At 45.2% G+C, this 72,089-nt stretch overlaps 1 protein-coding gene across 1 annotated transcript; it reads right to left on the bottom strand.

Annotated features, from left to right (window-relative positions):
• Nucleotides 1-34,594: 34,594 nt before the first annotated feature.
• Nucleotides 34,595-49,018, bottom strand: lhx1a (LIM homeobox 1a). The gene is made up of 5 exons (XM_052079003.1): nt 48,241-49,018; nt 46,743-46,966; nt 45,877-46,160; nt 43,987-44,152; nt 34,595-36,903 (listed from the first exon to the last, which is right to left on the bottom strand). Exons 1-5 carry the CDS (start codon nt 48,408-48,410, stop codon nt 36,524-36,526), a joined length of 1,224 nt encoding a protein of 407 aa, XP_051934963.1. The 5' UTR covers nt 48,411-49,018; the 3' UTR covers nt 34,595-36,523.
• Between the last annotated feature and the right edge of the window lie 23,071 nt (nt 49,019-72,089).

The raw sequence follows: 72,089 nt of genomic DNA, 5'->3' as shown, positions 1-72,089 counted from the left end.
GACCAGCATTTACAGGATAGCAGGATTGGGCAGATTATATTGACATGGCCACACACAGATTGTGTGAAATTGGAGTGCCCCTCACTCCCATAAACAAAAATGCAAAGATGATGGAAGCTGTGTATCCATGACATACTATGTCTTTTTAAAATAAGTTACGACAATGTCATGTAAGTTGTAAATGGAGGTCAGTGCTTCATATAGGCTTTGAAGGACCTGACCAAAGGTCTAGGGTTTGAATCCGGGCTCAGGTCTCCCCTAAACTCATCTGAAGTTTAGATGGTCTACTTTGACAAACCCACTTATTTAGCAGGAACATAAAAACTCAGCATGTGTCATCTTATGTTCAGGCAGAAGTCCACGTCAGAATATTACATAACCTTACTTTGTGCACCTCCATCCCCAGGAGAGAGATGGTAACAATCTAATTTCAATATAGTTCTGTTAGGTTCGTCTGACTTAAGTAGGTACTGAAGCTGAGGGAATTTGTGTAAAATAATGAGACAATCATGAAACTATTTTACTTTGCGAGAAGGAAGATTGGGGATATTTCATATTTTTTTTCTCCCAAATTTTATCCACTGAAAAAGAGTGATTGAATTTCCCACCAATTAACACATTACCCTGTTCACTCCACCCCCACACCCCACTCGAACTGCTTGCAGCGTGTAATCTGACAGATTAATGGCAGTGCGTGAAACGAGGCAATTTTGTGAACAAAAGTTTAATATTGTGGGGAAGAAAGTACAGATCGGCTTTGGCATGTGGATTATGCCCTGTGAAAAAAAATCCTAATGCCAGCATAATTTACCATTTTGATGGATGTGCACCCCCTCTCTCTTCCCCCACTTCAAAATTGCTCAAAACCCGCCACACCCCCACACAAAACATTAAAATGCACATGTATGACAGATGGGCAAAACCAAATCCGATTTAGCTACACTACTTCTGAGGAGGATGAGAAGTTATTCGAGGTGGAGATACATGACAGGAGGGATGCCTGGGATATCGAACTCCACTGGTTTAACATCACATTGCTTATGTCACAGGAGGCCATTATGTCATTCTGGGATTTGCATAATATTTGTACGACAGGTGCAAGAAATATAATTTTCTGATAGTTTTCATCTTGAACAGAATAATTAACATAGACCTGGGGTGTCAAAATCATTGTAATTCAGGGGCCACATACAGCTCGATGTCAAGTCAGCTGGACCAGTGAAATCAAAGCAAGCTTACTGTAATAATAATAATAATCATCATCATCATCATCATATGTGTGTTTCATTTGTATTAATTCAGAGTATTGCAAATGCATTACAATAATATTTATATTTTAGGAATCACTCTATAAACACACACGCACATACTGTACATATATACAGTAATCCCTCATTTATCACGGGGGTTACGTTCCAAAAAGAACCCGTGATAAGTGAAATTTGTCACATAGAGAAAAAAAGCAAAAAAATGTGAGATGGACAAAATTTCAAACATGCTGTATGTTTCACATACATGTTTCACATACAGCACATTCGACAATAAAGTTATACTTGGTACTTGATAGTCAGGTTTATTTTTTACAGTTATTATACAATACTGAACTACGTATGTATAAAATGCAGAGGCGATTGCTCTCAGACTGCAAGGGAAGGTCAGCTTCCCCTAAAATGTCAAAAAGTAAGTGATCAAATATAATAATAATAATAATAATAATAATTCTTTTTATTTGAAAGTGCTTTTCATCATACTCAAAGACACTTTACAAGAGCTAAAAACACAGGAAAAAAACATGCACTTAAAACAAGCATACATAATTTACAAAAGCACATTTAAATAAACAAAAAAGCAAAAATGGATAAAAGAGATTAAAAGGTGTTAAAAGCATTGCGGAACAGATGAGTTTTAAGAGATCATTTGAAGGATTGGAGGTCAGTACAGTTGCGGATGTGTTGTGGCAGAGCGTTCCAGAGGGTGGGGGCGGCAACAGATAAGGCTCGGTCCCCCAGGTTTTGAGCTTGGTCACGGGGATGGTCGAGTAGGTTTGTGTTTGAGGAGCTAAGATTGCGGGAAGGAGTGTATTGGAAAAGAAAGTCGGAAAGGTGGGAGGGGGCCTGATTGTGAAAGGCTTTATACGTGAGTAGGAGGAGTTTAAATTGAATACGCTGAGTAACGGGGAGCCAGTGAAGATTTTATGGACGAGGGTGATGTGATCACGAGTGCGGGTGTGGGTAAATAGGTGGGTGGCGGCATTCTGGATGTACTGCAGTTTATTGAGGAGTTTGGAGGTTGTACCGTAGAGGATGCTATTGCAGTAGTCAAGGCGGGAGGTGATGAAGGTGTGGATGAGAGTTGGTGGTGGAGGTCCAGAGTGATAGCAAGGTGATCGGAGATGTTGAGGTTGGTGCTAGAGAGTTTTTCATTGGTGAGACCGGTGGAACAGACCAAGTCCTGAGTGTGACCGTGGGTGTGGGTGGGGAAGTTGACATGTTGAGTGAAGTTTAGGCAGTCCAAAAGGTCAAGAAATTCAGAGGCATGTTTGTTGGTGTTGTCGAGATGGAAGTTAAAGTCGCCAAGGAGCGGAGTGAAAGGTGAGATAGTTGAGAGCTGTGTGACAAAATCGAAGAAGTCTGAGAAAAATGATGGGCTGAATTTCGGGGGACGGTAAATGATAGCAATGACCAGGGCGGAGGGACCAGGAAATTTGACGATGATATCTTCAAAGGACTCAGTGGGTGAGGTGGATATAGTGCTGATTTTAAACTCTGTTTTATGGACTGATGCCAACCCACCACCATGGCTGGTGATGCGGGCTTGTAGGTGTAACCAGGTGGGGTGGCTTGGTTGAGTGAGAAGTAGTCCAGGTGTTTATGCCAGGTTTCGGTGATAAAGAAGAAGTCCAGGTTATTGTCAGGTATAAATTCGTGTAAGACGAGTGCTTTGTTGTTGAGTGAGCCGGTGTTAAATAGAGCCAGTTTGAGGATTTTGTGATGTGTGGCTGACAGTGAGGATTGGGGGAGTGGGCGGTGATTGGTATTTGACATTTTAAAATATTTTCTCTTGTTATTGTAGTAGTGAGGGTGTCTGGCTGTGATGATGGAATGAATGGGGTAGATGGCGGCAGGATGAGACAGTGACAACTGGGGCCTGTAGGGGGGACTATGGCAAGCAGAAGTGCTGTATGTTGGGAAAGTGGAGGAAGGGGAAGGTGCAGGTGTGCGATTTGTGACTAGTCAGTTTGTGGAGTGCTGGACAGCATGCTGGACATTTGCCTAGTTTGTTGGGGTGAAAACCGTCTGCCTCTAAAAGGAATGGACAGTGCCAAAATATATTAAAATTGTCTTATGCATGACTTAGCTTTGTTCTTGGTTTTGCTGTTCGGTGCTTTTTACTGTCTTTGTTACCGATTTGCTTTCCTGTTTGTTGCATATGTTAATTGCTCCATGTACAGCACTTTGTATGCAGCGATGGCTGTTTGAAAGTGCTCTATAAATACAGTTGAGGTGAGTTGAGTTGAGTTGTCAATGAAGCCCACATTGTCAAGTCAAGTCAAGTCAACAGTATTTATAGAGCACTTTCAAACAGCCATCGCTGCATACAAAGTGCTGTACATGGAGCGATTTAACATACACAATAAATAAGTAAGACGAATCGATGATAAAGGCGGTAGAAAGCACCAAGCAGTAAAAAAGTCATGCTGAATTGAACGCCAAAGAATACAAGTGAGTTTTGAGGAGGGCTTTAAAGATGGACAGCGAGGAGGCTTGCCGAATGTTCAGTGGGAGGTCATTCCAGAGAGAGGGACCAGCAACAGAATAGGCTCGATCCCCTCTGAACCTCAGTTTAGTTCTTGGTACTTCTAACAAAGACTGGTCCACAGACCTGAGGCGCCGGGCAGGTGTGTAGTGGCGGATGAGCTCAGAGAGGTAAGGTGGCGCGAGATTATTCAGAGATTTGAAAACAAAGAGGAGGATCTTGAAAATAACTCTAAAATGAATGGGGAGCCAGTGAAGGGATGCCAGAGTAGGAGTTATATGCTCCCTCTTACGAGTACCAGTCAAGAGGCGAGCAGCGGCATTCTGGACCAGCTGAAGGCGCTTAATGGAGGACTGGCTGACTCCAAAGTACAGGGCATTGCAGTAATCCAGCCGGGATGTGACAAAGGCATGAATTACTGTCTCAAAGTGTTCATGTGAGAGGAGAGGTTTTATTTTGCCCAGCTGTCTAAGGTGAAAGAAGCTTGATTTAACAACGTTAACATTAACGTTAAAATTGTGTGTCCTGCAGGCAGTTTGCAGCCAGGTGTGGAGGCTAAGAATGTGGCTGAAAATGCCCATGCCACGGTGCGGAGAGAGTGGGCCGCAAATGAAAATTGATTTCCCGGTCGAGTTGAGGAACTGAAGAAGTTTGTTGAAGTGACCTTTGGTGATTTCTGACTATCGGTGGGATGCATCAATGCAGCCAACATGTCCAATAATTCTATGGACAGATGGTGGGAGTGGATGAAGCAACCTGGGGAGTTTTGCGAGGATGATGGGAACAATGGCTCCGGGGAAGCAGTGTGTTGTTCCATTGAACAACCGGAGGTTTCGGGTTATGGAGTCGCCAATAATCAAGGTGGTTGGAGTAAAAATCACGCCCCTGCAGGTCTCACTGTCACTGCCCATGTGAGCATTGAAGTCTCCCAGCAGAACAAGGGAGTCCTCAACAGGAGTACTCTCCAGCACACCCTCCAAGGACTCCAAAAAGTTTGGGTATGCTGAGCTGCTGTTTGGTGCGTATGCACAAACAACAGTCAGGACTCGTCCCCCCACCCGAAGGCGGAGGGAGGCAACCCTCTCGTCTACCGGTGTGAACCCAAATGTACAAGCACTGAGCTGGGGGGCAATGAGCATGCCCACACCTGCTCTGCGCCTCTCACCGTGAGCAACTCCAGAGTGGTAGAGAGTCCAAACCCTCTCGAGAGAACTGGTACCAGAACCCAAGCTGTGTGTGGTGGCAAGTCCGATTATATCGAGTCGGAACTTCTCTGCCTCACACACCAGGTCAGGCTGCTGCCCAGCTCACATTGCACCCGACCCCTTTGGCGCCTCCCATGGGTGGTGAGCCCATGAGAAGGGGGACCCACGTCGCCTCTTCGGGCTGAGCCCGGCTGGGCCCCATGGGTGTAGGCCACCAGTACCTCGCCAACGAGCCCCACCTCCAGGCCTGGCTCCAGAGGGGGGCCCCGGTGACCCGCGTTCGGGCAAGGGTGCCATTGATTTTATTTATCATAAGGGGTTTTATGAGTCATGCTTTGTCTGGTCCCTCACCTAGGACCTGTTTTGCCATGGGTAGGGGATCCTGGTACGGGCATAAAGCCCCAGACAACTTAGCTCCTAGGATCATTGGGACACACAAACCCCTCCACCACGGTAAGGTGACGGTTCACGGGGGGGTATAGCGAGGGGATTACGATAGTGTATATATATATATATATATATATATATATATATATATATATATATATATATATATATATATATTGCTGTCACAACTTGAGATTGATGAGGTACAACGCAGGTGCCATGGTGAAGGGCCCAAGGCTGCCAGATCAGAGGAGGAGGTCATAACAGAGATCGGGAGGCAAGCCCCAATGAATGAAATGCTGAGCGAGGCAGCAGCTGACCTGAAAGCGAAGATCATGGAAAGAATGACAGCTGGGCAACCAAGAAACCGATTACAACAGCTATGTGAAGTACCACCTGAAAGTCTCATGGAAAGTGTGAATGCAGCACTGAGGGCGATCCCTACCGTAACGATCACGGAAACCAATGAGCTGATATACGCTTCAGCATCAGTGATCCTTGAGATGCTTGGCTAGAAGAGCAACCATGGAAGTCATGAGATACGTTACCCACCATGGAAAAGACGGTTGGAGGCGAAGATCAAGGCGGCGCGGAGAAATGTGAGTCAATTGACGGAGGCCCAGAGAGGTGTGATGAAAAGGCCGATACCCGAGAAGTATATCCATACGACCATACCTGAAGCACTCGAAACTGCCAAAAAAAGGCTCCAAGCCTTGTCCAGCCGCCTAAAGCGGTACACGAAAGATAATGAGGCCAGACAAATAAACAGACTGTTCGCAACACAACCTGCGAAAGTGTACGCTCAGTGGCAGGGTCCTAACAACAGAGCTGACCCACCAAGACCCGAAACTGAAAGGTACTGGAAAGGCATATGGGAGAAGGAGGTTGCTCATAACAGCAGTGCACAACGGCTGATGACCCTGAGAGAGGAGCACAGCAACCTCCCTGAAGAGAACCGAGTTACCATAACAGTGGCAGACATACAGGAAAGAGTCTCAGATATGTATAAGATAAGATAAGATATATATAAGATATAAGTAAAATAAATAAACACAACACATAACATAAAACACGGACAGCCGTGCAGTCGAGTCTCAGATATGAAGAACTGGACAGCACCAGACCCGGACATGGTCCACACCTACTGGCTAAAGAAACTCACAGCACCCCATGAGCGCCTAGCAGCATAAATGAACCAGCTGCTGAGGGATGGGACTAACCCAGGATGGCTAACCGAAGGGCGGACGATCCTGAGCATGAAGGATCCCTCAAAGGGTGCAGTCCCATCCAACTATCGGCCAATAACCTGTCTCTCCACAACATGGAAGCTCATGTCAGGCATCATTGCGGCTAAGATTTGTGGACACATGGATCAATACATGAGCGAAGCACAGAAGGGCATTGGTAGAGATACAGAGGAGCCAAAAATCAGCTCCTGGTTGACAGAACAGTCGCACAAGACTGCAGGTCCCGACGTACCAACCTGTGCACAGCCTGGATTGATTACAAGAAAGCCTATGACTCAATGCCACATACATGGATCACTGAATGCTTAGAGTTGTATAAGGTGAACAGGACCCTAAGAGCCTTCGTTGCGAACTCGATGAGGATGTGGAAAACCACACTTGAAGCCAATGGCAAGCCACTTACCGAAGTGTCCATCAAATGTGTCATATACCAAGGTGATGCACTCTCCCCACTGCGGTTCTGCATAGGACTGAACCCCATAAGCCAAGTAATCACCAAGACAGGCAATGGATACCGCCTCAGAAATGGAGCTACGATCAGTCACCTCCTCTAAATGGATGACAAAAAGCTGTATGCTAAGAGCGAAAGGGACATAGACTCCCTGATCCACACAACCAGGATCTACAGCTACAGATCGGATGGTAGGTTAACTTTGCCCACCAAATGCAGAGTTTCGCTGACCGCTACGATACTAGATCCTTCTTCGAAACAACGAGGAAGATCATCGGTCCGGCTAACAGTGCTCCAATGGCTGTGAAGGCAAAGGACGGCACAATCTTGCAGGAAAAGGAGGATACTCACCAGCGATGGAAAGAGCATTTCAGGAGCTCCTGAACCGTCCGACATGCGCAATAGACGGTTTCCTCGATCCTGTCTCCCAGCTCCCCGTGCAACACTGGATTACGGAGCTGCCGACTCTCCGGGAGATCTCCGGAGCCCTCAGGAGGATGAAGAAGAACAAAGCTGCTGGAGTCAACGACATCCCCGTAGAACTTTTACAAGCTGGGGATACACATCTCCTCACCCGCCTCCACACCTTCATCCTTCAATACTGGGCCGAGGAGACGGTGCCTGGGGAACTGAAGGACTCCGTCATCAACACGATATTCAAGAAGGGCGACAAACTCGACTGTGGAAACTATCGTGGAATTTCCCTGCTGTCAACTGCTGGAAAACTCATCTGTCGTATACTGACCGACCGACTCACCTGTCTCGCTGAGTGGGTTCTTCCGGAGTCCCAGGCGGGCTTTTGTCCAGGAAGGGGAACCGCGGACATGGTGTTCTGCGCCAGACAGCTGTTGGAGAAGTGCCAGGAGCAGCGGAGGGAGTTCCACGCCATCTTTTGTGATCTGGCCAAAACGTTTGATTCTCTGCCCCGAGCAGCACTCTGGAAAGTGCTGGAACGTCAAGGCTGCCCACCCAAATTCATATCCCTCATCCGGATGTTTCACGATGGCATGAAGGGTTGCGTCCTGACTCAGGGTGAAATGACTCCCCCATTCCCGGTTCAGACCGGAGTCAAACAGGGCTACACGGCGGCGCCGACATTGTTCTGCCTCTACATCGCCGCGCTCATCCACCGCGTCAGACCTGTCTAGGAGCACGGAATCACTCTACGCTACAAAACTGAAGGGTCGCTCTTCAACCTCAGCCGTTTGAGGAGCAGCGAACTCCAGTACGCTGATGACAATGCTACGGTCTCCAACTCCTCCGGGGGCCTCCAGCTCATCGCGGACGGCTTCGCCGCGGCGTACGGGACCTTTGGCCTCGCCTTCAACACCAAAAAGACAAAGACCCTCCACCTGAACCATTGTCCACCTCAAATCACCATCGACGACAAACCCATCGAGCAGGTCTCGGCGTTCCCTTACCTGGCCAGCATTATCCAGGAGGACGCCGGCCTATGAAGGACCTCACTTACCGTATCCAGGCAGACCACACAGCCTTTGGATGCCTTGGTCGTCGGGTCTTCAGGAATCACACCACTTCCACCAACACGAAGATCATGGTTTACAAGTCTGTCGTCCTCCCGACCCTTCTCTATGGCGCCGAATGTTGGACCCTCTACCGGAACAACATCAAGAGGCTCGAGAGGTTCCACCAAGGACGACTCCGATCTCTCCTCAACGTTTTCTAGGAGGAGAGAGTGACCAACAATGAGATCCTCACCCGGGCTGGCCTCACGAGCATCGAGATCATGATCACCCTGGCCCAACTGCGGTGAGCCGGCCATGTGCAGCGGATGAGCGACGACCGTCTCCCGAAGCAGCCCCTCTACCCGGAGTTGCTGGAGGGCACCCGTCCCCGCGGTGGGCCGAAAACACGATTCAAAGACCAGCTAAAGGGTCATCTTCAGCGGTGCCAGATTCCCCCGGCACACTGGGCTGACCTGGCCGCGGATCGGGCGGCATGGCGTGTGGCTGTGCGGGGCGGGGTACGGATCCTCGAGACTCGACGCGGCGCTGCGGAGGAGGACCGGCGAGCGTGGAGGAAGGAGAGGGCCCGGCAACCGCCCGGCCCCCCAACCCACTTCTGAGCAATCCTGCGGGCGGGGCTTTGGGGAAGACTGGGCCTCCACAGTCATCAGAGACACAAGCACCAGGAGCCGTCGCCTTGTCCTGGGGGCTGTATTCCTCGATAACGAGGGCCTTCACCGACCGGATTGTTTAGCAGACATGGTTTGAACTTGCAGAAGAAAAAAACCGTGAAGTTTTCAGCATCATAGCAGACGAAACAAGATGTAAAGAAAAAAGAACAGATCTCAATTGTATTAAGGTACTACTACAATGACCTATCCAGGAAAGTTTCTTCCATTTTGAATCCACAGAGAAGCTCAATGCAGCAGGGCTTCGTGAGAAAATAATCCACAAATTGGAAACTTATGGTCTAGAGTACAAAAAGAACCTTGTAGGCCAAGCTTATGATGGGGCTTCTGTCATGAGTGGTAAGCAGTCATTTAAGTGACACTCGTTGGGCATTTTGATGTATAGCTCTATGTAACATCATGGATCGACAGCCTGCCCTTAAGCCTGCCCTCAAGAGATTGCCGAAGAACTTCATAGTGAAAGATCTATTGAGGCTTGAGGTCTGCTAGCACAGATACATTTTGAATTCACAGTGCATCTTGTTGTGCTTCGTAAAGTGTTTGGAGAAACAAAACTTCTCTCTGATATGCTGCAGTCTTCAACACTTTACATTTTAAAAGCTGTAGATTTAGTTGAAGCATTAGTTAAGACATTGAGTGATTTCAGGCAAGAGACGTTTTTTGATGATGTGTAGGATGAAGTGTTGAATATTTTTGGGCAGTGTTATCCAACACCAACAGCTGAAAAACAACCATAAACACTCAGCTCAAAACTCAGCCAGCACTCTGTACTTACCACTCTTGGGTACAAAGAGCCAGAAAGAGATAAGGACTGGTTTCGTACAAACTTTTTCTACCCGGTCATTGATCTTATGCTTAGTGAGCTTGATCTGTTTTCATTTGCAGAATTGTATAATTCAAATATTGATGACTTGGCGCATGAACTACATCAGTTCAAAAGAATCTTGGAAAGAAAAATCCAGGCTGGGATGCAGAGACCCTCAAGTACAGTGCAGCTCGTACAGTTCCTTGAACCACACAAAGACGTTTTTTTGTTTTTGTTTTTAGCTCTACAGACTCTGTAAAATAGCTGTCGCAATCCCAGTGAGCACTGCTGCTTGCGAACTGAGTTTTTCGACATTAAAGCTGGTGAAAACATACCTCAGGTCCACCATGAATGAGGATAGACTAAGTAATTTTGGGGTACTGAGCATTTAGTCTAGGAGAGAAAAAGCACTAAATCTTGACTCATTTGTTGATCGTTTTGCCAAAAATCATAAAAATCGCAGAATACTTGAAGTAGTTACTGTGAAGGTAGGGCAGCTAAGAATGTGATTATTATTCTGTTTTTTTCCTTCTCATCACTGTAATGTTTTTGACCGCAATGTTTGCAAAGTTTGATTAAATGAAAAGTAAAACATATATTTTTTTGCCCTGGGTTGAATGTGCCCCCCTATCAGAACCCCTGGCCCCGGCCAGGCCCCCTCAGTGAAATTGTTCTAGAACCGCCACTGGAATGCCTCTTCCGATCGCCGAGCCTGGGAAATTCCCTCAAAAGCTTGAGCTGGACTCCTCACCGAAAAAGGGGCGGAGGGTAGAAATGCCTTGGCGTGGCGGGAAAGCCAACGACTGTTGTCAAGCACGAGGCGACGGGGTCGAGGGAACACCACGATGAAGTAATTCCGTGCGTCCGGGAACGAGCGGCGGTCGAGAGTGTGTCTCAGATCCTGTTTTAGCTTCACGAGCTGACCGCCTCGTTTGCCGGGGTGGCAGCGACGCTTCTGTGAAGCACGAACGCGGAAGATATTAGCCGGTATGTTAGCCAAGAACGGAGGTAACGGAGGGCCAAGCACAGCTCCCATCATCCTATCAGTCTTATTTTCACAAAAAAAAATTGTAATAAAATAAAGCAGGTAAGTCTTGAATTTACGGTGGTGCGTGACTACGTCACCGGAAGTTGTTAGCGCTCAGCAGTCTGCAATTGCAGCTTGTGATCAGAGCTGTTGCGCTCTATCTTTTATTGTCATTATTCTCATTCAGAGTTTGCTTCGTGTACAAGGGCATGGGTAGAGAATAGGAATCCAGGAGGGCTCAGGGAAGCACTTTAAAACGGTACGTGTGAGCTACGATAGTTAACAGGCTGCAAAAGTGCATCGTATGCCTCAGTTTCAGGCTGTTTCTCATCATGGCATGTGTGTGTGTGTGTGAGTGAGTGCGCGCACGTGCCGGTAAGGGCAGATCCCGGAGGTTAATTGATCGAAAAGTCAATCTTCGGTCCAAAAAGTTTGGGCACCCCTGGTCTACAGTATGTCACTCTTGATGCAAGTGAATGTGCGCTTCTTGGTCATGTGATAGGAAATGAAACCCAAGAGGAAGCAAAACGAATAAAACATCTTTGAGAAGTTCTTCGGAAAGGGGAAAAGGCACTGCCAGGACACAAAAGAGGAGCTTACAACTTTCAAGAAAGAGAAGTCTACATGTAATAGACAGTATCAGGATTCCTATTTCAAATATGGCGAGTCCGCGGGGGATAGCACCAGCTAACGAGCTGCCGAGCGATGGCAAACGACGAAGGAGAGCACCAGCCAGCGAGCTACCGGGCAACGGCGAGTCGGCGAGGGAGAGCACCAGCTAGCGAGCAACCGAGTGACGGCGAATGGCGAGAGAGAGCACGAACCAACTCGCTCAACGGTGGAAGCCAAACGACCTGCTGCTCGCCAAACGATCTGCTGCAAGCTAAACCTGCTGCTAGCCAAACCACCCACTGCTAGTCAAACCACTCGCTGCTAGCCAGACCACCCACTGCTAGCTAAACCACCTGCTGCTAGTCAAAACACCAGTCGACCTACGTCATACTCTACACATGCCTCCTCTTGCCTCTCCGTCCGGCTGCAACAGCTGCATCCGCCTTGCTGAGAAGATTGCTGAACTGGAGCAGAGAATCTCCACACTTTACCATACCTGAGATGCTGAGCTGCAGATGGACACAATCATCTTTGGTCCTGGACAACCAGAGTCCCCATCTTTCACCGACACAGCTGCTGCCGCCAAACCTGCTTCTCCTGCAGTCGACAAGGCCACAACTCCCGATCCCTCACCTGAAGACTCCCTGCTACTCGCCGATCCAGATGACACCTGGGCACGACTGGGTGCCAACCCCAAGCCTTGGTCCATGTCTAGCTCCACCCCCCACGAGCCTGTGTCCAGGTCCCTGGTTCAGCGCAGCAGAAAAGACACATATCCCAACCACCCCGGTCCAATAACCAGCTGAGAAACACCTTTGACATCCTCAATCTCCGTGACTTACCTCCTCTTGCTGGAGTGCCGACAACTTCTTCACCATCCACCACACAGTCCAAAATGAAACCCTCCCCTCAGATCACTTCAGAAAATCCTGTCTACCCCTTCTCCTCCATTGCTCACTGCCGTTCTATCCCTCAGTTCACTCCGGTCCCGCAGCGCACTGTCCCTGGTCTCCTCCTGCGCACTTCCCCCTCCACTTCACCGCCACTGACTGAACCTGCGCCAGAATCCACTCTCCCTTCACCCACCCCTGCCTGTCCACTTCGCCCCCTCTTTCCTCCGACCACCCTGATTGTTGGTGACTCCATAACCCGAAACCTCAGATTCTTCAACACAACAACACACTGCTTCCCCGGAGCCACTGTTCCCATTAAGAATTAAGATATCCTTTATTTGTCCCGCAATGGGGAAATTACAATCAGAATTCAGAAAGGAAAAACGCTGGGTAGGGAAAAAAAACATGCTCGAACGATCCTCTTCCGAGGATAATTTAAGTCCAGGATAAAAAAAGACCCTAGCACATGAATAAGCATATGACAGTTACAACAAGTCACAAGACATAACATGTATAAGGGGGAGGTTGAATGGGACGGGAGGGGGGGACCGCGACGGGGCCGAACAATGACCAGCTGCACGGTTCGCCGTTGCGCTCCGAATTATCGAACCACGTCACGGGGGAAAAAGAATCGGAGTGATGAAGACGGTGATAATAAGGATGTGTATGCTCGTGTGCTTGTCCAGTCGTGTATGTGTATGCGTGTACAGGTCATCGCTGCTTCGTCGAGGTCTGCTCATCATGAAGACAGTCCTGGCTTATCAGTCCATGGCCGAGAAGGATGGGGGCTGGTGGTGGGGGCCCTAGACTCCATGCGTTTTTCCATCCATGGGAAAGGCCAGATAGCGTTGTTTGTTTTGGAGAGATGGCCGCCAACAATTCCAGACAGCCTTGAGTCCTTGGTCTGTATCTCCTCACTGGCGGCAATCATTCAGAACTGAAAATTCTTTCGCAGCGTGGATTCCAACGTCTCCATGGTATTTTCAATCGCGCGGAGTCGCTCCAAAATCGCAAAGTCGCAAAAGTCGCAACAACATTGCGGTTGAGCTCAGTCACCGCTTGAGTCTGAGTGTTAGACATTCGCGCAGCTTCTTCACTTCCAATAGAGCCGCTCCCGTCGGTTGAATTTTGCGATAGAACAGCAAGCTGCCAACACCAAACAGCAGCATATCTGTTATCAAAAGGCCAATGATGTAGATGTCTTCCACATCCTCCACGGATAGTACTGTCAGGCACACAGGTCTCCACTTTCTCCATGGATCAAGGGCGTATCCGGCAGCAAGTGTCCCCGGAGGGCAAGCAGGCCCCCCACTGCCCGCTCTTTCCGTCGAAAAAATGTTGTCGATTACATCGAGAGACCAGCCAACTAATTCCATGGTTAGTTCTTCGGATGAAAACACAGTAGGAGGCTAGGGAAAAAAAAAAGTTGGACAAAGACAGCACAAAAGACTAAGTGGCGAGCAGGGAAAAAAAGTTGGGAGGGCAGGGGAGCTGTGCAAAAAGCGTCCGCCTTTGTCAAGAGCCAAGCAGAAAAAAAAAATCATCCTCGCAAAACTATCCCACTGGCAGTCAGAAATCACCAAAGGTCACTTCAACAAACTTCTTCAGTTCCTTAACTCGACGGGGAAATCAATTTTAATTTGCGGCCCATTCTCTCCGCACCGTGGCATGGCACTTTTCAGCCGCATTCTTCGCCTCCACACCTGGTTGCAAACTGCCTGCAGGACACACAATGTGGGCTTCATTGACAATTTTAATATATTTTGGCGCCGTTCATCCCTTTTAAAGGTGGATGGTTTTCACCCCAAGAAACTAGGCAGCAGAATACTGGCAGCAAATGTCCAGCATGCTGTCCACCACTCCACAAGCTGACTAGTCACAAATCACACACCTGCACCTTCCCCTTCCTCCACTTTACCAACACACGGCACTTCAGCTTGCCATAGTCCCCCCTACAGGCCACAGTTGTCACTGTCTCAATCCATTCAATCCATCATCACAGCCAACCCTCACTACTAAAATCAAATGAGAAAATGTTTTAAAATGTCAAATACCAATCTCCGCCCACTCCCCCAATCCTCACTGTCACCAACACACCACAAAATCCTCAAACTGGCTCTATTTAACAACCACTCACTCAACAACAAAGCACTCGTCTTACACAAATTCATAACTGACAATAACCTTGACTTCTCTTTATCACAGAAACCTGGCACAAACACCTGGACTACTTCTCACTCAACCAAGCCACCCCACCTGGTTACACCTACATGGACAAGCCCCGCCTCACCAGCCGAGGTGGTGGGGTGGCATCAGTCCATAAAATAGAGTTTAAAATCAGCACGATATCAGCCTCACCCACTGAGTCCTTTGAACATATCACCTTCGAATTCCCTGGTCATTGCTGTCATTTACGGTCCCCCGAAATTCAACCCATCATTTTTGTCAGAATTCTCCGATTTTGTCACACAGTTTTCACCGATCTCACCCTTCACTCTGCTCCTTGGCGACTTTAACTTCCATATCGACAACACCAACTGCAAACATGCCTCTAAATTTCTTGACCTTTTGGACTGCCTAAACTTCACTCAAAATGTCAACTTCCCCACCTACACCCACGGTCACACTCTGGACTTGGTCTGTTCCACCGGTCTCACCATTGAAAAACTCTCTCGCACCAACCTCAACATTTCCGATCAACTGGCCATCACTCTCGACCTCCACCTCCCTCCCCCCATTCCCAAGGAAAATCGCACCATATCATTCAGAAACCTCAAATCCGTTTCCCCAACTGACTTTTCTACCTCCGTCCTCAACCACCTGTCCATACTACCTCCTCCACTGTCCCATGACCCCACTGTTCTCACCAACTACTACAACAGCACTCTCTCCTCCTGTCTCAATCAACTCGCCCCCATCAAAACCAAATTTGTCTCCTTTATTCGCTCAGCCCCCTTGTACACCCCAGAACTCTGCAAACTTAAACCCCGAAAACGCCAGCTAGAAAGACTCCATAAAATATCCGGTTTAACTGTTCATCTCCTCGCCTACACCAATCACCTTCAGTTATACAAGACCGCACTCAACTCCAGCCGTTCCACCTACGACTCCAACCTTATCCACACCGACTCCAACAACCAAAAGGCTCTCTTCCCCACCTTCAACAAACTCCTCAAAAATATTTCAACCTTGTTCACTGTTGACAAATGCAATTCATTCCTATCCTACTTTCAATCCAAAATCGACATCCTCTATAGTTCACTCACCACCTCACCCGTCCCCCTCTCCCTTACAATCAGCATCCATCACTCCAACTACTCCACCTCTCTCCGGATTCACACCTGTCTCCATAGCCGAACTCACCAATATCATCTCAACAATGAATTCCTCCACCTGCACACTGGATCCCATCCCATCTTCCTTCGTCAAGCACTGCTTTCCCACCATCTCCCACCTCGTCATGAACATTGTCAACTCCTCCCTCAACTTTGCCTATGTCCCCTCCTCACTCAAACTGGCTGCTGTAACCCCCATTATCAAAAAAACCCGGACTCAACCCTGACATAATGAGCAACCTTCGACCCATCTCCAACCTCCCCTTTCTGTCCAAAGTCATAGAACGTGCCGTCGCATCTCAAATTAAAATATACCTAGACAACAACCAACTTTTTGAACAATTTCAATCTGGATTCTGCACACAACACAGCACTGAAACAGCCCTCCTTAAAATCACCAATGACCTCCTCCTCGCCTCTGACTCCTGCCTACTCTCCATCCTCATCCTTCTTTACCTTACACTGCCTTCGACACCATCAACCATTCCATCCTACTCTCTCGCCTACAATCCCTAAACATCACTGACAAAGTCATCACCTGGCTTCACTCATATCTCACAGACAGGAAACAATTCATACACATCAACAACTGCTCTTCCTACACTGCCCCACTGTCCGGAGGTGTCCCCCAGGGTTCTGTGCTTGGTCCTCTTCTCTTCATTCTCTACCTTCTACCCCTCGGCCAAATCATTCGTCATCATGGTCTCCAGTTCCACTGCCATGCTGGTGACGTCCAATTGTACATATCCATTTACCCCAACAACCCACTCCACCCTAACTGTCTTTCAGATATCAAATCCTGGATGCAAACAAACTTTCTCACTCTTAACTGTATGAAATCTCAACTGCTTATAATCGGTCCTCGGTCCCTCACCCAAACAACCTCCAACTTTAACCTCACTATTGACAACTGCCCCCTGCCCCCTCCTCTCACTGTCGCAACCTTGGTGTCCTTTTTGATAATAACCTCTGTTTCGACCAGCATATCACCCAAATCACCAAAACTGGTTTCTTCCACCTCAAAAACATTTCTCGTCTCCACCCTTCACTTTCTTTCAACGCTGCTCAAACCCTCATCCACGCCTTAATCACCTCCCGCCTTGACTAATGCAATAGCATCCTCTAAGGTCCAACCTCCAAACTCCTCAATAAACTACAGTACATCCAGAATGCTACTCACCCACACCCGCACTCGGGATCACATCCCCGTCCTTAAAGACCTCCACTGGCTCCCCGTTCCCCAGCGTATACAATTTAAACTGCTCCTACTCACCTATAAAGCCCTTCACAATCAGGGCCCCTCTTATCTTTCCAACCTTCTTTACCAATACACTCCTTCCCGCAATCTCCGCTCCTCAAACACAAACCTCCTCGCCATCCCCGTGACTAAGCTCCAAACCTGGGGGGACCGAGCCTTCTCTGTCGCCGCCCGACCCTCTGGAACGCTCTACCACAACACATCCGCATCTGTACTGACCTCCAATCCTTCAAATCATCTCTTAAAACTCATGTTTCGCAATGCTTTCAATACCTTTTAATCTCTTTTCCCATTTTGCTTTTTCATCCATCCATCATCTACCGCTTATCCGGGGCCGGGTCGCGGGGGCAACAGCTTTAGCAGGGAAGCCCAGACTTCCCTCTCCCTAGCTACTTCTTCCAGCTCTCCCCGGGGGATTCCGAGGCGTTCCCAAGCCAGCTGGGTGACGTAGTCTCTCCAGCGTGTCCTGGGTCTTCCTCGGGGTCTCCTCCCGGTGGGACATGCCCGGAACACCTCACCAGGGAGGCGCTCAGGAGGCATCCGAATCAGATGCCCAAGCCACCTCGTCTGGCTCCTCTCGATGTGGAGGAGAAGCGGCTCGACTCTGAGCCCCTCCCGGATGACCGAGCTCCTCACCTTATCTCTAAGGGAGAGCCCGGACACCCTGCGGAGAAAACTCATTTCGGCCGCTTGTATCCGGGATCTCGTTCTTTCGGTCACGACCCATAGCTCGTGGCCATAGATGAGGGTTGGGACGTAGATCGACCGGTAAATTGAGAGCTTCGCCCTTTGGCTCAGCTCCTTCTTTACCACGACAGACCGATACAACGTCCGCATCACAGCAGACGCTGCACCGATCCGCCTGTCGATCTCTCGCTCCCTCCTGCCCTCACTCGTGAACAAGACCCCAAGATACTTAAACTCCTCCACTTGGGGTAATATCTCCTCCCCGACCCGGAGGGGGCAATCCACCCTTTTCCGACTGAGGACCATGGTTTCAGATTTGGAGGTGCTGATTTTCATCCCAACCGCTTCACACTCGGCTGCGAAACGCTCCAGTGAGAGTTGTAGAGCCCCGTTTGAAGGAGCCAACAGCACCACATCATCTGCAAAAAGCAGGGATGTAATACTGAGGCCCCCAAAACAGACTCCCTCAACGCTTCGGCTGCGCCTAGAAATTCTGTCCATAAAGGTTATGAACAGAATCGGCGACAAAGGGCAGCCTTGGCGGAGTCCTACCCCCACTGGAAACGGTTCCGACTTACTGCCGGCAATGCGAACCAAACTCTGACATCGGTGGTATAGTGACCGAACAGCCCGTATCAGGGGGTTCGGTACGCCATACCCACGAAGCACCCCCCACAGAACTCCCCGAGGGACACGGTCAAACGCCTTCTCCAAGTCCACAAAACACATGTAGACTGGTTGGGCGAATTCCCACATACCCTCAAGGACCCTGCTAAGGGTGTAGAGCTGGTCCACTGTTCCACGGCCGGGACGAAAACCACATTGCTCCTCCTCAATCTGAGGCTCGACTTCCTGACGGACCCTCCTCTCCAGCACCCCTGAATAGACCTTACCAGGGAGGCTGAGGAGTGTGATCCCTCTGTAGTTGGAACACACCCTCCGGTCCCCCTTTTTAAAAAGAGGGACTACCACCCCGGTCTGCCAATCCAGAGGCACTCTCCCTGTTGACCACGCGATGTTGTAGAGGCGTGTCAACCAGGACAGCCCCACAACATCCAGAGCCTTGAGGAACTCCGGGCGGATCTCATCCACCCCTGGGGCCTTGCCACCGAGGAGCTTTTTAACCACATCGGTGACTTCAACCACAGAGATAGGAGAGCCCACCTCAGAGTCCCCAGGCTCTGCTTCCTCAAAGGAAGGCGTGTTGGTGGAGTTGAGGAGGTCTTCGAAGTACTCTGCCCACCGGTTCACAACGTCCCGAGTCGAAGTCAGCAGCGCCCCATCCCCACTGTACACAGTGTTAGTGGTGCACTGCTTCCCCCTCCTGAGACGTCGGATGGTGGACCAGAATTTCCTCGAAGCCGTCCGGAAGTCGGCTTCCATGGCCTCACCGAACTCTTCCCACGCTCGGGTTTTTGCCTCGGCGACCACCGAAGCCGCGGTCCGCTTGGCCAGTCGATACCCGTCAGCTGCCTCTGGGGTCCCACAGGCCATAAAGGCTCGATAGGACTCCTTCTTCAGCTTGACGGCATCCCTTACTGCTGGTGTCCACCAGCGAGTACGAGGATTGCCGCCACGACAGGCACCAACCACCTTACGGCCACAACTCATTTTGCACATTTCATTTCAACATTTTGCTTTTTGTTTATCTAAATGTGCTTTTGTAAATTATGTATGCTTGTTTTAAGTCCACATTTTTACCCTGTGTTTTGAGCTCTTGTAAAGTGTCTTTGAGTGTGATGAAAAGCGCTTTCAAATAAAATGTATTATTATTTATTATAAATACGGCTTGATCTCAACAGGAGATTCACACGCACCAAGCCTACTCTGCATAATAAGCGGCGATGGTGAGTTGTATTTTACATGCACTTTTTATTTGCAGCCTTATTTTGAAGGCATGTGTAAATATTATCATAGCGACCACAGAATGTTGCGGCCAGATAGGACGTTCCTCGTGTCATGATTTGTGTGTATTTTTATGGTTTTTTTAATGTTAAATAGCACACTTTTCATGCAGGTCATATCATATTATATTGTTGTATCTATCCGGCCTCAATGGCTGGTCCCTGAAAATATTGTCTGACATGAAACCGGTCTGTGGGGCAAAAAAAGTTGCGGAGCTCTGCTCAAAATTATCCCTCGGTGTGAGTTTGTGTGCGGATGGTTTTATCTGTGTGCCCTGCAATTGGCTCACAACCGGTTCAGGGTGTCCCCTGCCTACTGCCCGAAGACAGCTGGGATAGGCTCCAGCACCCCCCGCGATCCTTGTGAGGATAAAGTGGATCAGAAAATGGATGGATTGATGGATGGATAACTATAGCAGAACATGAACATAGAACATAGAACATGCTTACAAGTTTACCAAACCATCAGTGTCAGTCCAAATCATTCCTCCCACATTCCAAAAACATATGGCAGGTTAATGGAACACGCTAAATTGTCCCGAGGTGTGAGTTTGAATGTGGATGGTTGTTTGTCTTTAGCGCAGGGGCGCACTCACCTGTTATTAATTTTTCTTCACCAAGTATAATGTTACATGATGCCCGGATACGAGCGGCTGAAATGGGTTTTCTCCACAGGATGTCCGAGCTCTCCGTTAGAGATAAGGTGAGAAGCTCGGTCATCCAGGAGCGGCTCAAAAGTCGAGCCGCTTCTCCTCTATGTTGAGAGGAGCCAGATGAGGTGGCTGGGGCATCTGATGAGGATGCCTCATGGACGCCTCCCTGGTGAGGTGTTCCAGGCATGTCCCACTGGCAGGAGGCCCTGCGGATGACCCAGGAAACGCTGGACAGGCTATGTCGCCTTGGGATCCCCTGGGAAGAGCTGGAACAAGTGGCTGGGGAGAAGGACGTCCGTGCTTCCCTGCTAAAGCTGTTGCCCCCGCAACCCGACTTTGGATAAGTGGTAGAAGATGGATGGATGGATGGATGGATCGATGAAGCATAATTCTAATCAGAATCAGAATCAGAATCATCTTTATTGGCCAAGTATGTAGAACACACAAGGAATTTGTCTCCGGTATAACACGCTGCACTAGTATCATCGTAAACAACAAAATCATTGAACCATTTTAGAGTATACCAGTAGTTTTGTAGTACCATTTTGTGGTGCAAGAAGAGTGACTATGTCAGTGACTGTTTAAGGAGTTAATGGCTAGAGCAGGTGTCACCAACATTTTTGAGGGTGAGAGCAACTTCATGTGTACCGATTGTGTGAAGGGCTACCAAATTGATACACGTCTGAAATAACATATTTGTCCAAAATACCTTCAATAATATGAGGATGTGTTATTTTTAATACTTGATGATTTAAATTGTCAGACTTTGATCGTGTTTCGAAATGTCTCACAGTACTGCCAATGTTTGCATTTTTAAATCATAATTTCTACTAGCAAATCACAATGTCCAGGCACTGGCGGGCTACTCAAGTGGTCTTCACGGGCTACCTGGTGCCCGCGGGCACCATGTTGGTGACCACTGGGCTAGAGGGAAGAAGCTGTTTAAGTGTCTACTGGATTTGGTGCGCATGGATCTGTAGCGTCTGCCTGACGGGAGTGGCTGAAAAAGGTGGTGGGCAGGGTGCGGGGGATCCAGGAGGATTTTCCGTGCCCTTGTCTTGATTCTTGCAGTGTGCAAGTCCTCAAGAGTGGGTAGGGCGGTGCCAACGATTTTTTCTGCCGTCCTAACTGTCCGTTGAAGTCGGATTTTGTCCTTTTTTGTGGCGGCCCCAAACCAAACCGTGATAGAAGAACACAGGATTGATTCGATGACTGCCGTGTAGAACTGTCGTAGCACCTCCTGTGGCAGGCCATGCTTCCTCAGCAGCCTCAGGAAGTACATCCGCTGCCGGGCCCTTTTCAGGATGGAGATGGTGTTGACTTCCCACTTCATGTCCTGGGAGACTGTGATTCCCAGGAACTTGAAGGTCTCGACGGTTGACACAGGGCAGTTGGATAGTGTGAGGGGCAACTGAGGAGAAGAATGTTTCCTGAAGTCCACGATCATCTCTACAGTCTTGAGCGTGTTCAGCCCGAGGTTGTGTCGGCCGCACCAGAGCTCCAGCTGCTCCACTTGTTGCCGGTACGCAGACTCGTCGCCGTCTTTGATGAGACCGATGACCGTGGTGTCGTCTGCGAACTTTATGAGTTTGACAGCTGGATCTGTTGAGGTGCAATCGTTTGTGTAGAGAGAGAAGCGCAGTGGCGAGAGGACACATCCCTGTGGGGCTCCAGTGCTGGTGGTGCGTATTGATGATGTTGTTGCTCCCAGTCTCACCTGTTGTGTCCGTCCCGTCAGGAAGCTGAGGATCCACTGGCAGATCGCAGGGGACACACCGAGGTGGAGTAGTTTGGGGGTGAGGAGTTCCGGGATGATGGTGTTGAACGCAGAGCTGAAATCCACAAACAGAATCCTTGCGTAGGTCCCTGTGTTGTCGAGGTGCTTGAGGATGTAGTGCAGACCTATGTTGACTGCGTCTTCCACAGACCCGTTTGCCCGGTAGGCAAACTGGAGAGGGTCCAGCAGGGGTCCAGTGACGTTCTTTAGGTGGTTCAGCACAAGGCGTTCAAAGGACTTCATGACCACAGACGTCAGGGCGACAGGCCTATAGTCGTTCAGTTCCGATGTTGCCGATTTCTTGGGAACTGGGATGATGGTAGACTGTTTGAAACAGGATGGGACCTCACACAGCTCCAGGGATCTGTTGAAGATCTGTGTGAAGACCGGAGCCAGCTGGTCAGCGCAGACTTTCAGGCAGGAAGGGGACACTTTGTCGGGCCCCGCAGCTTTCTTGATCTTTTGCTGCTTGAAGAGCCGTCTCACGTCCTGTTCGTGGATCTGTAGTGGAGAAAAAGAGGGTGGGGGGGGTAGGTAGAGTGGTTTCTGGTAGAGGTGTGTGTGTGTGGGAAATGGGGGTGTCCTTTTCAAATCGGCAGAAAAACATGTTTAGTTCATTAGCAAGACCCTTATTGTTCACTGTTTGGGGGGGTGGCATTCTATAGTTAGTGATTGCTTTCAGGCCATTCCATACAGATGCAGAGTCGTTAGCAGAGAACTGTTTTTTCAGCCTCTCTGCATAGCTTCTCTTTGCGATGTTAATTTCCTTTGTCAATTGGTTTCGGGCATGTTTGTACAGTGCCCGATCTCCACTTCTAAATGCGGCCTCTTTCTCTTTCCTTCATTCATTGCAATGTAATTTCATAGTTAAGAGTCATGTAAAGATTGTTGACTGTCTTTTTAATGAAATGACATCAACGGCCCGGTGGTCAAAAATGTTTAGCGCGTCGGCCTCACAGTGCAGAGGTGCAGGGTTCGATTCTGGCTCTTGCCTTCCTGTGTGGAGTTTGGACGTTCGTCAATGTGTGCCCTGCGATCGGCCGGCAACCAGTTCAGGGTGTACCCCTCCTACTGCCCAAAGACAGCTGGGATAAGTTCCAGCATGCCCCGTGACCCTTGTGAGGATAAGTGGATAAGAAAATTGATTGAACGATGGATGAAAATTGCATACAAAAGCATATGAATAAAAATATGGCTTGAATGATGTGGTCCTTGAATCCCATGGTTTAACTCCTCCATTAATAATCTTGTCATCTCTCCTGTCTGACTCACCATGAGAACATTTATGATTTAATCTTAAACAAATCTCCTGTTGTGGGATTTTGTTGATCTTTACCTTGTCAGCATCTCTAAAGGGTTTGATGCTTCTCTTTTGCCAAAAATATGACAGGGGAAAACAATAAAATGCAGAAGGAACTTAAACTAGGGAAAGGAAGGGTTGATGACAGAGGTCTCTCGTGTAGACTTTTCCCACTATCTTTAACTTTAATCGGTTGTGTTGAAGAAAGTCTTTCATCCTCTTTGTTTCATGCCATCCCATTGTTTGTCTGTCTATATTTCTGTTCACCTCTCTCGGTCTATGCTCCTCTGTCTGCCCAATAATGGACTATTTGTAATGCAGGAGGGGAGCTCTACATCAGTCATTCTCCACAGTGTTTACCTCCACCCCCAACATCACTGTCGGCTCCACCACTTTTTTCTCTACTGCAATAAATATGCAAATCAGATGCAGCAATTCACTGGTAATTTCAAGCTTGAATCACTAGTGTAAAAAAATGTACACAAAAGCATTAATTGGCAGCAGCCAGAGAAATCCAATTTTCTTTGAGCATTGATTGCAAAATTGATGTAAGTAGCTGTTAAAGTTTGGACATTCCTCGTACTGCATGTTTATCACGAGGTGGAGTATGCAAATAAAATGAAAATGGGCTTTGGGATTTTTCATTCACAACTCAGTATATTTGTCATATGATCTGCATCAGTTATTGATTAGGTGTACTTCCCATGAATTGTACATATCAGAGTCAGAATCGCCTTTATTGTCATTGTATTGCATACAATGAAATTTGGGTGCTACTCGTAAAAAACTTAAGTTAAATAACGGTTTATTAAATACAAAACTCAACAACACAATAACAGCAGCGCCTGGACAACAACATGGAACCTTTTCGTGGTGTCTGGCGGGAGGTCCTTCAGGACCTGCGAATCCATCTCACCCCACCCAGACTGTGCCCCGGGAGGCACATTACTTCACCCTCCCCCTTTTTACCTAGCGGGGCTGTACTGTCCGCCCTACATCTCCGTCCCTCCGGGCGGGCAACATTGAGCAGAACCCCGGCCTGATCTGCGCCGGCTGCTCGAAAACCATCTGATGTGACTTTGTCCGCATCGTTTGCATCTCATGCCAACGGGAGTACCACAGGACCTGTAGCGGCCTGACTCGAGCCCAAAAGAGTCAACCCCCCCACAACCCCACCAACAACACAGAGTACGCAGTCAGTTCACAGCCAACCCAACCCCAACCTCTACCGAACCCCCTGCTCCATCTGCCATAGTATCATCCGCTCCAACATTACCCCTCTGACCTGCAGCTCCTGCTCAAACCTCGCTCACAGATCCTGTACAGGAATCTCTCGTTACATTCCCAACCCTAACTGGATTTGCTGCACCTGCAACACCCATGACCCCACTCTCATCACATCCCTGAGTTCACCACTCCCAACGACTCCAGCTTTATCTTTCCATAAGTATATCACCTACCCCCCCTGCAAAGCCAAACTCACTTCTTCTAAACAACCCTTTGCTCTGTTCAATCTGTCGCCGGCATTTCCAAAACCAATGCGCCCCCGAAACCAGGTCCGCCTTAGACCATTTTAGGCGACAACAAAGGCGGACCTGTCAAACCTGTATTGCTACTTCAGTCCCCCTCATTTAACCAGCCCCAACAACAAAGCAAACCACCCTCCCTCCCCTGTCCCAACAAGGCCTTACCATCATGCAGTGGAATTATGACAGCCTCGGAATGAAAATAGCCAAGTTTGCTGAATTCACAAAGTCAAACAAGGTCGATATCCTGCTGATCCAAGAGTCAAAAGAGTCAACCCTTGAAGACACAACAACTCGCATAGTCACAAGTAAAAAGAAACGCTGGAATGACCTCTTTAAATCAAATCATAGTCGTTTGCAAGTCATTTAGCACCATGCTCTCCACAAACATGCGGTGTGATAAACCGGAGAGGGGGCACCCATCATCCGGGTGCACCCCAGCCCAGTGTGGAACGGCGTTCCGCGCGGCCGGAGCCGCTAACCTTGACCAACCGGGGGGGGGCGGCGCTATGGTATCGGCACATCTAGGCGGGATTCTGACTTAGAGGCGTTCAGTCATAATCCCGCAGATGGTAGCCTCGCACCATTGGCTCCTCAGCCAAGCACATACACCAAATGTCTGAACCTGCGGTTCCTCTCGTACTGAGCAGGATTGCTATCGCGACAACACATTATCAGTAGGGTAAAACTAACCTGTCTCACGACGGTCTTTGATGCCATCCGTCAGGATCGTAAAGGCAGCAGCACCAAGTTCCATAGAGGTGGTGGATTTATGACTAATGTGAGGAGGGGGGTTCCCTTCTCCAGCCTGCTAAATCTCAATTCAGGTCCAGTGGAACTCCAGCAGATTCTAATCCCTATTGCTCATTGAAAAGATCTTATCCTCACCAATATTTATCTCCCCCCAGCAAGGTCCCACTACTCCTCTACCCCCACTTCTTCAGAAGCCGCTATCCTCCCCCAACTCGCGACTCCCAAAGGCCTTGTATATGGGGACTTTAACTCACCCTCAACTCATCTAAGTCGGAGGTGGCCTTCTTCACCATGGATGCAGCAGAATCCTCATGGAAGCCAAATACCTTTCTTGGGGAAGCCCTTCTCTCTACAAACCCCACCCCAACCTTCCTCGGGCTGAAATATGATAGACAGCTTACATTCAATGAGCATGTACGCTTTGTCTCACAGACTATCCAACATCGGACCCACGTCCTCTACAAGCTCTCAGGCTTCTCCTGGGGCTGGCACCCGTCAGACCTCAGGTCTGTGTACATAGCAACCATGAGGAGTGTTGCTGAATCTGGCCCTCTCACCCCTTGCAAACTGTTCTCTTCTTTTGAACTCCCCCATCTCTCATTAATTTCAGACCTCATCATTAAATCCAAGACTTCCTCCTGTCAGCTTGATCCCCTCCCCACAGTTCTGGTCAAATCCTGCCTACCCTCTCTGCTTCCCTTCATCTCAGCCATTATCCATTCCTCTCTGTCGACTGGAATTGTTCCTGTGCTCTTCAAAACTGCAGCTGTCACCCGAATCCTGAAAAAAACTGGTTCAGATCCCAATGACTTCAATAACCTACGCCCCATTTTCCATCTTCCCTTCATCTCGAAAATTCTGGAGAAATTTCCCAGCTCCACTCCCACCTCACCGACAATAGTCTTTATGAACAATTCCAGTCCGGCTTCCGTCCCCGTCACAGTACTGAAACAGCCCTCATAAAAATCACAAACGATCTTCTCATGGCAGCAGACTCTGGCCATATCTCCATCCTCATCCTCCTTGACCTGAGTGCAGCCTTCGACACAATCTCTCACCCCATCCTCCTCAATAGACTCTCTACCATAGGCATCACCAAAACCCCTCTACATTGGTTCCACTCATATCTCACTGGCCGCTCTCAGTTCATTCAACTTGATTCTTTTACTTCACAATCCCTCCCCGTTTCTTCTGGTGTTCCTCAGGGTTCTGTCCTCGGTCCGCTCCTCTTCATTGTCTACCTCCTTCCACTCTGAAACATTTTCCGCAAATTTGGCTTACACTTTCACTGCTTTGCGGATGACACCCAGCTCTATCTCTCCAGCAAACCCGAGGCTTCTCTCCCACCCTCGTCCCTCTCTCACTGTCTCTCAGAAATCAAATCTTGGTTCACCCACAATTTCCTCAAGCTAAACAGCAATAAAACTGAACTCCTACTCGTCGGTACCAAATCCACTCTAAACAAAGCCGACAGTTTCTCCCTCACAATTGATAATGCCACTATATCTCCTTCCCCCCAGGTGAAGAGTCTGGGTGTCATCCTTGACAGTTCACTATCCTTTCACTCCCAGATCAATAACATTACCCGGTCCGCTCATTTCCACCTTCGCAATATAAACCGCCTCCGTCCCTCACTCACTCCGCACACCACCGCTATCCTTTTTCACAGTCTCGTCACTTCCCGTATTGACTACTGCAACTCACTTCTCTTCGGTGTCCATCAAAAATTCTTGCATAAACTTCAACTTGTTCAGAATTCAGCAGCCCGGATCATCACGAGAACCTCCTCCTTCCATCATATCACCCCCATCCTCCGACAGCTCCACTGGCTTCCTGTCAAACTTAGAATCAACTTCAAAATACTTCTATATACATTCAAAGCCATCCATAACCTTGCGCCATCCTATCTGTCAGATCTTCTTCAAATCTCCATTCCCTCTCGCTCACTCAGGTCCTCATCCTCCCTCCACCTTCTTCTACCCTCTGCCCGTCTCAGTACAATGGGGTGCAGAGCCTTCAGTCGCTCTGCCCCCAAACTCTGGAACTCACTTCCTCCCAACATTCGTAATATTGACTCTTTCCTTATTCAAAACCCAGCTCAAAACCCACCTATTCAGACTTGCCTACCCGCCTTAAATCTTTCTTTATTTATTTATTATTTTATCTGTGTTTTACTATTGGTCTTGGCTGTACAGTGTCCTTGACTGTTGTGAAAGGCGCTTACAAATGTGATGTATTATTATTATTATTATTATGAATATGCTGCCCCAGCATGGACGCTAGTGATGGGTCCAGCGACAGCGAAGTGTCAACGCATGCGCAGTCAACACAGTTCAGGCTGCTTAACACAATCCAGGTGGTGTCGACTCAGTCCAGGGGGCAGCGACGCAGCAAAAGCCTGCCACACAGTGCTTATAAGGAAGTGCGTCTGGCGACTCGATGCCGACTGCCAAAACAAGCCAGACCTCACCCTCACTCGAATAAAAAAATATATTTGGGCAAAAAGGAAAACACCACGATTATCAGAAAAACGTGTCCATCTGACTTTGAGCGTCATGTCGGCTGTCATATAATTATTATATGAGAAGTGCTTTATGAAAGTTTGTACTGTACGTTATACTCCAGTTGATTGACAGGCTCCACCTATAAGGGGGAGTTCCAGGAAGTGACTGTGAGTGAGCACACCGCATGTTTGACGACTCTGCCACGTTGTTATTTTAATAACACATAAGTCACATAAAACGTAAACCTTGTCTGCTGACCATCATTACATCGGCCAGGCTAGTGAGTACGCCGTGAGTACGTGCTCGCGTTCACGTGCGCACAGCAGAGAGCAGCGGAGTATCGACTGGTGAAACGCGCTTCACTCGAGTGATGTTGCTACAGTACGTGCGTATAATGGAGAAGCTTCCGGACAAACTGAGATTTTCCGCCATGTAGAGCCATTTGATCTCCTTTTGGAGAATAAGGTATTTATTTAAATCTCCTTGTCTTACCTAGTGTCTCTCGGATTTTTGACATGTCTTATTCCATAGTGTGCATGTTCTCCACGGCAGGGGAACTAGCATGCAAGAAATGCACAGGCTGAAATTTAAAACACTGGAGCATCTTATGTTTCTAAATAAAAATGTGTGAAGACAAAGCCCTCAAGCATCCTCATTCACATGATTTTCACATTATTGAAACACATTGAATGATACAATATGAATGCATGGATGTGAATGATATTGCATACACTTCATCATCAAATCAGTCAGTTCAGTCTGTCAAGTGGGTTGGCTGCAGGGATTTTGAAGGTCCAGAAGGTGGCAGTGGTCAGCGACATAGTATCAGCATAGTATTAACACAGTGTGTCAGTGTGTCGACACGCCTCATTAGGCCTCATGGACCCATCACTAATCTGAGTTTACCGCACAGTCCGGGTACTATTAATTTTTTCAACAACGACAGGCCTTGACCTCTGTTATTATTGCTGTAGACAACTTTTAACACCACTAAACAAAGTCTGTTTCTCTTCCTAAGGTGCTGTTGTTACCCACTGACCCCCCTGTTCCTTGGCAAGCAGCCATCTGGTGCGTACTTCTGTACAGCAATGCCTTTGTCACAAGCATGCTGTCCTCAAAATGACATCCATTTGGATTGGATTGGATAAACTTTATTGTCAAATGTACTGTATGGGTAAACATACAGCACAGATGAAATTTCTTCCCTCTCAACAAAAAACATTTCTCACCAGGCTGAAGCCTACTGAGCTTTTCGTCTCCTTATTTGACTGTTTCATTGAATGGATAAGCTTGCAGTTAACTTTGGAATCAATCGTTCAAATTTGTTTAATCTATTCTCGGGGGTGTGGCTCATTTGTAAGGATTTGCAATTTGTAGCCAGAGGATCACCCTTTGACACTTTTTTGTTTTAATTACAGTTGTTCTTAGATTAAATTGCAGAATTATTTTCCTTCAAAGATGAAAGCATAAACTGACAAAGATCATCCATCCATCCATTTTCTGTTCTCTGGAGGTCACGGGCATGCTGGAGCCTATTCCATCTGTCTTTGACCAAGCATGGGGAGAACATGCAAACTCCACACAGGAAGGCCGGAGCCGGAATTGAACCCTGCACCTCTGCACTGTGAGGCCGACGCACTCACCTGGGGGTCGGCAACACGCGGCTCCAGAGCTGCATGCGGCTATTTAGCGACATCTAGTGGCTCACTGGAGCTTTATAAAAATGTTTGAAATGGAAAAAGATTTTGATAGTAGGCTGATATAGCTCAAATAGATATAGATACATGTTCCTGCTCCGAAAAAGGAGAGCTGTGATGTTATTGTTTTTTTAAACGTTACACTTTTAAAAACACTTTTAAACGTAACACTTTATTTATGCTTTTAACAGTCTCGACCAATACACACACGTCTGCATCCGACTCCGTGCCTTCTCTCTTCTTGTTCAAGTCGAGAGGTGTTCAAAGACAGCCTCCGAAAAACGGAAATTAAAGATCACTTCACTGACACTAAGAAAAGCGGAAAAAAATGCACCAAAACAAAAAATCAAGCGAGGGAATTACAAAATAAATTCTATGGGGGCATTTGTGAACACACAAGAAAGGAATGAATGACATAAACAATTCTGAGACAGTCAAGTCTCCTACATACATACAGTATGTGTTTCCTTCATTGTACGTTTCATCGAAGGCTTTTATTTTTTTGCGGCTCCAGACATATTAGTTTTTTTGTTTTGTTTTTTGTCCTATATGGCTCTTTCAACATTTTAGGTTGCCGACCCCTGCACTAACCAGTCGACCACTGTCCTGCTGCTATGTCATTTGTCCTCTGTAAATAGCAGAAGCATTTTTAAACATAATCATGTTCTTAAAATTTTGTAACTTATATTCAGCCAGTATGTTACAGTACTGATATAGATGTGGCTTTTTTTTCTCAAGGACTTTCAGGGTTCTCTTATATAGTGCCTCCAGGGATTCGATTGTGGAAGCCCCCGTCAAACACCAACAAGCCAGGAGTTGAACGCAGGCGGGTGTGCTAACAAGTCGACTGCCATGCCGCCCTGAGAAACATAATCTGCAACAAATATTTCGCTTCTTGTCTAAGCTTTTTGATTGTCTTATTCATTCAGGTGAAGTGTGAATACTTATGTGAGGGATCTTCATCACTGGCCATTTGTACACTTTTCCATACATTCATGGACATCCTGGCATTTAGTTGATATTTTTTTAACTGTACTTTGTTGCTATTGTTTATATTGTAAATATTGCTGGTTTGTAACAATGTATATATTGTCATAAACAGACAAATTGGCAAACTGACAAATGTGGAGCACTTGCAGCAACAAAAAAAAAAGTAATGGAGCCATTCAGAAAAAATGCAAAGGTGCGTGTACTCCCTATGTTTTGTCTACATGAAAGTTATCTTCTGGCAGTAGACAGGGTACACTCTGAATTGGTTGCCAGCCAATAGCAAAAGAACAAATATGACCAGTTGTTCGTGTCAATGAATCTGACACTGCCGTCAATGGGTTTCCACGTGCACAACCCAATTCCAACGATGTTGTGAGGTTGCGTAAAATATGAATACAAATAAAATAGATATAATATAATAATAAAATACTTCATGTGCTCAAGCTTTTCAACTTCTTTTCAAGTGAATACACAACAAAGACAAGACATTTAATGATCAAACTGATCAATTGTATTGTTTTCACTCCTCTTGAATTAGATGCCTGAAGCACATACCAAGAAAGTAGGATCGGGGCAGTGTTCACCCCTTTGTTACATCACCTTCATTTTTCTCAGCAGTTAAGTGTTAAGGAACTAATGGCACAAACTGTTGAATCTTTGTCGGTGGAATTCTCTCCCATTCTGCTCATCAGTCAACGTCTACATCAGGGGTGCCCATTAGGTAGATCCTGATCTACCGGTAGATCTAAGACAGGTCCCAAGTAGATCCGAGGAGTGTCGAGATGAAAAAAAACAAACAATCTTTGTGTGTCTTTGTACATGTTAGTAATATATTTTTTGTGTTAATATACACTGCACACTAATCAGTCTCATTTTCACCAAAAAAATATTTTAAAAATAAAATAAAGCAGGTAAATCTTAAATTTGTGTGTTTGTGTGCGTGCGTGCGCTAATAATGGTAGATCCCGTGAGGTTAGTTGATCAAAAAGTAGATCCTCGATCCAAAAAGTTTGGGCACCCCTGGTCTACATTGTCGTATTTTGCACCTCATAATGCATCTCACATTTTGAATGCAAGACCAGTCTGGAATGCTGGAAGGGCTAGTTCAGTACTTGCACTTTTTAATATGAAGCTATGCTGTCGCTGAACATGGCTTGGCATGGTCCTGCTGAAATAAGTAGGGGCATCCCTGAAAAATAATTTTCTCAGATGCTAACTTATGTTGCTCTACAACCTGTAGTTACCTTTTTGCATAAATGGGTGTCTTCACAGATGGGCACTAACACTCCCCTATATCATCACATTGAACTCTACACTGATAAAAAAAATTAGGATGGTCCTTTTCTTCTTTGACATAGAGGACACGGCATCTATGGTCAGACCACAGTCCATCTCGGGATGTGCTCCGGTCTTGAGAAGCCAGTTAGCATTTTTGGTTGTTGGCGCACATTTGCATTTGAAGATGTAGCGATGAACTTTGTTGACTGGCAGTGTTTCACTGAAGCGTACCTGAGCCAATGTGGCAATATCCTTGACATCATGATGCAAGTTTGTTAAAGCAGATTGAGGGTCATGGGTATTCAATTTTGGTTTTTGGTTTGGTTTTTGGATTCTTTGACTCTTTTGATGATAGACTCGTGATGATGAAATCTTTCTTGCAAATTGGAGGTGGAGAAGACTTCTTAAACGGTTGCACGATTTACTTATGCAGTTTTTCACAAAGATGTGAACCTCTCATGAAAAACCGAGCCTTTGGAATATGTTGCAATGACACTCACCTCTTTCCAATTAAGCTTTTCACCTGTGCAATGTTCCAAACAGGTGTTGTATCAGCTTTCTTCAACTTTCCTGGCAGTTTTTTGTCGCAGGCATCAAATTCAAAATGAAAGAATATTTGGGGGAAAAAAAACAATAATGATCATCAGTTTGAACATTAAATAATCTTTTTGCTGCAATCAGTTGACCAAAGCTTGAAAATATTTGCAAATGATTGCATTCTATTTGATTTCCACTTTACGTAACGTCCCGACTTCATTGGGGTTTGTACAACACATATGAGTCGCAATAGTTCCAGTTCTCACACTCACACCACCAACAACAAAAATGGCGGATCACAATGCTGCACTTTTGCTGCAGAAGTTGCTGAGCACAAGGATTTTTACAATCAAATCTCTTGTTTCTCTCCTGCCACCATCAGAGCCAAAAGGAGATGGAGAAAAACATAACCCCCATTTTCCTAAAGTCACTTTAGATAACAACACCAGAAGACAACTGCTTCACATTCTTTTACACCGCACGGACTTGGTATCCTGTTTTTGGGGACTTTTTAGCGACAAAATAGAAATAGATCGGCTCCATTTCCATGTGCCTTGGAGTCTTCAATGAAGCTAACATCCATGTTTTTGTGTGGGGGTACCCAATGAAAATGCACGCAGGTCCGCAGACAAAATGCAAACTCCACACAGGAAGGCCAGAGTCAAGATTTGAACACCTAACCTCAGACCTGTGAGGCAGACATGCAATAAACACTTCAACATTGCTGCCAACATAAAGTCAATCTATCTATCCATTTTCTACCGCTTATCTGGGTTCGGGTCGCGGGGGTAGAAGCTTAGCAGGGAAGCCCAGACTTCCCTCTCCCCAACCACTTGTTCCAGGTTTTCCCTGGGAATCCCGAGGCATTTCCAGGCCAGCTGGGTGGGCGTTCAGGAGGCTTCCAAATCAGATGCCAGAGCCACCTCATCTGGCTCCTCTCGACGTGGAGGAAGAGCAGCTCGAGTCTGAGCCCCTCCCGGATTTTTATCTCTAAGAGAGCCCGGAGAAAACTCATTTGTATCTGGGATCTCGTTCTTTCGGTCAGCTTGTGACCATAGGTGAGGGTTGGAACGTAGATCGAGCGGTAAATTGAGAGCTTGGATAAAATATTAGAAATACTGTAGCAAGGTGTATTAGTAATAGTACCTAGTAGCAAGTAATGACTCGTGCCACCAACATATTGAGTTTGGGGTCAGGCAAGTGACATATTGCTCAACCAATTCTATTCTCACCTCTAATAAATAAATCACATGTTCACTAGATTTATTTCTAATCAGAGCATTGGGAGTTATAGTCTTACGGAAAGTTATTAAAAATAAATTCAGTGATCTTCAGGCATGTTGTCGTTGAAGGTATTGCAAGATCAGTTTCTACCAAATGTTGATGAGTAATCAATAGACGATGTAAGTTGAAAGAGTGATGGTCCTGGGGGCAGTGAGCCCGCATGGTTCTCTGCGCAATCAAAAGGGAGAAAGTGCAGGGCCTCAGCAGGAAACTCGCATCCTTTCACGGATCCTCCACCTTAGATGTTGAGATCACCAAATCATGATTAATTCATAGTGGATTACAGTCTGCAGAGCAGTAGAAAACTGAGATTGCAGTGTTGGTGAGATAAATGTTCCTCCGGCGTATGTTCTCCTTTTCCACTAACCCCTCCCCCACCCCCACACCCCATTCATTTTGATACAACATTGAATGTATTCGAATCCTCCTGCAAGAGATCATGCTGGTGTTTGGGTTTTTAATGATTATGGTTATGCTACAGTCACAGCTCTGAATTAATAGAAGTACCCCCCCATCCCCAAACAATCTGACCACACAATAGGAATCAGAAGCTGCAGGGAATATACCAAGCAAGATAATAAAATAATTTTAAAAAGTGGGAGTGTCCCAGTCACAGAAATGTCATCATTGTCCTTCACAGTTGCCCAAATAACAGCTTACAATTTGACAAATGACCTCCAGTAAGCTGAAAGAGGAATCGGAATCAAGCCAAAGTGATTGGAGGGGGAAAAAAGGGTGGTGGTCTAAATTAGTGACTAATTGTCAGTCAATTTACTGAATTGTTCCACAGCAGATAGAAAAGGAAAAATCTAGGGTTTAAAAATGTGTCCAGGTTGACATTTAACTTCATCGTTATTTTTTTAAAAAAACTAAATTGTGATGTAATTGAAATGTCTTTTCATTTTGGGCAGCTGTGCCATCAACCTGACTGTGGGTGGGAGTCGAATAGAGTTGATAAATTAAGAACATTGGCTTTATGTGTCATCAATAATAAACTAGAATGTTTAGCTGCAATGAAATGAATGAGACACATCATTTTTGTTTTGAAGAAATTGAACCATTTTCAAATTACTGCAAGAGAAAGAATTCTTATTTATTTGCAGAGGAAAGAAAAATAAATCGATTTAGACGCTGAATGTTATGCTTTATTATTTTTCTGACGCTTCAGGATGCCCAGTGAGTCGGCTCAAATTTGGCCATCAAAAGCAAAATCTATTTAAAATTCCTCATTCCTGTTCAAAATGGCGAAACGCTGAGAGCTCACCGAAATTAAAAGTGTCAACATTTACAGGCCATGGGGTTTGAGATTCCGAGAAATGTCGTAGCTTCCAGCTGCGTATTTGACAATCAATCCTTGAATAATTTGAATCTGTTTTTTTTTCCTTTTGATATAAGACATAAATATAAAACCTGGATATGAATGTTATGTTAACAATCTTTCTGAATCCATTGTCAGTACTTTAGAAAATTCAGAAAGAAATTATGCCTTGTCTTAAAACATTCCGACATTCTGAAGTGATGATTTAACAGCAGTTGTGCTATTCTCTTATTTGGCAACTACATATGTTTGGTTCGTTTTTGTTTTTTTTTTTGTTTTTTTCAACCATTTTCTGTAAACAACATCTTGTACAAACTAGCACAGTGAACCACAACCTGAAGAAAATGTATATTCTTCATACAATATAAATGAACTCAATACAAAAGTTTGGTTGGTTGCTTGGTACATTTTACATGGAAAGGATTCTAAAACATTGTTTTCTGGACTCCTGAACTTGAAATAAATTATGTAAACAGTTGACTGTTTTAAATCCCATTTGAACCCCAAGTCGAGGGTTTTTTTTAGTAAGCAGACTTCAAAAGTTGAGCAGTTCCATTTTAAATAAAGTGTTTGAAATCCACAGAGGACATTTTGTTATGTTCGCCTTTTTAAGGCAGCTTTCCCCAGGTTTGATGGAAATTCTGAAAACAAAAGAAAACCTTCCAAAACTTGACATGGATGAGTGTATTATTTTGTCTTGCCTGAAGAAACGTGAAGGATCAATATGGCAGAGGCAAAAAACGGTTTGCGCAACTTCTGAGTAAATACATGGAGTATGTCTAATGCCTGAAACATTGAGCACTGCTTCAGTTCGTGCGCATCCTTTGAACAGATTACTATCTGTCTGTAAAGCTATTGATGTCTTTGACAGGAGCGAATGATACTTTTCTGGAAATATAACAGATCTGAAATTTAATTACTTCATGACAGTGGTAAATGTTGTGTCATGCCAAGCTCCTGACAAAGCAGCAGGATAGTACGGGCTTCAAATGCACATCAAGGTCAGTTCCAAAATGTGCAGTTTTGGGTTAGTCTCATATGAATAAATAATAAATAAGAAATCATACAAAAATGTTTTGTGGAATTGCCCTAACCCTGTTGCTATCCATGCCTCAATTCAGTACACAGCCCAATTCACCGCAGTTAGTAATCTGCCGGCCTCAAGAGTCCAGTCTCCAAATAAACTACCACACAGTGGCTTCATTCATTTCCGTGGGTGGATGTGACAAATGGTTGCTGTATCCGCTGCCATTCAGAGACAGTGAGGTAAACGGTGGGCTCGGGCCAAACACCTCAGTGGAGATATTGTGCAGAGTTCCTGGGATGCCAGGCTCTGGGCTTGGAGAATCCCCAGGGTGGTGGGACGTAATATCAGAGAAGCGCTGCACTTCAGTGGATGGATGGTGCCCAGGCAGGGGGTGGTCCATACCGCCAAGCGGTGTGCCTGTGGGGCCTGAAGAGGGCACAAAGGGGAGATCTACTGGGGTCTGGGCCTGTGATGAGGGTGGTCCCTGAGGAAAGAAGTCATAGTTCCCTCCTGGACCATAATATTCATTTTGATAATCTGCGGGGGGAAAAAGACATTGGGTTAGGGAATTACTGGCGCAGGAATAACACATGAGACTGAATATTAAGCCTTTCTGGGACAGAGACCACTACAGTGGACAACCAATCATGTTATCAGGTTTCAGGTTATCAATATTGGGGCATGAAAGGGTTAATTGAAGAGACATATTTTCACTGGCTTGGAAACCCAAAATTGTCCAAAAAGAATCATTCTCTTATAAGTCTTGTCAAAACTGCTGAGAAAAATATCAAGAAGTCAGTAAACTGGGGTTATATCTGTCTATAATAAGCAAGTCCTGTAAGGCTAATGCTTTTCTGAATTGTCCTAATCATTTGATCTTTTGCCGTCAGGCTGTCGGTTTCGGGTTTCTAGGAGGAGGACAAAAAAGGCTCCTAATTTCATTTATGCCAAGTTCAAATGTGTTTACTTCGTGGCAACTAGCACTTCGGTTGCTCATGTTCTCTGTTATTTTTACTTATTTGCACATCTTCACATTGCACTTTTTACAGTAACTGATCTATTTATGGTATTCGCTAAGGACTGAATGTGTTTGCATTCTTGAGTTATGAGTATTATAGTTTTGTTTTTTGTTTTTTTTAATTGAGTCTGCCTTTTAGTTTTGTATGTTTTATTAACCCACTGTTGATATTGTCATTGTGTACCTTCTCCTTTAAGTGCTCCTGCTGCAACATCAATTTCTGTTTAAGAATCAATGAAGAGTTTCTAATTCTGATTCTGAAACTGGCAAAGGAAAGGATGGGCCCTCTGCGCCGTTGTTGGTGTCAACCTAGCCCAGTTGAAGGCTCCTCTTATTCCCTTCAAACAGACTGTGAGAGACACACATTACTTTATAGAAGAAGAAACGAATGCGACAAAGTGTGCTTATAATGATTTGCAAGCAGGCACCAATGGGCAGATGATGTAAAGTTGGCAAGAGAGGTCACAGATCTAACCTTTGCATGCCTTCATGTGTGTGACCTAGTTTGATGTGTGGTGTGCAATGCAAAGCACATCACAGTGTGAGTTGAATTTCAACTTGAGGGACTATATATTCTCTGCACGAAATTTGATATAGATTAATGACATTTTTGTTCTGAAATTAACTGAAAAAAATTACGCGTCACATCAATCTCTCTCGATGGGAGTGTCAAATAAATGCTTTTACAGGTTGAAATAAACTAAGCAGCTATAGTGTCGGCCATGGATGGGTTGGCCATCGGGAATATCTTGAATATATGTTCAACCCCCCTCCGCATCGTCACCAATCATGTTTCAGTGTGTGACAGCAACACCCCATCTACGACTACGTTTTAGCGCACGACGACTCATCGTCAACAACTTTTCAACTGAAGATGGCCGCACCCCAACCACTGCCTTGTCAGCCGCCGATGACGACTATTCACAGGCTGAATTATGGTCCCAGCATTTTTCCTTGGAAAGTTCGACTTGAAAATACATTCTTAATCATCACAATATTTTTTAGCAGCACCGACCAACCGGCAGGTAAGAACTTGTTCATGTGATGATTCAGTCGAAGCAACTGTGGCTAATGCAAAACTGTGGCAGATTTTTACTGACTGGACCTGGATTTGACACCTTTGGTCCCGAGCAGCAACAACAAGCTAGCTCTGTTTAGCCAATCCAACTTTGAGGATGGATTACGCCTGTAGATAATAAGCATGTCCAGTGCTTGTGTAATAATTTATTAAGCAGGCCTATTGTACATGTTTGCTATTTTGTGGAATTCCGTCTAACTTGCAAGGATGGCAAACTCTTTTTGGGAAATCAACTGGACTATGGATCATCCTCAACAAAGCAGAACGCCTCCTGGACGCCAGGACACCGGAGCCATCTGCGGGTGATTCATTCAAATAAATGAAAAATGTAGGGTTTCTTTGTAACAACATCAATAAATGGATAAAAAGATGGCTGCTTTATTCATCCCGTAAGGGAAATTAGTCTCAGCAGCAGTATTCACATTTACGCAATTACATGTCTTTAATTCACATGGAGGACAAAGATGCATTTTAAGTTCTCTGGCTTGCTGTAGATGTGTAAAATTCATTTTTGTCATGGGCCACATTATAATTACCACTTCCCTTGGAGGGCCCTGATGACTGAAACTATATAAATAAGTCAAGAATAACGTTTGATTCAACTATTGTTTCAGTAACTGTAATGTCACTGTTCTATTACATATGAAAATTTGAAATTTTGGTACACATTTTAGCAAGTGTCATGGAAGTTGTCATCTTTGATTTGTTTTCATGGGCCACTTAAAATAATGTAACGGGCCGTATTTGGCCCTCGGGCCTTGAGTTTGACACCTTTGTTGTAGATTGTCCAATTCCTGTCTGTAAAAAGTATGGCCTTATTCCTCTTGTTTCAAAAGAACACATTCAATAAGAGGCTCCTGCCGGCTATATAAGATAGATTTGAAGAGAAAGAGCCGACTATTTACCAAGCATAAGCGCAAAATGTTTACGCTTAGTTTCTGTTAAACCGCTCAAAGGGAGAAATGGGGGGCAGGGGGCATCAATCTCACCTGATACAAGTACAAGGGTGGCCTCTCCTGAATCATGCTGATGAATTCCTCTTCACTCTCTTCCGTCTAGGACTCCGTGTCGTCAATATGAATGCAAAGCGGCCCAATTAAGGGACAACAAGCGCAAAACCTGGGGTTGCCTTTCGACACTTCTTCACTGTTTGTTTGCATTTGTCACTTCTGCTCTTGTCTCGTCTGCTGACTCACAAGCTAACAGCCAATCAAAGTGATCATTTGTCACGACAGCTCGATCCGATTCGAAATGTTAAAACATCCAGACAACCCAACGCGGTGCATTCGACACAAAGTGGAGGGTGCGTAGCGACTACCCGACTGCCAATTAGTGTGAGTGCCGATTGGTGTGGGGAGGCCTTTAAAAAACATGAGATATTTGCTTACCATGAAAGGCAATTTCTCAAGATTTTTGTTACTTCTTCCTCCTTACCTAGGTACGTCATTGTTTCAAAATCGTTTTGAAATACCTGGTGAAATAGTTTCATCTTTGTTTTTTCTTTTGTTAGATTTTTGGATTTAGAAGTTGGCTAAATGTAAAATAAAAACATTCTTGTACTGTATTCACTATAGGTTATAACTACATAAAGACTACTTCTGTTATTAAAAATATGAATTGCATGTACATTTACATCCATATTTTTACATATGAACTGTAAATGTGATGTTTATATGAGAGTTCATTCACAAATGTTAAAATAAAACTACCGTATTTTACAATTAGCATGAAGTTATTAGGGGCTGTTGATCAGGAAGGTTTTTGAAATTTTGATTTACATACACAATGGGTGTTTCTCAGAACGTGTCATGCAACTGGATAGTCAAATGCTACCTCCCTTTCAGAGTAATTATTTTCTTCCCTATATAATCAATCAGCAGTCTTCATAGTTTACAATAGTGAATGCATACTGTAGAGATAAAATTATCAACTTGACTGATACATGTGCGTTTGTGTATGGATGTATTTTGAGTGGTGAAAAATGGTCGTTGCAGCCACGTCCTCTTTTGTAACATAACAAAACACCCACCTAATTAGGAGCTCTTCCTACCCTGAAAATGAATCAGCTCAAAGACTGTTGTTTTAAATAAACTGGCAGAATGTCAATACAATGCCATTTGGGTCCCACGCTGACCACAGTATGATAACACTTGGGCAAAAGAAAATAGATAAGGTTCATTACCCCCATGTTTCCACAAGGTGGCACTCACATCCATCAGTTATCTAAACTGCTAATCCTCACCAGGGTTGCGGGCATGCTGGAGCCTATCGAAGCTGTCTTTGGGCAGTAGGCGGGCTACACCCTGAACTGGTTGCCAGCCAATCGCAGCGCACACATAGACAAACAACCATTCACGCTCACAATCACATCTTGGGACAATTTAGAGCAGGCATGTCCAAAGTCCGGCCCGGGGGCCAAATCCGGCCCGCGGTCAAATTTCATCCGGCCCTCGGCCCCTGTCATAAAATCAGTGCCGTCTGGCCCGCAGGTTGGGCGCAATGGAACACGTGTTGTAGGGGTGTGGAAAATAATCGATATTAATCGATACATCGATGCGCACGGTCGCGATCCGAGTGCATCGGCTCATTCACTGGGTACGATGCGATTGACGGGTGAAATCGCGATTCATCACGATGCATTGATGGGTATCGGTGAAATCGCGATTCATCACGATGCATTGATGGGTATTAGGGGTGTGGAAAATAATCGGTAAAATCCGATTCTAGCAACCGTTTTGACGGGTGAAATCGCGATTCATCACGATGCATTTGGTGGGTATCGGTAAAATCCGATTCTAGCAACCGTTTTATTCATGTTAAACGTCACCTATTTGCCCTTTCCTAGGCGCAATGAATGCACCATCATTGTTTTGCGTTTTGTGTTGAATACGGACGGTACACAACTAGCGAAACATGGAAGTTAGCGCAAGCAGCAGCGAGGAATCTATTATATTTAATGCACCCGCAACATTCAAATCTCATGTTTGGAAATACTACGGCTTCGAAAGGAAAGACGGAAAGCTTGATAAAACCTCCGTAATTTGCAAGGAATGTCGCACTAAGAAGCCATACAACGGCAGCACCACAAATATGCAGACCCACTTAAACCGATGGCACCAGATCACCGACAAGTTTGCCTCCCGCTCCCCCGCTTCCACGCCCAGTTCCTCGTCGGACACCGGAGAAACTCTTGGTAAACCAGGTCAGGATCAGAAAAAAATTGCCTCTTATTTTGGGAGTCCCCTTGCAACTCACTGTGACCGCGCAATGGCTATAACTAAGGCCACTGCTTATTTCATATGCAAAGACCTCCAGCATTAGCGTGGTGGACAACGAGGGTTTCAGACAGCTCGTGCAAGTTTTGGAACTCAGGTATAAAATACCAGACAGGTCTGTGTTCACTTACAAACATATTCCCGATGTGCACAACAAAGTGAGAAGTGAGATTACTGTGTCGCTGAACAGTGCGCAAAGAGTTGCACTTACAGTGGATGGGTGGACATCTTGCGCTAGAGATTCATATACATATATATATTATTATTATATTTCATATAAGACACTCAGTAAGAATAGTCTGTTTGTGTTTACACTATAGCAACAGCTGTGAGTCTCAGGTGCCAAATTGTTTACATTTTCTTTGCACAAAACCCAATTGTGAAAGGGCTTAAATAAGTTGTTTTACAAGTTCTACTCTTTATAAGGAATAAAGTGGTATCCTTTTTGTAATACCATACTGAATTCCATCTTTTTAAAAGCTTTTTTTCTTTGCTTATTTGCATCATGTTTAATTGCACAATATCGCAACAAATTGCATTGTATCGTATCGGATCGCATTGATTTGAACTTAATGTGTATCGAATCGTATCGCATCGTGACGACGGTGAATCGTATCGCATCGTATCGCCAGAAAATTCCATGTATCGTTTAAGTATCGCATCGCTGGCAGTGGATCGTGATGTGTATCGAATCGTCTTCAGTGCTGAGATTCACATCCCTAACGTGTTGCATTGACTGAGGTCTCGTAGACTGGTGAGTGATGTTTCATAGAGTACTGCTTCCCTCTAGTGGCTAAATGAGTAATAGCATTCACTAAATGAGTAATAGCATTTAGACACTAGAGGGCATCACTCACGAGTTAAGAAGACATCACTCCGTGTTTATATTGACTGATATGTCATATTTCAAATGATCCTTGCAGTTGTGGATATGTGTATTGCTTGTTCATTTCCCTGTTGTTCGAGTCAAAGGTTTTGTGACTATTGAAAAGTCATGGTGATACATTTTATGTTTCAAATCAATCAATTTGCACTCAGGAGACTTCTGTTTAAGAAAAAGTCAAGTGAATAAGCAGTTGCATGTGATATACCTGTTTCAAATGAACCAAAAAAAATCTTAAGATTGTTGAAATTAAAATAAAAATGGAAATGTGAAACAGACTGGCTTACTAAAATTTGTTGAACAATATTGTTGTTCAATGTAAAGAATGTCAGCCAAGGTCGGCCCCCCGACATTTTACCACATAAAATCTGGCCCCCTTGGCAAAAAGTTTGGACACCCCTGATTTAGAGTGTTCCATGAACCTTCAATGCATATTTTTGGAATGTGGGGGGGAAAACCAGAGTACCCGGAGAAAACCCATTCAGGCACGGGGAAGACATGCAAACACCACACAGGGTGGCCGGAGCCGAAATCGATCGCCGCACATCTGCACTGTGCGGCGGATGTGCTTACTAGCTGACCACCATGACAGTCACAATCTACAACTGTAATATACTTCCAACAGAACGGCTTTAGAAAGAAACCAAATACTCAGGTGGTTGGCTGCTAAATACGATGTTTATATTGATTAAAAACCAAATGAGGTGTCAGACACTTCCACAGCTGCCACAGACATGGTCCTGGAGTCACATGAGGAGTCATTTGCCTCCTCAGGCACGTTGCGGACTGCTTCAGTTCTGACTGACAGAATTCGGACACAGCTGATTTGTAGAGAACCAAGTGAGGTCCCTGCTGACTTTCCTTGCTGTCAATTTGACAGTGACTGGTCATGAAATGAAGAAAAATTTCCATTTTATATTTTAAATGGTGTGAGATGTCATATTTTTAATTAAACGGAATGTTGAAGTTCAATAAGCAAGTAAATCATCGACGTAGTGGGGTGCCATATAAAATATTGCGATAAGTCTAGTCCTGCCTGGACCACACTTTCTACTTTGTGTGTGTGTGTGTGTGTGTGTGTGTGTGTGTGCGTGTGTGTGTGTGTGTGTGTGTGTGTGTGTGTGTGCGTGCGTGTATAAAACAGTATATTTGACAACTGATGGTAATGGTGGTTATATTTTAAGATAAGATAAGAAATTAAACATACTTAAGTCATCTGTCCGTATACAGTAGGCCCACTTATAACATAAAACAAAAGGCAATTAATGGGGGAGAATGGATTGACTCGAGGTAATTAAAACATTGAAAATGTCTCAGGCAAGCAAAAGTGGGAGGGAATTCCACTACAAGTGAAAGTCAAACACACCTCCGTAATAAGAGAAAGGTCCGTTCGGGATGAGCTCCCCGGGTTCCAGGCGGTCAACCAGCGTCCTCATCCGCCTTGGACTCCTAAAAAAAGCATGCCTGCGTGCTCCTAGTGCGCTCAACTGCTTCATGCGCCTTTCTTTGGAACGGCGGTTCTGGAACCAGACCTGCACGTGCATTGACACATCATGAGCAACTATACAGAAAGCATTTTGATTGAAAGGCCATGTTTTGCGCCAATGATTTGAGTGGAGATTAGGAGAAAAAAAAGAGTCAATTACATGTGTTGGATTTTTGCGGTCATTTGGAGTCAGTGATAAGGAACTTTTTTTAGTATTATTGCCTTTTCTGTAATTGTCTGATTGCTATATTGTCAATCACATTCAACCTTCAAAGATAGCGTTTGAGTCATATTTGCCGAAGTTTTTTTAAACCAATAATCTAGGTCAGTGGTTCTTAACCTTGTTAGAGGTACCGAACCCAACAAGTTCATATGCACATTCATCAAACCCTTCATTAGTGAAAAACAAAAATGACTTGTTAATAATTCCAGACATAACAAACACATTTATTAAAAACTGAAAGAAAAGTAAATACGATTTCAAGACATTAGTATAATGTTTTTTTTTTTTGTGGGGGGGGGTTGTTTTGTTTTTTTACACGTACTATCACGACAGTCACACTTGACCACTGAGTGAACTAAATTTCCCGCAGCACTGATTGGACCAGCAATGCCATGTGATCATCTGCAGCTTGTGATAGCTAAGCGGGTGTGTCATAACTAATTGACATGTTGAGTCAGGTGTGTCTTCACCTCCGAGGCAGGAGCTCCGTCGAACCACTGAGACCGATTCATCGAACCGCTAGGGTTCGATCGAACCCAGGTTAAGAACCACTGATCTCGGTGCGTAACTGTTTCAAACGATCTCGCCTTATCGGCACTCATAAAAATAATTTGCGCATCTAACACATTACTATCGCTAGTTATACATACAATATGCTGAACCCTCTCCTCAAAATAAAATAGTCCAGCATATGCCAAATGGTACTTTATTCACACTATCATATATTATTTCCACAAAACATTACTGTAGAATGAATGACATCGTGAAAGGTGTGTTTTATGTTTGGATCCCACATCCAGCACAATAGGAAAACACGTCATCGGCGATAATATCAAATTCAAACCGTAATAACAAAGTGCTTTAAAATTAATATCATTACTCCTAGCCAATAACAAGAATATGAGCATTCCGAATGGAGCAACCGTTGCTCAGGTTTGTATCGGGTTCATGAAATGTGCATGAGACAGTAAACATTAATTTCGCATGAAGGAAAAAACGTGCACTTAATATGATCACAAAACGTCAGCGCGGCTGTTCGATTGTCGCAGCCCGGCACTGCTTCGTGACTGTGCCCTTCAATGTGCGTCAGGAATTTAAAAACGGACTCGAAAAAAAAAGAACCTGAATTTCCACCGTTTTGTAATCATGCGACCAGTCTTGGTTTTCCTGAATTCCACGTGACCGCTGTGTAATTGAATGGGCTGTTTAGTAAAATGGGCTAAAGGAGATTAGATAGGGGCGGGCGGTGGGCCCTGTCTGTTAGTTTGGCTTGTCACCTTTCCATAACCTATTGGTCGCGTCGCACTCCATGAATTCGTAACATAAAAGCCCACCCACGAGGGCTGAGTATATCCGCTGAATTTTATTTCCATCATGTTTCGTTCAAAAGCTTTTGGGAAGGCTTCGTTATTCACGTTCATGCCAAACCATTCACAACCGTCTAATTCTTAACTATCACATCAACAATACGAAATTTAGTTTGTCACAACACAATTATATTGTGAAAGGTTGAAAGGAACAAACGAATATGTTTCTTTTTCGTTTACCTGGATAACTCTCATGTTGAGGCCAGTCTCTTGTGCCAGTTGCTCCCTGATGTGTCGGGTGGGTTTGGGCGTTGCAGCAAAGGCCGCCTTTAGCGTCTCCAGCTGTTTGGCCTTAATTGTCGTCCGCGGGCCTCGCCGCTTGCCGCCCAAACTCTGGTCGTCGTTCTCGTTATTTACAGTTTCCTTATCCGAGAGGGCGGCAATCTCCGTTTCCTTAAGAACCACGTCGTCCTGGAGGTGGTCTTGGGAATCCGGAGATAAACTCGGGTCGCTACATGCCGCGACTAAAATGTAAAATCAAAATGAGAACTGAAATGACACAATGGCAATGGGTTACGCGAGTATGCATGAGTGCGCGCGCCCACGCCTGTGTGTGTGACAAGGTGTGTCAAATGAGTTCATCTCGGCACATTGCAACTGACTGCGATTTATCCATTTTGTATTTATATTGCATTTAATTGAACGGTTTTTGTTTGTTTTTCTTCGTTCTTCTTTCTACCCACATTCTTGCTGCTGGAGGCTGTAAATTTCCCCAGTGTGGGACAAATAAAGGATATCTTATAAGTGTACAATTTTAACACCGTATTTGTAGTTGGCTTTTACTAAAAATGTCTTGGAAACAATAAAATAAGCAGTCCAAATAATGCTATCAAGGGTGGAATAGCGTCATCAGCATTCCTAAATTTAGATTCATATTTCATTTGTTTTACCACATTTCCCTCAAAACCTTTACGTCAAGTACCGGAAGCCACCGCACATCTTTCACCATCTATCATTAATTTACCGAGTCTATTTCACATAAATGCGCGCGCGCACACACATGAGCAAAACGCATACATGCAATGTCTCCACGCGGAGTTTCTTACCTGAAAGGAGGTTTGTGTCTTTTACACTGCTGTTGCTTAGGTAATCGTTTTTGCAAACGAATTTGTTTTCGTCTATGATGTAGAGCTCTTCGCCGGTCGAGAGCTGCTTATTGCACATCATGCACGTGAAGCAGTTGAGATGAAACACTTTGCTTCGAGCCCTCCGGACCAAGTCGTTTGGAGATATGCCCTGTGAACATCCACCACACTTGGTGCCGAACCGCCTGCACGAGGAGAATAAACCGGCGTCATTGCTTACATGTCATCTTGAATTATGTATAGCACGAAGAAAAGGAAAAAAGGTAAGTGAATATTCTAGTTTTTGGAAGATATTTGGGCCTATACAAATGATTCGACAAAATACATTATTGGCTCGTCTAATTTCCCCATTTTACCTGGTAGAATATTGGCTGTGAATGTTTTTGTTTTTTTTAAGAAAAAGGCCTAAATCTCTCAGCATCATCATAAACATCAACAAATTGCAGTTACTCCCGACCATTTACAACGTAAATATTTATATCTCGTAAATATTATTGGAGTCTTATTTCAAAGTTACGTAAATATAGATACGGTGTTTTCAAGACTCAAATGGAAAACATTTTTTAAAAAGATTATTTTATATATCCGTGTCACATGGTTTCGGTCGTGAAATTAAATAATAGCACGCATGAAGTAAAATCCGAAGAAGTGGAGGCTCGAAGGAAAATACTACGGCTCAAAGTGAGCCGTAGTATTTTACCTCAGCGTTAAGCGATGTGTATTGAGTGTATATTGTATTATGCTTTGTTGACTGCCGTCTGCAATCGCATTGTTTGTGAACCTGATCTTCTTTTAAACAGTTTGCTATTCAAATCCACTTATCGTGTCGCGGCCGAACTGAGCAAACACCACCGGGCTGTGGCTGTTGCGGGGGGCCGGGTTTGATCCTGGACGTCTCACATCGCTTGTTTGTTTAAAGTGTGATTTCCTCAATTTCCCAACGACCCCCCTGTTGAGTCAACGCACACGCATTTAATGGTTCTGATGTTTTGCATAATAATCCAAATGAGGAAGCTTTTAATTACGCCGCCCTACTCAACGCTGGTTTACTTGCTAATCCTCGATTTAACATTCACGCACCCGCTGTGCGTTCAGTGCATTGGAAAATATTGAAAAATAAACACGAGGAATAAACGATGGGACGACATTTTTTTTTCATTTGTAGAAAGATCGATGGATAGAGAGATGTTGATGTTGGTGCATTTGAAACGGTATCAAAATTTGATTAGTACATAAAGTTGAAGACTATACGACAGAATATTAATATAATATACAGTATGTGCATATTTTGTCCACAACAGTATTTCCCGCTTCCTTTTGTTAAGATTGAAGTATATTAAAGGCTTTCAAAAAAAAAACAAAAAAAACCCCAGAAAAGGCACCTGACGTTTTTTACAATTTAGAATAATGCAATCTAAGACTCATCGGTGGCTTGTTGTGATCATTGTGTGAAGCTTACCTAAAGAAGTCATTTTTGCAGTATAATCTCCCCTCTCGAGAAAAACATTTGTCTGTCAAGTTGCATTTGCACTCGCAGCATTGGACACACTTGACGTGCCAGGCTCGGTCCAGCACATTGAGAAGAAAGCGGTCCAGGATAGGCCTTTCGCACCCGGCGCAGTGCACCATGGCTTTGGCTCGGTTACAACTCCAATAACGGCGCTCACGCACTACAATTCAGCAACACGGGCCAAGCAATGGCCGCCTTCGTAGCTCTGTCATTCGCCTGGGGCTCTCCGCGGTCAATGTGCGTACTGACGCTGGTCGATCCGGTGTCAGCCCAGATTTCTTCCTGCATGCGTAGTGAAGGTTTACCGTCCGAAACACAGAAAATGACGGATGGCGTCTTCGCTGTATCTCATTGGTGAAGAAAGAAACACTCCCTCTTTGGATCCGGAACAACCCTGGTGGTGTATTAAAAATAATAATAATGAAGATTTGAGCACCCGGTTCAAAAAAAATAGCCGGGTTGACTTCGACCTGGTTTGCTTCCCTGCCAGAAACAAACCGTCTTGTGGATGAAAATGCCTCAAAATGCAGATATGTCACCCAACCAAACTCGCGCTTGAAAATACTGTAATGAATTCAATGTAACGCCAGCAATGGTAATCGTATCCACCCACAGTCAACGATCCTTTGTGCTCGGCTGGCCAAGATGCACTGGTGACTCCAGTCAATGTGTGTAAAAGCGGGATGCATGCCCGCGCCGTCTCCGTGCGGCTACGTGGTGATGCGATAGATCTCAAAGTACAATGCCTGCCTCCAGAAACGCCGACCGTACCATATTGCCAGCCCTGTGGCGTCATTCCTCGCCTCGACCAATCAGCGATGCGTGATACCAGTACGCATCAACAGCAGCCCCACCATAACTCACCCAAGCTCTGGCTGCTATTCAAGCTTTCCCATCACCAAGTATCCCCAAAACTCATCATGTGTTCATTCAAAGTGTCTTAGGGCGAGCAGTGGAGGCTGAGGGCGACCTGCCATGGCGGAAGAGGTGCCTCTATTCGGCTGTTGAGCATATTTGTCCTCTGGGCGGGAGGGGACTTGAAGGAGGAACGTGAGCAGGTAGCGTCTTACAGGATCCGTGAGCCGGAGGTGCATGTTGCATGGTTGATCCCTCTCTTTGTGTTTCGAACCACAAATGTGAAACTAATACTATCTACATCTGTTGTAAGAATAAAGATGTTTTGAGACAAATATTTCAGTGATTATAAGCCGTGGGTATAGCAATATTGCGCTCCCAAAGCCGCAAAACATTTTTGAACTATAACTAATGTATCGCTTTAGTTCCGGCGATGCTGTTTCTTTTAGGCAGACGTTTTCTTGTTTTTTCGTTTTAAAAATCTCCATTGTCCTTTATGCATGGTAGCAGAAGTTTCAAGAGAAAGATACTTTAAAATTATTAACAGCTATGCTCGGTGGTTTGCGGCCCAGATACCTCTGGCCGTTCAACAGAGAAGCATCAATCCGTTTCAAGACCAAGTTAAGTTCAATGATTCTAGCTGCAATTGAATTAACTGTCATTTCTTATTCGAATTCACTTCTTTGGTCTTTTTGATTCGTTTGGGGGTTAAAATCATCTTTCCGAACTATTTTACAAGGGCAAAATTGAATGCATTATATTTTCAGACCGATTTTCTGTTTATCATTTATTATTGTCGAGTGACATGTGAAAGTTGAAAATGCTGGATTAGAAATCCATGCTATTAAATAAGCAAGATGCATGCGCAGCGAAGATGAAAAGGCGATATCGAGACGCGTTTATTATCTATCACCCTGCAGCATCCCCTTCTGGGGTACTCCGTATGAAAACCTCCCTCCCTTCCCTGTCCAGCTGCCTCTCGGCGCCCGTGGGATCACCCCCTTTTTCCAAGACATGTGTTAAAGGACTGATAGAAAAAGAAGACCGATAAGGCTTCAAACATTAATTATTCTTGTCGCTGCTCAATGACGACCGAGCAGGGAGAACTCGTCTGTCGTGTTTTTGGGATACTATGATTAGAACCCCCCGCCACCTTTCAGCCGTTGGCCCTGCGCCAACATCAACTCGTTAGCATGCACGTGAACGACAAAAGTCGTGGGTCTATTTCTACACGCCTCGAACGTCTGTCAATGGAGATAGTCTCTGAGTGATTTAGAAGACCGAAGCCAAAGCCATCACTGTGATTTGATGCTTGTCAAATAGAACCATATCGAAATGGATGTATTGGCTTAAAATATCATGACCGCGCTCAAGGAATTTCACTTTTTGAATGAACAACAACAACAATATTAATAATAATAATAATAATAATAATAATAATAATAATAATAAATGATGACGATGATAAACGACAGCAGGAAGAAGAAATAAAATAACTATCCTCACCATATACAGAAGTAAGTTTCTATTCGTATTAATCAATTTTACAGCGATTAGCAGTCCGAATCTTCTACTTATGCTGAAATAATAATACTGCTAATAAAAATGATCTGAGGCTGTAATACCGACCAATGCTATTCCGTTTTGTTTGCGAATTTGGGAGGGACTTGGGGTTTATTCTCGACTCAATTATTTTGCTTTCTATTTCTGTTGAGAAAGTGAATACTCGACTGCTTGATTCCCGGGTCACACCGTTGTAAAGTAGCCCAGGAGATTTAGAGTTTATGAAGTGCAGACAAGTGAACTGGCACACGGCGAGATAATTAATCTGAGATAATGAACGAGACGATGAAGATGTATGCAATCATTAATTTTTATGACGCGTTTATTTGTCTACCGTCTCCTCCCCGGGCTCACTTTTAAGACTCAAGATCACCACCTCAAAGTGACGCGTCAAGGAGTGGGTTTGGTGTCGCATCCGCATAGCAAATACAGTATGTGTAAACTGTAATTGAATTATGGTTTCTTTTTTTCTTTATTTCTTTATTATTCATTTATTCATCTTCCGAACCGCTTCATCCTCACTAGGGTCGCGGGGGTGTTGCCTTCGGGCAGTAAGCTTTATTATTATTTATGATGATGATGATGATTTTTATTTTTTTGCTGAGAGTGTTCAGACAACCGTGTCTGCGTAACCATAAAATTGTACTCTGATAATGACGGTTGAAAACACATGCATAGAAGAAATATGTGTCTCACCAAACAGTGAAGAGCGTGGTGGCGGCGGGGTCCAGCCCTGAAAAGGCTAAATACCGTTATCTTTAAAAACAAAGACAAACAAACACGCCAATATAATTTGAAATTAATTTAAATTGTCAAAACAGCAAAAAAAATATATTAAAAAAAACACCGATTAATGTCTTTCGACAACAAAGTGACCCTGTTAATTTATGACAGATAGTCCGTTGCTGTTTAAATTAAACATGAAGATGACATTAACATCAGTTGTCTTGCTCACCCCCCCCCCCCCCCCCAATCATCTGTGGATCATCAGTCAAATATATTCGCGATGTGAACTCATCGTGGATATATTGAGTCGACAGTAACTGTAAGCAAACATTTTCTCGACTCACAACGTCCGGTCCCGGCCTGCATTGATAGAAATTCAATGGGATTTATAGACCGTGTATGCCTGCAGCTGTTCGATCCGAGTCTGTAGTCAGTCAAACCACCCCGCCCCCTCGACCCCCAAACACCACGTCCTTACGCACGCACAGTCACACACACTTGAACCCACGTTCAAAGGCTGTCTCGACGACCCGAATTGGAGAGTCTTGTCCAAATCATGAGCATCAAATCGCTGCACGTTGTCACTCCTCTAGATGACGAATACAATCCGACCAAAGAAGATGCGAGACACTACAGGCCTTTTAAAATATATATTATGGGTATATTTATGTATGAAAATCAAAAATACACTCGGGGGAGAAAGAAAGTTGTTCCCGCGGTTTTATAATGCATCCCTGATTCTGTAGCATCCCGTTGAGTACAACACAATACACTGGATTTCTGTCTGTATTCACTTCCCCTTCTTCAGAAAGGTGATATTTCGATATATTACGGCCCACATGGAGTGTGGCAGTGCGTAGCTCCACGTCGCTGTCGCTTCAAGACCACTGCAACACAGTATGGCGGAATGAATGGTGAAGCCGCATTCTGTCTCGGCACTCAGCCTGAAGCTACGGCGAGTAGCTGTTGCTTCACTTCCGTCATAATTAAATAAACTTTATGCATCACTTCGTTAAATATGTAGCGCACATTAGGGTTGGGATAACCTTAGGTTACCCTTCTAAAGAACTCCGTGGTGCTGTGTCAAATAATGTGCGCTATATATTTAACGTAGAGGCGGCCCGGTAGCTTCACAGTGCAGAGGTACCGGGTTCGATTCCAGCTCCGGCCTCCCTGTGTGGAGTTTGCATGTTCTCCCCGGGTGTGCGTGGGTTTCCTCCCACATTCCAAAAATATGCATGGCAGGCTGATTGAACACTCTAAATTGTCCCTAGGTGTGAGTGCGAATGGTTGTTCGTTTCTGTGTGCCCTGCGATTGGCTGGCAACCGATTCAGGGTGTCCCCCGCCTACTGCCCGGAGACGGTTGGGATAGGCTCCAGCACCCCCCGCGACCCTAGTGAGGATCAAGCGGTACGGAAGATGAATGAATGAATGATGGAAGATATTTAACGTAGTGATGTATTTTTTGTGTGTAGTCGTATTCATCATAACGAACAATTGAAAACCCTTCTAAAGCACCGCGTTGGCGCATTTACTTATTGCTCTAATTTATGATGAACTGAGACTACCATTCAATTTTTGTTGTTGTTGAGCATTTTGATGTTGATTTGATTGGACTTTTTATTAGGTCTCCCGTCAGCGAAACTTGTCTCGGGGGACAGTCCCTCTGTGCTGCTACAAATGTTCTTGAATATTCCCTCTCTCATCCATACATTGACAGATTGGTTGACTGATCATCAGAGGTAAATGCAGCACTTGTTATGGAACATAGGTAGCAGGCACGTATTCTCTTCAGTAATTCTCTTCATTAATTTATTTCCATTCTAGCTTTCCCCGCACACGTCACAATACCAAATCCAGGAAGTTCATGATGTGTCGTGGCAGGTGCGACTCCCAAAACATGTAGAACAACTACAACTATTTCTATTACTATTAATAATTCCATTTAATGTACTGCATAGTACTGTATTTGCGCTATACGAAATGAACCAATGTCAAGCAGGAACGAAACCTAGACAACGGCCGTTGGAAAGAAAGCACGAAAGCCAAACGCTTAGTTTAGATTAATGACGTGTGTGTGCTTATTCTGCATTTGGGGGGTTAAAGGGCTGGGTTCACTCATGATTATAATGTGTGGCGATACCAATCCCTTTGAGATATTATCGCCCGCTGGCCAATGCTCAGGGGACGAGCTGCATGTCTGTAGAGCTGCAGATAGCTGCTGCTGCTGACAGCAGCGACCGCCGTATGATTTCTGCGCTCTGACTTGAAAGCCCCGCGAGCATCCGGCATGGAGAGAAGGAGAGCTGGACGCTGTTTATGTCTACAACCGAAGAGGGAGGCGCATGTTTCTCAAAAAACGAAAATCAGAGTTAGAATGAATAAGATGCTGCTGATTAGTTCACCTCTGCAATGTGTTTCTTTCCATAATTGCACGTAGAGTATATACGTGTTATTGACCCAATACCCTAAGCCATTTAAACCATCGTATTAAAATGAGAAATTTGTGTGAAATCTCATATACATATACATTAAAAAAACATTCATGTGGAATTAAATCGAGGGGTTAAATTTTTATGAAGAATAATACGCATACGCCCCAAATAGACGGTGAGATACCCCCTCCACCCGCCCCACCTCTCAGGGTCAAGCAGCATTTAATGCAGATCTTTCCGTTTCCGTGAAGCATTTTGACAAGGAAGGAGGCATTTCAAACTAAATGAACTTCACCGGTCTTTTCTGAGAAGCTGTAAATAATAAAGCGTTTCCATTCAAGCACAAAAAAAAATCTGATCAGTGTGGGGAGCGAATGAATACAATTTGACCCCTAAAGAACTGGACTATACAATACAATACATCTTTATCTTTATAGTGCTTTCACATCTGCAGCTGTAACCCAGCGCTTTACAGAACATTTATCACAAAATAACAACAATACAACAGAACACATAACATAAAGCATCTACTGTATATTCTATAATAACACAACCGTGACGATGATATCTACATCAGGCTTTTTGTCTGAAGGGGTAAGGAGAAAATCAAAGTCTCGTTTCATCAGTGGTTCAACACTGTGGTTTACATTTTGAGTGAAAGTGCGTGTGTCTGTGTGTGCCTGCGTGTGTGTGTGTGTGTGTGTGTGTGTGTGTGTGCGTGCGTGTATAAAACAGTATATTTGACAACTGATGGTAATGGTGGTTATATTTCAGTATTAAAAATCTGTGGTCAAATACTCATAGAGTGAACCATATTTTGGTCATGATAACTGATAATTTGTATCATAATCCTGGCGATCTTACAAATTTGTCCATCACTGTTTAAAGGCTCCTATTACAAACAGTCAAATCCTAAATTTGACGAACACAGTAAATCCAGGTCAAGTTCCGACTATTGAGTATTAAATGACTGATTATTTTACTTATCAATGTGCAAAATGGCCTCTTCCTAATTTTGGCCCCTCCATTGTCCGAAGCAGACCCGATGGCGATAAATTAGGCAATCGCAGATCTGACAGATGTAGCCTACAGTAGAGTATGACACATCTCGATGGTGGGGGTAAAACTTGAGTCAAACAATCTTAATGAATCCCTCTCCTAGCTCTCAGTACAAACACACTCAATTCAAATAATGTGGAAATCCCCAAGAAATTATTGACCTTTACTGATCAGTCGGAAAAAAAAACAATCAAACAACCAACAAAGAACATACAAACCAAAACAGTGCAGAAAAATGCCTGGGTGGAAAACAACTGAAAGCATCAGGGCGCCAAAGTAATGAAATGCGTGAGGTCGATTTGTTGGATGTGCTGCGTCGTATTCCACCCGATCCATCTTCATTGAGCTTTTGTGTGCGTAAAAAACAAAGGTGCGCATAAGGCAAAGCTCGAATCAAAGCCGCGGCTTTGGGTTTATATGCAATAGATCAGCAGGCAGGCAAAGCTTTATTTTCATCGGGAGGGATATATTTTACCTCTGTCTTACGGTTTTATGTCGGAGAAGTGTCACCCGGGGGAAATAGATGGCTAATGCATAGGCAAAGGCGCGGATCGCAGTGGATGGGTTGCAGGGGTGATAAGATTTAAATCCACCACTGGCCCCTCATTTGGATTAAGCAGTATAAGTGCCCGAAACCACAGTGCAACACGTAATATGACTGGCATTAACACTCACCATCCACGCATAAAACACAATTATATATATACAGGTATTTAAAAAAAACATACATTAATCCCCCCCCCCCAAAAAAAAAATATTACATATTTACTCTGTCTGAGCTGTAGCTCACCCTTAAATCTTTATTTTTGGGGGCTAAATATCCTGTTCACTACCTTCCATCAACACAAAGCCTGCACACTGTTAGCTACTTGTTAAAATCGCACTGTGTTCAGCAAAGAGAGGGCGCGATTTATAATGTTGCACAAACACAGCGCTTCCCCGTCACATGTCCACCATCTTACAAATATGCCCTCCTTTCATCAGGGTTTTCATTGAGGTTTTTGATCCCACAGCAGGACCTTGACCCCTTTTCTTTGCCAGTGGCTGAAAGACAAAACCACCTTATTGGCTTTGCCCATGTCTTCCAGACAAACTCTTCAAATCTCAATACCTTTATGAGTCTGCATCTTTTTACTGAATTTAGTGGAGTAGCATACAAATCCCCAATATGAGATTGGTCGTCATGTCCCTGGTCTCTTGGCCCGACATGCTCAGGATGTAAAGTGGCCGTCAATGTCACGACCCCTTGGTTAAGAGGACTCAGCGGATTTGGATATAATGGCATTGCTGTCTCTATTCAGATTCACATTTACAATTGCACCGCATGACCCAATTTCCCTTTGTCCTTGCCCTTGTACCAAAAGGTTCAAAATCTCATCCTGCCTGTGGTCATATTCAAAGAGTCAAATTGCATTTTCTGACTGCATGTTGCATACATTGAATCAAAGGTCAATATATCAAACGTATTGAAAGCAACCCTAAATAGATACCAGACATGAATATCAGGTACATCTGCCATTTTCCGTACACTTGTTCTCACAAATACGCAACCCTTTTTCTTTCTCTCAGACTAGAAAATATACACTGCACAAGAAGCGACTTGTCTGTTTCAATCTCAAGAACACATATTCCCCTAATTACTTTCTTAGGCCATTCAGTCCTGTGACCGTGGACGGCAGGCCAAATTGTTTCTCTCCCAATGTCAAGGCTGTGTCGAGGGGATGAAACTATGAGAACAACTGCTCCCTACCGTGTGTCTTGACTGATGGCTCCATCCGTTAGAGCCACAAAGAGTCAGATCTTTGCTACTCTATATGTGGCTTTTAGGAGTAGGGTAAGACTTCCAGATAACATACCGTATTTTCCTGAATAAAACGTAGTTTTTTTCATAGGTTGGCCGGGGGCTGTGACTTATTCCCTGGAGCGATTTATGTGTGAAATGCTTAACACATGACAGAATTTCACATTTTATTTTCACATTAAACCACAAGAGGCCAGCGACGGATGAAGATTTCATTGGATTTAGTGATTTGGAGTGACACTGATAGTTTGGGAAACTTGTTAGCATGTTCTTTATGCTTTAGTTTTCTGAATAACTCTAAATATATTATTAAGATATCCTTTATTTATCCCACACTGGGGAAATTTACAACCTCTGGCAGCAAGAATGTAGGTAGAAAGAAGAAAAAAAACAACAAACACTGTTCAATTAAGTGCAATATAAACACAAAATGGATAAATCGCAGTGCTATTTACAATTGTCTTTCACATCATTTAATTATTATTATTATTATTATTATTGTTATTATTATTCAGCAGCCTGACAACAGTCGGTAGGAACGAGCGTCGGTATCTCTCCTTCTTGCAGCGCGGGTGTAACAGTCTCTGGCTGAAGGAGCTACCAAGTGCTGTCAGGGCGGGCTGGAGGGGGTGGGAGGGACTGTCCATCATAGCGTTTAGCTTAGTTAGCATCCTTCTGTTGCCCACCTCCTCCAGAGTGTCAAGGGAGCAACCCATGACAGAACTGGCCTTCCTGACCAGTCGCTCCAGTCTCTTTCTGTCCCGGGCTGAGATGCTGCCTGACCAGCAGACAATGCCATAATGGATGGCCGAGGCCACCACCGAGTTATAGAAAGTCTTAAGGAGCGACCCCTGAACCCCAAAAAGACCTCAGCTTCCTGAGTAGGAGGAACCGGCTCTGTCCTTTCCTAATCAGGGTGTCCGTGTTTGTAGACCAGTCCAGTTTGTTGTTCAGAAGAACACCTAGGTACTTGTAGGAGGTCACCCTCTCTATGTCCATACCCTGGATGTTCATCGGTGCTGGTGAGGACTGTTTCCTGCAGAAATCCACAACCAACTCCTTAGTTTTCCCAGGGTTGATCTGGAGGAAATTCTGCTGGCACCAGTCCACAAACTCCTTTGTCAGTCCCCTGGACTCCCGATCGTCCCCCTCTGTAATGAGGCCAACAATCGCAGAGTTATCGGGGAACTTCTGAAGGTGGCAGTTTGGAGTGGCGTGTCTGAAGTCCGAGGTGTAGAGGATGAACAGGGATGGAGCCAGAACATCCCCCTGCAGCGCTCCAGTGCTGTAGAGAAGCCTGTCCGACTCACAGCTCTGCAACCTCATGTACTGCGGCCGATTTGTGAGGTAGTCTATGATCCATGCTGTGAGATGGTGGTCTACTCCGGCGTTCTGCAGTTTGCCTCCCATTAAGTTGGGCTGGATGGTGTTGAAGGCACTGGAGAAATCAAAGAACATGATTCTCACAGTGCTCCCAGTCTTCTCCAAGTGTGACAACACTGAGTGGAGGAGGTAGATAATGGCGTCTTCCACGCCGATGCCAGGCTGATAGGCAAACTGCAGCCGGTCCAGTGCCGGGCTCACCAGCGGTCGAAGGTGGGTGAGGACGAGTCTCTCCAGCGTCTTCATCAGGTGAGACGTCAGCGCCACCGGTCTGTAGCTGTTCAGCTCCTTAGGTGGGGGGGTCTTGGGCACTGGGACCAGGCACAAAGTTTTCCACAGCTGTGGAGCTCTGCCCAGCTTCAGGCTCAGGTTGAACATGTGCTGGACAATGTCACACAGCTGAGGAGCCGGGAACTGATCTTGTCCAGATCTGCTGCCTTCCTCACATTCATCTTCCTCAGTTGGTTCCTCACCTGCTCTATTGTGACGGACAGGCAGGAACCAGGTGACAGACTGGGTTGATGAGAGCTGGTCGAAAGAGGAGGGGGAGGAGAAGAAGTCCTCAGTGAGAGTGGTTGCAGTTGGTGGTTGGGGGAAGAGACAGATGACTGGTAGAAACGGTTGAAAAAATGGTTCAGTCCATCTGCCCAGTCCTTGTCCTTCTCAGTCAATGTCTTTGGGCTGTCATGGCCTGAGATGGTTTTCAGGCCCCTCCAGACACCACTGACATTGATGGCCTGAAACTGGTCCTCCAATTTCATCCTGTATATCTTTTTCCCCTCCCTGATCTTTCTTCTCAGTCGAATCTGCAGGGCATTCAGCTCCTCTCTGTTTCTCGACAGAAAAGCTCTCTTCTTCTCCTTCAGGAGGGCCTTTATGTCGGGATTAATCCATGGTTTGTTGTTTGAAAAACACCGCAGAGTCCTGGTGGGTACGGTGTTCTCCTCACAGAGGTTTATGTAGTCTGTGATGGTGTCAGTGAGTGCATCAATGTCCTCCCCATGAACCTCGATGAAGAGTTCCCACCTGGTTGTCTCGAAGCAGTCCCGCAGAGCATTTTATGTGAACATACCAGGCACATTCTCAGTTCGTTGCTAATGCGGCATGTAAAGTTAGCATAGCCTACACTTAATTAGCGTGTTGTTCTCTATTGTTATTTTTATTTGCCTTTACATGTCTGTTCTTGGTGTTGGATTTTATCAAATACATTTCCCCAAAAGAAAGTAAAAGTAAAAATGCGATTTATACTCCAGTGCGACTTATATGTAGTTTTTTTTTCTATTCTTTATTATGTATTTTATGGCAAGTTCAACTTATACTCAGGAGCGACTTATAGTCCGCAAAATACGGTACATTTCGATCCTATCGTTTTTGTCGTATTACAAACCGAGAAGACCATCAGTTTTTGAATCTTACAGAAGCCTTTTTTTGTGATTGTTTAGAGCAGGTAGTGTGATGTATCCACAGGTGTGTACAAAGTGGCTACCATGCTAAACTTGCGAAGCTGATTCAGGACGACGTACTTAGCGGCTGCTCAATTACCTGTTTACTGTATTTTCACAACTGCAAGGCGCCATTAAAAGTCTTAAATTTTCTCCAAAATGTACAGGACACCTTTATGCGGAGAGTCTAGTGTATGAGCCGAGTTCCAAAGCATGACTGAGAGCGCTTCTGGCCGACGCTGTTTATATAGTGAAAAGGCGGAATGAGTGACGACAGGCATGCGGAAGTTCACCAATGAGTGAAGGGTGGGCGTGTAAGAGGACGCTAAAGGCATGTCCCTAGCAGGTACCAGTCACCAATGAGTGAAGGGTGGGCGCGTAAGAGGACACTCAAGGCACGCCCCTAGCAGGTACCAGTCGCCAATGAGTGAAGGGTGGGTGTGTAAGAGGTGAAGAGAAAAACATGAGTACATTGTAAAATGGCAAAATAAATTACACCCGAAATCAGTTTTGCTTCCGTTGCCTTTTTAAAAACATGTTTTTAGCGTGCGTGCATGCATGCCGTCGGTGAAGGCCCTCGTTATCGAGGAATGCGGCCCCCAGGACAGGGCGATGGCTCCAGGTGCTTGTGTCTCCGATGACTGTGGAGGCCCAGTCTTCCCCGAAAACCCCGCCCGCAGGATTGACAGAAGTGGGTTGGGGGGCCGGGCGGTTGCAGGGCCCTCTCCTTCCTCCGCGCTCGCCGGTCCTCCTCCGCAGCGACGCGTCGAGTCTCGAAGACCCGGACCCCGCCCCGCACAGCCCCACGCCAGGCTGCGCGATCCGCGGCCAGGTCAGCCCACTGTCCCGGGGGAATCCGGCACCGCTGCAGATGACCCTTTAGCTGGTCTTTGAAACGTCTTTTCGGGGCACCGCGAGGACGGGTGCCCTCCAGCAACTCCGCGTAGAGGAGCTGCTTCGGGAGACGGTCGTCGCTCATCCGCTGCACGTGGCCGGCCCACCGCAGTTGGGCCAGGGTGATCATGGCCTCGATACTCGTGAGGCCAGCCCTGGTGAGGATCTCATTATTAGTCAATCTCTCCTCCCAGGAAACGTTGAGGAGAGATCGGAGTCGTCCTTGGTGGAACCTCTCGAGCCTCTTGATGCTGCTCCGATAGAGGGTCCAAAATTCGGCGCCATAGAGAAGGGTCGGGAGGACGACAGACTTATACACCATGGTCTTCGTGTTGGTGGAAATGGCGTGATTACTGAAGACCCGACGACCGAGGCGTCCAAAGGCTGTGTGGGCTGCCTGGATACGGTGAGTGAGGTCCTCCGTGAGGCCGGCGTCCTGCTGGATAATGCTACCCAGGTAAGGGAACGCCGAGACCTGCTCGATGGGTTCGTCGTCTATGGTGATTTGGGGTGGATGATGGTTCAGGTGGAGGGTCTTTGTCTTTTTGGTGTTGACGGAGAGGCCAAAGGTCCTGTACGCCGCGGCGAAGGAGTCCGCGATGAGCTGGAGGCCCCCGGGGGAGTTGGAGACCGCAGCATTGTCATCAGCGTACTGGAGTTCGCTGACGGTCGTGACCATGGTCCCCCGCTTGCTCCTCAAACGGCTGAGGTTGAAGAGCGACCCTTCAGTTTGGTTGCGTAGACTGATTCCATGCTCCTGGACAGGGGTGACGTGGTGGATGAGCGCGGCGATGTAGGCGATGCGCGGCAGAACAACGTCGGCGCCACCGTGCAGCCCTGTTTGACACCGGTCCGAACCGGGAATGGGGGAGTCATTTCGCCCTGAGTCAGGACGCAACCCTTCATGCCGTCGTGAAACATCCGGATGAGGGATATGCATTTGGGTGGGCAGCCTTGACGTTCCAGCACTTTCCAGAGTGCTGCTCGGGGCACAGAATCAAACGCTTTGGCCAGATCATAAAAGATGGCGTGGAACTCCCTCCGCTGCTCCCGGCACTTCTCCAGGAGCTGTCTGGCGCAGAACACCATGTCCGTGGTTCCCCTGCCTGGACGGAAGCCCGCCTGGGACTCCGGAAGAACCCGCTCAGCGAGACAGGTGAGTCGGTCGGCCAGTATACGACAGATGAGTTTTCCAGCAGTTGACAGCAGGGAAATTCCACGATAGTTTCCACAGTCGAGTTTGTCGCCCTTCTTGAATATCGTGACGATGACGGAGTCCTTTGTCACCGGTAGACCATGAGCAAGGACAAGGTCTAAAATATGTCCTTTTTCATGTGTCGGGCTGGTTACATACTGCACAAAATTAAAAGAATCGATAAGTCTTAAGAAGTCTTTTGCTAGCGTTTTTTCCAGACAGCACACATGGATATTAAAATCCCCTATTAGGAGGATATGATCATATCTCAGCCTGATTTCCGCAAGAAAGGTTGAAAAGTCGCTTAAAAAGTCTTTGTTGTATTTAGGAGGACGGTAAATGACAGCACAAAGCACCGGGAAAACATGACCAACTTCAAAGAAGGTTGCTTCAAAGCTGGTGGCCGATGCGGTGAATGTGCATCGTTTACATTTGAAATTGTTCTTAAAGATGTGTAAGTTGAGGGGTTCGCAGGTTTTAGATGGATTGCTCTACGTTTAGAATGGGCAAAAAGGAGAGGACGACTTCGTTTGAACACAGCTCTTTCTCTTTTATTTTTCTCTTCTCAACCGCTCCCCCGCTAACTCTCCAACGAACACTCCCCCTTCCGGTAACGACCCGCCTTCCTGTTTTTCTTCTCCAATCACATGTAAGCAACCTAAGAATATTTCAGGACATATTAAACAGAGTATAATTAAGGTAACTAACATAAAATAATATAATGCATGAATATAAAATGATAATAATTAACAATTTAACAAAAGCTTACAGATCCTTACCGTACCTCCACCATGGCCTGATGTCCTCGGGGTATCGAGGAAACCACAGTCAGGTGGCAACAATTCAATCAAAGCGTTGTACTCACCAGTACCTGCCCAAGTCTCCGTCAGACACAGAAAATCCAAGTCATTGGAAAGGAAATACTCCCTCAGAATATGGGTCTTGTTCGTCAGCGACTGGGCGTTTAACAAAGCGATCCTTGTGGAAGTATCAACGGGAGGGATTGTCTCTGTCGATCGCCGAGCCTGGGGGAATTCCCTCAAAAGGTTTTGTTGGATTCCTCCCCGAGAAAGGCGCGGAGGGTAGAAATGCCGTGGCGCGTTGGGAGAGCTAACGACTGTTAGCAAGCACGAGGCGACGGGGTCGAGGGCACACCACGCAGGAGCGAAGTTTGTCTCAGATCCCGTTTCAGCTTCACGAGCTGACCGCTACGTTTGCCGCGGCTGCGGTGGCGGTGGTGGCAGCGGCGGCGGCGCTTCCGTGAAGGGAGCGAGCGAACGCGGTAGAGATCAGCCGGCAGGTTAGCCAAGAACGCAGGTACAGTCTTTTCACCACTGTCTTGCCAAAACGCGGCAGAATCTCCGACGTGTTGTTGAATCAATAACAACGATCGGCGATCATAAACCAACCGAGACGCTGTTGTTGAATCAATAACAGCGATCGGCGATCATAAACCAACCGAGACGCTGTTAGGGTTTAAGCTGCAATATGTTTTACCATGCCTGGCTGCGCCCAATAATACAGTGCGTTTTATGTATGTGTCAAACACAGAAATAGCACCCGTTACTGAGACTGCGCCCAACAATACGGTGCGCCGAATGGTCGTGAAAAAATGGTACTTCTCACCTGGGCAGCCTGGGTCACTGCGCTGACCATGTTCAGACAGAACAGGACAAGTCACACTGGTTGCCTGCCCATATCCAGACTGGTCAGCTAATACAAGTCGCACTTGTAATCTGTTGGTCAGGCAACAAGTCCTGCGGCTGTCATCTGACTCTGTTCTGGCAGCAGATGACATGCAGCCGCTCCGGTGCTACACAGCTTGCGGTCACGATTCGTCTTGACCGGTCCACCACAACCTAATACACTTGCAACACTTTTGAGCCCGACCTCATGGCCATCTGCCTGAAGAACCTTGAACAATCCCATGTGCTGGTCGTCCCGGCCGTCCTTCTGACTGACCTGTCTGCACACCTAATCTGGAACCCGAGATGCCTACCGGATGGCCCTGTTGGTTCGGTCATTCTGGTTGGCCTTTTGAACGACCTGGACCGGCCTTGTCGGCAGTCGGCACAAATGTCTACTTTCTGGCTTGCTTCACATTCGCTGCTATTACTCTGAGAATGTTTACGTTGCACGGGCTTCCTATTCTCTGTTTTGGTTGACTTCCTGTGGCAACATTACAGCAACACTGTAAGTTAGGTACACTCTGTCTCTGCGTAGACATGGCCTCCGATTTGATCCTGCTACTTTAGTACTTTTTGTACTCTTTTCTAAATACCTTATTACTGTACCTTATCACCACCTTTCCCCTCCACACCTCATCACCACTACAAAACCCAAGTGTCATAAAATAAAATGAGAGAAGCAATAATGGCCACTTAGCACATAAAGAGAAAATGAAATTGCATGGTGACGCCACATGGAAGTGTAAAAACAATTCAGAGAGCAAACTATGTAACTAAATTCATGCCTGTGTGGGCATAATTTGCAAAATCTCAATTGATTGAACGCATTTTAAAGTCTGGGTGGTAAAATTACAACGACAATCTAAGCATCATGCACCGGAAACATCACCAAGCGAAAATATATCTTCATGTTGACAATTTCACCAAGTAATCGAGTTCGTGTCAGAAATTCTTAGTGTTGGCTAACACCAATCTGTGCATCTGGAAAAACTCGATGACAAAATACTTACCTGGTTGTTTAATTTCACACTTGATGGGTAGACAAGCACTCACGAGTACCAATTTTTCACACTTAAAATTCGGTCTTAGAAATCTTACTCAATGCAGTGATGCTGTGTGATACTTAAAGAGCAATGACAGTAACGTGTTACCAATTTACACATTACTCGGAAATGTGCATACGAACGCATTGCTATTTCTAGTCAATTAAGACTATACTTCCGATACTTCTATCACATAATATTATTTCGTAAATAAATAAGTTTACTTATTATACAGCACTTTGTATGCAGCGATGGCTGTTTGAAAGTGCTCTATAAATACTGTTGACTTGACTTGACTTGAATTTGTTTTTCGAGGCATGAAAGTTACACCAGTGTTTGAGAGATTTGCACCTTTTATTGGCAATAGCCCTTAACCACCTCTAGTGGTGCCAGTAAGAAAGAATTGACGAGTGTCCTTCACGCACGTATTGTACAGACCGAAAAAGAGCCGATTCCTAATACTATAGTACTCAATAAAGTCATGAAAAAAACCTATATATTATCGAACATGTAAGAGAGGAAAACTCTGGTATTTACAGCTTGAACATGGTGAAAGGCATTGCGGCAATGTTCAAATTAATATTTGCGTGCGAGGGAGTGACGTCACCGTTTTCAGCGCTTGGACGACCCACGTTATCCATATAGACAGCAATGGAGGAAGGAGTCAGAGATTTGCCTTTTCAAACGGGAAGTACGGTCAGTATTTTGAGTTTGTATCAGCTAAAACCAACATTTATAAGATTGATTGCACACAGGGCGGTGTCTCCAGGGGTTCAACAACACTACATCAAAACAAAAAAACCCACCCCCACCCTCCGCCCATGGATGGACAGCACAAGATGCATTCAAGCTGAAAGAAAGAAAGATAGAGGCACACCAAATTCTAATCATTATGATATTCGTCAACAATGTACATTAGATTTTTTTTTAGGTTTGCCATTACAACATTAATCGTTCAGTGTGTCAAATGAAAAAGAATGCCTTTATTTGAGATTTTATTTACCAATATATTTATGTTCAGTAAAGTATTAGCCCATTTATGTTAAGTGAATCCATAAACAACGCATTCTTTTTGTATTAAAATAATGATGTTAAAACAAATAAGTTCTCTTAATTAAAAAAAATAACATCAGCTTTATTCTTTCACATCACAGCTAAAAATGCACTTCCAATTAATTGGCAAAAAGCAGGTGTTATTTTTATCGAAAGCAGTGTGGCCTGCATTTGCTAAATGTAACTATAAAAGTAACTTCCATCCATCCAATACCCAAACAGCTTTTCCTGACGAGGGACACAGACGTGCTGAACCCTATTCCAACTGTTTACCCTAAACTGGTTGCCAGGCAATCGCAGTATGAAAGTAACTTCTGTCCATCCATCCATTTTCTGAACCTCTTTATCCTCACAAGTGTTGCGGGGTGTGCTGGAGCCTATCCCAGCTGTATTTAGGCAGGGGACACCCCTGAACTAGTTGCCAGCCATTCGTTGTGCACACATAGACAAACACCCATTCACACTTACACCCAGGGACAATCTTGAGTGTTCAATCAGCCTGTCATGAATGTTTTTGGAATGTGGGAGGAAACCGGAGTACCCGGAGAAAATCCACACAGGCATGGGGAGAACATGCAAACTCCATACAGTCAGGCCAGAGCTGGAATCAAACCCGGCAGTTCTGCACCGTGAGGTCGACGCGCTAACCACTGGATCACCGGGCTGCCTGAAAGTAAGTTGTCATTTCAATTAGTTCCTTTTAAAATTAAGTCATCGAGAAAGAAGCCATTCATTCATTCATTTTCCAAACCGCTTTATCCTCACTAGGGTCGCCGGGGGGTAGCTGGAGCCTATCCCAGATGTCTTCGGGCAGTAGACGGGGGACACCCTGAGTCGGTTGCCAGCCAATCGCAAGGGCACTCTTGGCACAATGAACAACCATTCACACTCACACCTAGGGACAATTTGACGGGTTCAATCAGCCTGCCATGCATGTTTTTGGAATGTGGGAGGAAACCAAAGGACCCGGAGAAAACCCACGCAAGAAGCGTGGAAAGAAGCTAGTTACTTTTAAAATTAAATAATCAATAATGTTATGTTTTTAAGATAACTCTGGCAACACTGTTTTTAAAACAGAATGTAGTACCGATAGTATTACCATTCAGGATTTTGACCATCATACTTCACTCATGTTTTCTCCTGACTTCCTATAATTCTCTTCTTCTCTGCTCGTACAGACAAGCTAGTTATGCCACTCCATGAAGAACCCTCTTTCTCCTGTGACTTCCAGTGCCTGTAGATGAGTTGAAAGGGTGAAGAGGTCGCAACCTTCCTGGGAGTTTTCTTTCTTTTTTTTTTTGAACGATGATACGGTTGAGAAAGTCTGATTTGTCTCCACTGGAGCGTGCTGCTGGAATCATGTACATGCAGAGATAAAGTGAGAGAGGTGGGGGTGTTCCTGGAGCAATGCGTGGAGGAGGGCACGCTGTAAATTATCCAGTTTGGCAGACTGATGGTCAGTGGTCGTGAAAAACAGCAGCGCTCACCTTGACCTCAGTTTAGGGCATCCAGCTGAGCCAAGAATGGGAGGAGGACTTAGTGATTGAGGTGCGATGGTAAATATATACTACAATGTCTTGAATACCACCTTTTTCTCATGTCCATATATTGTTTCCTTGTTTTTTACATAACACATTACACAAACCCAAATGCAATGAAGATGGGACATTGTGTTAAACATAAACAAAAACAACACACTGATTTGTAAATCAGATTCAATCTATATTTAATTGAATACAAAATTAATCTATTTCATCAACTCAACTCAACTGTATTTATAGAGCACTTTCAAACAGCCATCGCCACATATAAAGTGCTGTACATGGAGCAATTTAACATATGCAAGAAACAGTAAAGCAAATCGGTAATAAAGACGGTAGAAAGCACCAAACAGTAAAGCCAAGAACAAATCTAAGTCATGCTGAGTCGAATGCCAAAGAATATAAGTGACTTTTGAGGAGGGTTTTGAAGATGGGCGGCGAGGAGGCTTGCCGAATGTTCAGTGGGAGGTCATTCCAGAGAGAGTGATGTTTTCATGTTGATAAACTTTATTGTTTAAGAATAATCATTAGCTGGGAAATTCAAGGGGTGGGGGGAAGCAGTGAGAGAATCTGTGGTCACTGATATATGTTGGCTGATAGCTGTAGTACAGTACTGTATCAGTTTTTGTTTGGCATGATTACGACTGGTGTGCAGCACGGTGGACGATTGGTTAGCATATCTGCCACACAGTGCAATGGTGCAAGGTTCGATTCCGGTTTCAGCTTTCCTGTGTGGAGTTAGCATGTTCACGCCATATCTGTGTTTTTTTTTTTTTCGGGAACTCCGGTTTCCTCCCACATTCCAATAACATGCATGGTAGGTTAATGGAACATTAGAAATTGTCCTGAGGTGTGACTGTGAGCGCCAATGGTTGTTTGTCTATGTGTGTCCTGTGATTGGCTCATAACCAGTTCAGGGTGTACCTCAAGTACTGCCCAAAGGCAGCTGGGATAGGCAGCAGCACGCCCGTGACCCTTGTGAGGATAAGCGGATTTGAAAATTGATGGATGGGTGATTACGCTAGTCATTTGTTTTGAAATAAATGATTTTTCGATGGGTCACTACTCGTCCTGGCTTATTCTTTCCAGCTAGGGCTGTTCTACATTAACAATTGTGGGCTTCCCCTGAACAAATTGGGGCCCAAAGCACATTTATTTTATTTTTTTTATCATGGCCCCCACCATCATTTATGTTGCCCATCCCTGACCAATGGCAAAATTCCTTTCAATTGTTACAGGCCACTCCCACAGAAGGATAAACTTTGGGGTAAACTATGTCAAGTTTTTACCACAATGACTATGTTTGCATGCAGTCAAGAAGCCTTTAAAAAGGCTTGGTAAATGCTCAAAAACCCAAAGAAAACCCCTGCTTTACTCCTGTTCCAAACTGAAAATTTGGTCCTATAAACGCGATCGGAATACCTCCTTCGAAAGGAACATTGGATTGCATTTTGTACACAAACACATTAAGTGTGTATCTAAAAAATACAGCACAGGAAATCAAACATATTAAAATTTAGACGCAGCGCAGAGCCACAGTTTTGGAGCGACAACGGGACAACTCCACAATTCAAATATTTTGGGAAATTTTGCACCTTTGGGCCAAAGTGGAAAAGAACCATCCAGAATTCTCTGGGTGCAAAGTTCAAAAGCCGACATCTGTGATGGGATAAGACTGCGTTAGTTCTAGTGCTGCCAAACGATTAAAATATTTAATTGTGATTAAAAACATAATTGTCTTAATTATTTCAAATTAACTGAAAATTAATCTTGATTACTCACACATTTTTGATCATTTCTGAATTTCCTTTTAATTGAGTTTTTTTCCCTATTTTTCCCCCATTTTAATGCTCTCATCAACATAGAATCGTGGATCCGTTTTCTTTGTGCAAAATGCAAATAGTTACTGAAACAACCATTTTCATTTTCAATTTTACATGAACACTTTTCACTTGGAGCCGTTAATCAAACATCTCACATAAAATTATTAATAATTATTAAACTCTCACAATATTATTGTTCATCAACAACAGTGAAAAAAATATTTTGTCACACAACAGCTCCTTTAACAGCTTTTTTTAGGGAATCAAAACAAAGGAATATAAAAGTGCACATCTGAGGTAAACTCGTACTCAGCCTATAGTGGATTTAAGCCATGGTTGCATACTTCGTTTTTCTCAAGTTTGCTTTGAACACAGCAGTCAGTCTATGTTGATTGTGTTGGTCCTTCTTGCGCGGAAGTCTCTCTATGGTTTTGTATAGACATAATTTCGGATGACTACACTTGGTTCAAGGCACAACACTGGAGTCATTTTCTTATTTTCAGTGTGATCGCTACCACTGCACCGGCGAACTCTTGACATGCCTCAGCGCACCGTCACTGTTAGACGAACAAAGAGAAGCTCAACCCCCTTTATTTTTATGGACACGGAACACCGTAACGCTGCACACAAAATAGTTCCAAACAAGTAACAATCGCGTCAGTGGCATACATCATACTCAACAGGCTACCTGCTCTTCATTCATCGGAGGCTCATCAACCTAGTTTCTTATTTATCTTCCGAAACAGTGTCTTCCTGCTTGGTGTACCTTAGCCTTCTCCGCTATGTACAATTTCTGTACATAGCTTCATGCCTCGTTCACAGGGTGTTCTCCTCGAGTTTAGTTTGCCCCAGAGCTTTGCTATGGCTCACCCTATTGCTAACGCTTTCGGTGCTAATGTTAGCTGTAGCTGCACTCGCGACTGGGTGCTTTTCATTGATATGGTAGACTAAACCTGAACTGCTTCGGTGGTTCTGTACCCCATACCCACGAAGCACCCCCCACAGAACTCCCTGAGGGGCACGGTCAAACGCCTTCTCAAGTCCACAAAACACATTTAGACTGGTTGGGCGAATTCCCACATACACCCTCGAGGACCCTGCTATGGGTGTAGAGCTCTTGTTCACAAGTGAGGGCAGGAGGGAGCGAGAAATCGACAGGCGGATCGGTGCAGTGTCTGCTGTGATGCGGACGTTGTATCGGTCTGTCGTGGTAAAGAAGGAGCTGAGCCAAAGGGCGAAGCTCTCAATTTACCGGTCGATCCAACCCTCATCTATGGTCACGAGCTATGGGTCGTGACCGAAAGAACGAGATCCCGGATACGAGCGGACGAAATGAGTTTTGTACGCAGGGTGTCTGGGCTCTCCCTTAGAGATAAGGTGAGAACCTCGGTCAGAGTCGCGCGGCTTCTCCTCCACATCGATAGGAGCCAGATGAGGTGGCTTGGGCATCTGATTCAGATGCCTCCTGAACGCCTCCCTGTTGAGGTGTTCTGGGTATGTCCCACCGGGAGGAGACCCTGAGGACGACCCAGGACACGCTGGAGAGACTATGTCACCCAGCTGGCCTGGGAATGGCTCGGGATCCCCTGGGGAGAGCTGGAAGAAGTAGCTCGCGAGAGGGAAGTCTGGGCTTCCCTGCTTAAACTGCTGCCTCAGTGACCCGGCCCCAGATAAGCGGTAGAAGATGGACGGATGGTTGGATGCTTCAGTGGTAAGCAAACTCCTTACAAATTAGGCCCAACAGTCTACTCGTGATGAGTCCAGCAACACCGATGAGTCGACGCATGCCTCGAGCTCACAGAGCAATCCACGTGTCGGTGCGTGTTTTGCTTCCTGTCAATCACGTGACCAACACATGAACTGCGTCGACTCAGTCCAGGGGGCGTCTACGCAGCAAAAGCCAGCCACGCAGTGTTTATAAGGAAGTGCGTCTAGCGACACAATGCTGCCTGCCGAAACAAGCCAGACCTCACCCTCGCTCGAATAAAAATATATATTTGGGCAAAAAGCAAAACACACAGATTATCAGAAAAACTAGTCCGTCTGACTTTGAGCGTTGTGCCGGCTAGGCTAGCTTAGTTGTTGTCATAGTTCAAAGCTTCTTTAATATGTGGCGTGGGTTGCGTCAGCGCCGCGAGTACGTGGTTGCGCTCACGCGCGCATAGCATAGAGCGGCGGACTATCAACTGCTGGGGCGCGTTTCACTCGAGTGACGTTGCTACAGTATGTGCATATTATGGAGCAGCTTCCGGACAAACGCAAACGTGTAGAGCCATTTTGATGTTCTTATGAAGAATAAGGTATTTATTCAAATCTCCTTGTCTCACCAAGTGCCTCTCGGATTTTTGGCATGTCTTATTCCATTCTCTTATTTCATTGTGTGTGTGTTCTCCACAGGAGGGGAAATAGCATGCAAGAAATGCAACAGACTCAAATTTAAAACACTGAAGCATCTTATTTTCCTGAAAATAAAATTTGAGATGACAACACCCACAAGCATCCTCATTCACATGATTTTCACATTATTGTAACACATTGAATGATACAATATGAATGATCCACTTCATCATCAAATCAGTCAGTTAAGTCTGTCAAGTGGGTTGGCTGCAGGGATTTTGAAGGTCCGGCAGGTGGCAGTGGTCAGCGACACAGTATCAGCACAGTACCAACACAGTGTGTCAGTGCATCGACACGCCTCATGAGGCCTCATGGAACCATCACTACAGTCTACCATTATCGATACTGCGTCAGGGCGTTTTTGGAATGTAAATTTTCCATTTATTGTGTCGAGAACTCTCACATGCTCCTCCATGTTCACCTCTCCTCTCCTCACCGCTGCTTAGATGGCCCTCCCAACTCCAACTCCAATAAGAGCCTATCAGGTTCTGCTAAACAAGCCCAAACATAATGACAGCCAATCAATGTCCTCTTCAGGCTGTGCTCTTTTCCACCCTCAACAACTTGAGCACAGGAAGCCAACACATAAAAAGGTATATTATAAAAATGCAACCACCAACAGTTACCGTTAATTTAGAGTCACATTTGCAAGTGGCTGTGATGCAAACACTATATGTAGGATCATAAGTTAAAAAATATTATTTTTACATTGTAAGGTGACTATTATTCCTGATTGGTCCATTTCTTAGTAGTTTACAAGACTGTTATTTTATATTATTTTGTTTGGTGTACAACATGTTGCCCGAGTAGACAGCCGTCGGCAAGTGCTCTTCAAAAGCCTTGCTTTTTTGTTGTTGTTTTTGTTGTCTTTTGTTTTGTCTTTGTCTTTTGTTTTGTCA

Source organism: Hippocampus zosterae, chromosome 10 (genome assembly GCF_025434085.1).
Source record: "Hippocampus zosterae strain Florida chromosome 10, ASM2543408v3, whole genome shotgun sequence".
NCBI lineage: Eukaryota > Metazoa > Chordata > Actinopteri > Syngnathiformes > Syngnathidae > Hippocampus > Hippocampus zosterae.
Note: the sequence above shows the minus strand (reverse complement) of the source record. Positions and strands in the feature narration are given on the sequence as shown.

Bases quoted from the DNA above. Each gene is read 5' to 3' on its own strand.
- lhx1a (XM_052079003.1), bottom strand. From the start codon at position 48,410: ATGGTGCACTGCGCCGGGTGCGAAAGGCCTATCCTGGACCGCTTTCTT. The intron at 46,967-48,240 runs GTAAGCTTCACA...CTCCTCGTGCAG, and splicing joins TGCAAAAATGACTTCTTTAG to GCGGTTCGGCACCAAGTGTG. The intron at 44,153-45,876 runs GTAAACGAAAAA...ATGCACGTGCAG, and splicing joins TCAACATGAGAGTTATCCAG to GTCTGGTTCCAGAACCGCCG.